This window comes from Pyrgilauda ruficollis, unplaced genomic scaffold, assembly GCF_017590135.1.
Source record: "Pyrgilauda ruficollis isolate IOZ18807 unplaced genomic scaffold, ASM1759013v1 scaffold136, whole genome shotgun sequence".
In the NCBI taxonomy this organism is placed as follows: domain Eukaryota; kingdom Metazoa; phylum Chordata; class Aves; order Passeriformes; family Passeridae; genus Pyrgilauda; species Pyrgilauda ruficollis.
The window spans coordinates 986,348-1,054,383 of record NW_024512099.1 but is presented as its reverse complement, the minus strand read 5'-3'; the positions used below and the strand labels follow the sequence as shown (position 1 = coordinate 1,054,383).

The 68,036-nt window shown below is 45.1% G+C and overlaps 7 protein-coding genes across 10 annotated transcripts in view; 2 read left to right on the top strand and 5 right to left on the bottom strand.

Annotated features, from left to right (window-relative positions):
• The window catches only part of GLP2R (glucagon like peptide 2 receptor), a 31,585-nt gene extending 19,911 nt beyond the window's left edge, over positions 1–11,674 (bottom strand). Inside the window, exons 1-6 of the mRNA XM_041459483.1 lie at positions 11,570–11,674; positions 5,787–5,880; positions 5,108–5,212; positions 3,015–3,136; positions 729–835; positions 58–214 (exon numbers count right to left, since the gene is read on the bottom strand). Coding sequence (XP_041315417.1) covers positions 58–214; positions 729–835; positions 3,015–3,136; positions 5,108–5,212; positions 5,787–5,880; positions 11,570–11,674 — 690 coding nt within the window. The remainder of the gene's footprint in view (positions 1–57; positions 215–728; positions 836–3,014; positions 3,137–5,107; positions 5,213–5,786; positions 5,881–11,569) is intronic.
• A 1,646-nt stretch (positions 11,675–13,320) lies between these two features.
• GSG1L2 (GSG1 like 2) lies at positions 13,321–20,434 on the top strand. The gene is made up of 5 exons (XM_041459480.1): positions 13,321–13,630; positions 15,199–15,246; positions 17,970–18,122; positions 18,342–18,453; positions 20,179–20,434. Exons 1-5 carry the CDS (start codon positions 13,321–13,323, stop codon positions 20,432–20,434), a joined length of 879 nt encoding a protein of 292 aa, XP_041315414.1.
• A 4,023-nt stretch (positions 20,435–24,457) lies between these two features.
• On the bottom strand, positions 24,458–33,716 carry DHRS7C (dehydrogenase/reductase 7C). The gene is made up of 7 exons (XM_041459457.1): positions 33,575–33,716; positions 32,838–32,993; positions 29,583–29,695; positions 27,610–27,820; positions 27,284–27,376; positions 25,205–25,360; positions 24,458–24,727 (listed from the first exon to the last, which is right to left on the bottom strand). Exons 2-7 carry the CDS (start codon positions 32,989–32,991, stop codon positions 24,519–24,521), a joined length of 936 nt encoding a protein of 311 aa, XP_041315391.1. The 5' UTR covers positions 32,992–32,993; positions 33,575–33,716; the 3' UTR covers positions 24,458–24,518.
• A 1,741-nt stretch (positions 33,717–35,457) lies between these two features.
• Positions 35,458–37,008, top strand: BLOC1S3 (biogenesis of lysosomal organelles complex 1 subunit 3). Its single transcript, XM_041459491.1, has 2 exons — positions 35,458–35,515; positions 36,080–37,008. The coding sequence occupies exon 2, from the start codon at positions 36,083–36,085 to the stop codon at positions 36,557–36,559; it is 477 nt and encodes a 158-aa protein (XP_041315425.1). The 5' UTR covers positions 35,458–35,515; positions 36,080–36,082; the 3' UTR covers positions 36,560–37,008.
• Positions 37,009–37,139: 131 nt separating this feature from the next.
• On the bottom strand, positions 37,140–40,143 carry CCDC61 (coiled-coil domain containing 61). 4 transcript variants are annotated; one of them, XM_041459489.1, is made up of 14 exons: positions 40,065–40,142; positions 39,510–39,670; positions 39,347–39,429; positions 39,093–39,250; positions 38,891–39,019; positions 38,720–38,795; positions 38,556–38,638; positions 38,355–38,467; positions 38,182–38,260; positions 38,007–38,071; positions 37,844–37,916; positions 37,711–37,774; positions 37,553–37,631; positions 37,140–37,465 (listed from the first exon to the last, which is right to left on the bottom strand). In XM_041459489.1, exons 1-14 carry the CDS (start codon positions 40,082–40,084, stop codon positions 37,368–37,370), a joined length of 1,281 nt encoding a protein of 426 aa, XP_041315423.1. In that variant the 5' UTR covers positions 40,085–40,142; the 3' UTR covers positions 37,140–37,367. The 4 variants fall into 4 exon arrangements, with proteins under 4 accessions (XP_041315423.1, XP_041315424.1, XP_041315421.1 ...); XM_041459490.1 differs by having other exon boundaries at positions 37,553–37,619; positions 40,065–40,141; XM_041459487.1 differs by having other exon boundaries at positions 37,844–38,071; positions 40,065–40,143.
• A 1,117-nt stretch (positions 40,144–41,260) lies between these two features.
• On the bottom strand, positions 41,261–44,872 carry LOC121349252 (protein ADP-ribosylarginine hydrolase-like). The gene is made up of 7 exons (XM_041459495.1): positions 44,845–44,872; positions 44,061–44,284; positions 43,296–43,394; positions 43,119–43,224; positions 42,539–42,618; positions 42,285–42,468; positions 41,261–41,816 (listed from the first exon to the last, which is right to left on the bottom strand). Exons 1-7 carry the CDS (start codon positions 44,853–44,855, stop codon positions 41,444–41,446), a joined length of 1,077 nt encoding a protein of 358 aa, XP_041315429.1. The 5' UTR covers positions 44,856–44,872; the 3' UTR covers positions 41,261–41,443.
• A 3,805-nt stretch (positions 44,873–48,677) lies between these two features.
• On the bottom strand, positions 48,678–52,220 carry LOC121349242 (ubiquitin carboxyl-terminal hydrolase 42-like). The gene is made up of 10 exons (XM_041459482.1): positions 52,079–52,220; positions 51,544–51,654; positions 51,366–51,462; positions 51,154–51,221; positions 50,927–50,997; positions 50,308–50,390; positions 49,963–50,074; positions 49,576–49,716; positions 48,906–49,006; positions 48,678–48,690 (listed from the first exon to the last, which is right to left on the bottom strand). Exons 1-10 carry the CDS (start codon positions 52,218–52,220, stop codon positions 48,678–48,680), a joined length of 939 nt encoding a protein of 312 aa, XP_041315416.1.
• Between the last annotated feature and the right edge of the window lie 15,816 nt (positions 52,221–68,036).

Genomic DNA, 68,036 nt, shown 5'->3' with positions numbered 1-68,036 from the left:
AACTGTTATGACCACTAGAAGCACACATTTATTATCAGCTATGAATTAACACATTACCTCTGGACTGAGGTACAATATCCATCCACTTTCATCATTTGGTCTTTTTGAGTAAATATTGTTGTACACAGAGTCTTTAATAAGAACTGCTGCAGCACGCAAGATAAAGGATGCAAATAAATTCATATGGATGTAGTTTCTTGTGCAGTGAAGTTTTCTGGGGGAGAAAAAATAATGTATGAATCCTCCAGAATATGTGTAATTTGCAGAAAGAAAATTTTTAAAAACCAACAAAAACCCAGCAAAACAACTGTTTTTTTCATATTGCTGCTCAATGGATTCTGCTTAGAAATTGCATTTGTATTGCCCCTTAGGAAAATACAAGTTATTTACATGGGACCAACAGAATGGTTTGTGTTAGAAAGGATCTTAAGCCCCATCTCATTTCATCCCCCTGCCATGGACAAGGACACCTTCTCCTAGATCAGGTTGCTCCAAGGCCTTAAAATCTGGATGAACTCAAAATAAAGAATTTCTACCTGACACCTAATTTCAATCTACCATCTTCAGCTTAAAGCCATTTTCCAAAGCTCATCCCCAGCTTTTTTTTTTTTTTTTTGTAGCCCCTTCAGGTACTGGAACACTGGAAACTAAATGATAACTTCAATTTCATAAGAAGAATGTAAATACAGGGCTCTGTACATTTAAAATGCATGTAAATTTTTACTAACCTGAGTAAAGAAAGTATAAGCAGAGCTAACACCAGTGAGATGAGAGAAAAGTAATATCCTATGGTGTATAAGAGCTGTAATGTGGTGAGCAGCTTATGTTCTTCTTCCTGGGAACAAAGAAGAAAAATGTGTTATGTAGGCAGGGGGACAGGGCAGAAGCAAAGCTCAGGAACTTTGGGGATCACGTTTTTGAGTTTCCAGGAGCCAGGGCAGGATTCTGATCCCTGCTCCCTGCACTGCCTTTTGAAATCAGTGTGTGACAATGCTTTGAAATCAGTGTGTGACAATGCTTGCACCCTGAGTTTCTTTTGAAATCCAAAGGCTCTCCCAGACTATTCCCAGATTTCTCCTGCCCAAACACCATTTGTAGCCCAAACCCCAGCTGCTCCTCGCCATGGATTCATGGATCCTGGTGGGTTAGCAGCTGCAGGGATAGCTGACTGAACCTGCACACAGTGTGTGTGTGTGGCCTGGACACAGCACTGACCAGCTGTGTCTGCACAGTTCTGGGAGTCAGCTCTGCCTACAGCTACTGCAACAGACTGAGTTCACAGGAAAAAATATGATTATTAAATTAGAGCTGTCTCAAATGTCTTTGAGTGACAAATAAGACCGCAGAGGAGGAAGGGAACTACTCACACTTTGATAGATTATCATCGAACATCCTGAGTTGAAAGGTGCCCACAAAGATTTGAGTGACAAATAAGACCGCAGAGGAGGAAGGGAACTACTCACACTTTGATGGATTATCATCGAACATCCTGAGTTGAAAGGTACCCACAAAGATTTCTGAAGCCCAGCTCCTGGCCCTGCACAAATTTCCTCTCAATTTGCCTAATTTAGCATTTATTCTTCCTATTTTTTGTTCTATTTTAGCTGCTTATGTCTGCCTCTCAACTCTTCAAACTTCTAGCACAAGAAAAGCATCTCTGAAGAGGCAATGAGATACAGGACGTGTGGCTTTCATAATCCACATTCGGCCTGCAGAGCTTTTCTTGGAACCTGTGTCTTTTCCTCACTGATTTTGCTGGTTTTCTTCTTCTACTCAGCACCAGGACTTTAGCACTGTCTTTGCCAGCAGTTTTCTCTCATAATTCCATGCCAGTGAGCCATGCCTCTCTGGAAGGGGTGGAGGAGCCCAGGGAAAGCAGAGTGGGTGCAGGAGATTCCCAGCTGTTGGTCACTCTGCTCCATGGAAACATTCCAGCAGGGAAAAACCTCACAAAAATCTCAAGTTATCATCTTGGCTATTTCGATTTTGCAACAGCAAAGCACGTGAAACCAAGCTGATTCCTCTGATGTGTGAAGATACTGGCTCTGGGTAATTTCCAATAGCTTGGGGGGTTTCAATTAAATAAAACAAACAAATTGCACGTATTATGCAATTAAATTAAAACAAAACAAATGGAATAATATTTATTCAATTAAATAAAACAAAACAAGCCCACATTTAGTGCTGGTAGGAAAGCTGGTTAAAGCTTTCAGAGATATTGTCTGCTGTCACACAAGATGAAATAATATCAAATATGCTGATCCAGAATGGTCAACAAACCTTGGAAAACACTCAGAACTTATGAATATATTTATTATATTTGCATAAATAAACTGAAAGTTTGGAAATTCATGTATTTACCATATAAAGAGCTTAGTAAAAACGTAGTAATACACAGAGCTACTAAACTAATAATGTTTCATAACCAATCAGTAAAGCATTGTTACTTGATAAAGTAAGAAACAGCACTCAGTCAGTATTAAAAAGTAAAAAATAGTGGTGATAGTGCTTACCTAAGAGACCTAATTCTGAACTCCATGGCAAAAGAAGTTTGGCTGATGAAGTCCAGCCTGATGCAATATGAGAAATACAGGAAGGAGGGCATTGGGTAAGGGTGGATCCTCCAGCCTCTGAGCAGCTAACTTTGAAATAACCAAATAACAGCTCAGGAAATGCTGAAGGCTCAGAAGGGAACCTGTCTGACTTTCACAGACCAGTGTGATTTGGGGAGTTACTTGCTTGACAAGTTGCAGTTTTTCTATTTTATTAGGAGAAAATCAGCAGATGTGAACTCTGGACTCTGAACAGAAAATAACTTGTGGCATCTAAAGCAGGAATCCCCTTCTTTAATATTTTCTTTTCTGCTTCTTATAAATAAAACAACAGCTTTCTATTTGGTAATTTAAATGAAATCTGAAGATGCTTTGCAGGTATTAAATGGAAATGTTTTGTCAGTTACTCAAGAAAGGATTAAGAAGATTAAAGTTTTCATCTGTAATATAAAACACACTTACATTTTTCTGGAAATGATTTTTCTCAGAACATTCTGAGCTATCCCGCCAAATGTCTGTGGAATTTTCCTTTGTTTGCCAAATCCCTTCATCCAAGCAGACTCTGTATACATGTCCTACACTTCCTGAAAGTAAACAGAGTTTTCGTTTGAAAGGTCAAAATAGAGATTTCATTTTTCATACATGTTTGAAAGAGTTCTACCTCCCCAATAGCCTCTACACCCACCACCCATACTCAAAAAAAAAAATAAAACCCACTTTTTTTTTGTCTTTGTCAATATATTTTTTATAGTTACATAGGACAAAATAGGAATGTAGTCCAGCAGAAATAAACTCCCAGAATGTGCCTGTTTTTTACAAAACCCACACAGAACATCCAAAAGAGAAGCCTTCATCTCCCTTTATTCATTTTTCCTCATTAAGCTCGTGAATGGGTAATTCATCAACCAGGCTGGGCAGTCAAAACTGCGCAGGGATTTGATCAGGGAATGATCTTTCTCTGTAACACTGATGTTGCAGGTTGATATTTCATTTCTGTGCCCCTTCAGCAGCTGGGGTGAACTTATGAAGTTTTTTTGGTTTTCACTGCACTGTCCCAATTACCCTAATTAGGAATTTGCCCACAGCATCAGAGGAACGGTGTGGGGACCCTGGTTGATGTTTGTTTGATGTTGTCCTTAACATCTGCCATCCATTTATTTCCAATCAGACCTGACCTTTTTCAATCATTTTTGAGTTGAAATTGTTCAAGGGTGGTAGCAACAAGCAGAATATCTTGTTTTGCTCAGCCCAGAACTCAGGGAATTGCTTTGGGAGCACAGTTTGTTGTGATGGAGCAGGAGCTCTAGACACTGGAAAAAACCTTAAACCATCCATGAAATGTGATCAGAGATCTTGCTTTTGTAGGAATTCAGACAGGAAAAAAATCTCCATTCCATGGAGGCAAGATGCTTTTGTTTATTATGAAGAGCTGGGTTTGTCCTAAATGGTTGGCAGAAGCAGTTTGGGAGATTAGATAGGAACTTGGTGTCTTAATGCTTATTAGCATAAAAAAGGAGATTATTATTTAGGGTAAATATATTATTATAGAAAGTATTTAATAGATATAACATATTAAATATGCATTAAATATTCTATATTATATATAATATAGAATATACAAGATATATTGTATATTATCTGTAATAATGCTAGTAAATATATAATAATTATATATAATATATTATATATTATATATTATATATTATATTTTATATATTATATATTATATATTATTAGTCAAACCATGTGTGCTTTGGGCTTGGGCTGTAGACAGCTGGGATAAGCTGAACCCTGAATCTGTAACTATGAATAAAGCCCTGGCAGTATGGTGTTGTGGTTTTAGGGTTTTTTTCTTTACATTATCATTTTAAAAAATTGTAAAAAAAAGAAAAGTATCCTAAAAATTTTATTCTTTTTACTGTCTCTTTTAGCTACTATTAATCAATTTTTCTCTATACCCTTTTAAAATTTTAAGCCTACTGTACCTTTCTCCTATTCCTATCTCACATCAAAAAATAGATAAGTATTACATTCTTGTAGAATGGAATTACTTATAAGTAATATGTATTAATGTAATAAGTATTACATTCTAGTCAGTGCACTAATAATTGACCAGCACTAATCCCACCCCACTAATTAGCACATTAACAAAAAAATCTCAAATTGACAACCCAAAACCACTACACATGGTTACATGACCTTGCAAATGTTGCTTTACAGCTGACAGTCCAGAGCTGTGGCAGGCACAGATGGAGAAAAAGAGGGAATAAAATCAAAAATGATTTTGTGCCTCAGTTCAGAAGTGGAAGAAAGAGGTGAGACTCCAGAGGACACTGGGGCAGGACAGACGAGCAGCACCTGTCCTTCAGCTGAATTCCTGGCACAGACTCCAAGAAAAGCCACCACTTTGCCATCACCACTTTGCCATCACCACTTTCACATCACCACTTTGACATCACCACTTTAAATCCTCACTTTGCCATCAGCACTTTGCCATCACCACTTTAAATCCTCACTTTGCCATCACCACTTTCACATCACCACTTTGCCATTACCATTTTCCAGCCATGGCAAATATGAAGGACAAGGAACAGAGACATTTCCAGGGGGTGAGTAAGGCCAGCAAACAAATTGATCAAATGTCCCATTGCAATGCACTCCTGGGGAGAGAAGCAAATAAAAGTTTTACAAAAAGTTGTGCAGACAAAGGGCAGTCATGGAAACCACTCTGTACTGTTCCAGGGAACCTGCAAGCCACTCCAGAATAATGAGATATTGCAGATAAATGTTGTGCATGAGAAAATTATTGCTTAAAATCACAAGGAAGCGAGGTCAGACCTCACCAGGGGCTGCAGATTCCTCCTGAGGGACAGCTCCAAACTCTGCTCTGTGACAGTGACAGAACCCAGGGAATGGCTGGATCTCAGGAAAGGTTTTCCCCAGAGGGTGCTGGCACTGCCCAGGCTGCCCAGGGATGCCCAGGGTGGGGTCGCTGGGGGGTCTGGGCAGGGCCAGGGGCTGCACTGGGCGATCCCTGTGGGTCCTTCCAGCTCAGGGGCTCTGTGATTCTGTGATTGTGTGACCACAGAGAAAGGAAAATAAACAAGGGGCTCCAGACTCATATTTGTGTCAGGTGAATTGTTCTACACTTAGAACTTAGGAGCAGACATACAGCAAGACAATATTTGCATATTTGTCAGCATTAATAAATGTCTTCATTGCTTAATTCCTTACCACTGTCTACAGACGATTCCTGCAGCATTTTCAAGCATTCCTGTTTGTATTTGTTCCATCCAGTAGTGGTTTTTTCCAGCAGAGAACCTTTGGCCTGGGAGTGAAAATACTCAAGAAAATATGCAAGAAAAATCAGTTAGAACCTTTTAGTCCTTAATGACAAGTTGCTTTCCATTACAAGAAATTCTGGTCTGAGCACAGAAATGAGGAGAATGGAGGAAAAAATGGTAGGTGAAAAAAGTCTAAAGGGCTTTTTGGTTTTAGAATATTTATAAAGGTAATCAAGCATATCTGGTTGAGTAGTACAGCAAAAAGAAAGCTGAATAAACCAGTAATAAATAAACAATGTTATTTAACTACTAACACCTTCCCTCTGGTGCATTCTGTCCTCTTGCCCAGCATTTCACACAGCACTTATTTTACCAGCAGCTGCAACTGTGCCATAGACATATTTCTATTCCTCTTTTTCCCTTTTTCTTTTTTTAAGCAACACTTCTGTGAATTTTAGTTTTACTTGCCCATTTACACCAGACTGCCCTTTTTGCCTCAACAGGGCACTGTTTTGCTCTCTTCTGGTGTCCGTAGGTGAGAAGAGTCACAATAAAATGACAGACATCCTTATCTGACTGCAGAGGTCTTTAAGAGAGCCATAGATGATAATTGCTGTTTAAGAAAGCATTGGCTAAAACCAGAAGAAATAAATTCAAAAAAGCTACGTGATTTGGGTGAAGAAATGCCTTATTGGGAGCAGAGCAGTTCAGGAAGGATAATGGGAGATGCTGCTCACAGCTCAGTGTTAGCATGGTGACTTGAGCATTATTTACCCATGGAAAAGAACACAATTTCACACCTCTGTGAAATTAACCCCTGCTCTCCTGACCAGGGCTTTCAGAGGCCAGAGCAGCCAAAGATTACAGCTACTACAAGTTACCAAAAATGAAAAATCCATTACTGCTTGAAAATGTTACCGATTCTAATGAGTAAATTTTGGAGAGCAAACAAAATATTTAAGTTTTCTAAACAGTTTTTTACTAAAAGACGCCTTTCAGTTCTCCAGGAAAAGTCAATTTCTTTTTGTCTGGACTACACCTTTTCTTTGAAGGTGTGTGTTTGTCCTGATGTTTCCTGACCATGGGCTGAGATATATAAACAACACAATATAAGGCTGTGAACTTCACCTTTTTCCTTTCAACCTATGATTTGCTTTTATTTTAACGAAGAAAATCATATTTATTTACTTTTAAAACAGGAACAGTGTTCTGGTGACTAGCTCTTAGGCAGGATCACTATTTCATGCATTTTTTTACCGTGTAAAATGTTGCCTGCTCAATACTCTGCTTTTTTCCAGACACCCACTTTAAGCTTGAGGGAGCAGAAAAACTATAATCATTCTTCCGTGGATGGGCTTGAAAGATAAGGAGAGAATATTTACAGCAGCCATGAGAAAGGAATGCATGTTTCCAAAATAAAAAAAAAAAAAAGTATCTTGACATTTCCCTCATGCAGGCCTCAAAATCCTGGGAGCCAGGGGAGCCTCCTCAGACACTGGTGGGTCAGTGAACCCCATGTGAAGAGGCAGAGCCTTGGAGATGACGCATTTGTGACAGAACTGCTTGGCTGGGGGAAGAACACTCCATCTCTGATAAACAAATGTGTTCAACAGCCCAGGGAATGCAAAGGAAACCTCGCCGGGGCTACCTGGCAGCTGGTTTGGTTCCAGTGCTGGAGAGGAGGAATGTTCCTGGAACTGGGGAACTCAGGGATGCACAGGCGTGGGGAAGTTCACCCAACAAGAGAGAGGAGCAGGATAGGTCAAAATGACAGCTCCACATCACTCCTGATGGAACTGTCCATCTCCTCAAATCTGCAGGCTCGGTCACAGCCAATACCTGGTCACTGTTGGTGTAAATATCTGTGAGATAAATTTGATTTGGTCACATAGCCAATACCTGGGTACCATTGATGTAAATATCTGTGAGATAAATTTGTTTTGGTGGTCACATAGCCAATACCTGGGTACCATTGATGTAAATATCTGTGAGATAAATTTGTTTTAGTGGTCATACATCCAGTACCTGGTCACTATTGATGTAAGTATTTGTAAGATAAATTTGTTTTGGTCACATAGCCAATACCTGGTCACTATTGATGTAAATATTTGTGAGATAAATTTGTTTTAGTGGTCACACATCCAGTACTTGATCACTATTGATGTAAATACTTGTGAAATAAATTTGTTTTGGTCATACAGCAAATGCCTGCTCACTATTAATATAAATACCTGTGAGATAAATTTGTTTTGGTCACATAGCCAATGCCTGGTCACTATTGGTGTAAAGATTGGTGAGATAAATTTGTTTTTGTCATGTAGCCAATGCCTGGTCACTATTGATGTAAATACTTGTGAGATAAATTTGTTTTCTACTTTCTGATGAAAAAAATCAAGTCGACACAGAATAACAGCTGCAGCTGACAAAAAAATGGTTAAGAGCTGTCAGCTGACCTGAAAAATTAATTTTAAATATCGTTAGAGGGACATATTTAATAAATTTAAATTACTAATCAGAATGAAACATTTCACAGAGTAGCTGTGGCTGCCCCAAGTTTCCTTAATGGTTGATCTAAAAGACTTAGCATTCCCCTTAGGTTTATGTTCTCAAAGAAATAATAAACAGATATTCAACAAGAAACATGACGACTTGAATGGCAGCAATTTGTGAATTGACCAGAATGAAACATTTCACAGAGTAGCTGTGGCTGCCCCAAGTTTCCTTAATGGTTGATCTAAAAGACTTAGCATTCCCCTTAGGTTTATGTTTTCAAAGAAATAATAAACAGGTATTCAACAAGAAACCACGATGACTTGAATGGCAGCAATTTGAGAATTGAAGTTAATTGATGTTCTGTGTGTGTTTAAGAGGAAAAGAGTGAACAAAAAGTCAGAGGCAGGTTTGTCTCTGTGTCCTGACATCTGTGTGTCCGTGGTTCTTCAGAGGGGCACAGGACAAGGGTGGTCTCCAGTCTGGCCCTTGTGGGGAGCACAGGAATCACTGCTGCAGCTGGGGAGGCTTCTTCTGCTTGTGTCACCTTGGCCAAGTCACAGCAAAACAGATTAGAGAAAGGGTTGGGTTGGAAGGGACCTCAGAGACAAGAAAGATCTTATTCCACCCCCTGCCACGGCAGGGACACCTTCCACTGTCCCAGGGAGCTCCAAGCCCTGTCCAGGCTGGCCTGGGACCCTGCCAGGGATGGGGTGGGAGCCTTTGGCTGCATTCTGACAGACCCAGCTATTGTTTGTGGGGTGCCCCATGGCAGGAGGAATGATGAATCTGACTCCATGTCCTCAGAAGGCTTATTCATTATTTTATGATACTGTATTATATTAAAAAATACTAAACTATACTAAAGAATACAGCAAGGATACTCACAGAAGGGTAAAAAGATAATAATGAAAACTCGTGACTCTCTCCAGAGTCTGACACAGCTTGGCCCTGATTGGCCAAAGAGTGAAAACAATTCACACCAGAATCCAATGAAACAATCACCTGTGGGTAAACAATCTCCAAACACATTGCAAAGCAGCAAAACAGAAGAGAAGCAAATGAGATAATTATTGTTTTCCTTTTTCTCTGAGGCTTCTCAGCTTCCCAAGGCAAAAATCCTGGGCAGAGGGATTTTTCCAGAGAGTGTGAATGGCACACCCAACAAATACCTCAAATACCACAACACAGGTTGCGATTACAAATCCCAGGAAAGTTCTGTGATGTCCAAGCTTTGGGTTGGGTACAGTGCAAGTTCCATGGCAGAAATACAAACTTCCAGGGCAATTTCCCGTGACCTCAACCAGGGGAAACACGCAGCCTTTGGTCTGTGGGGCATTTCAGTTGCCATTTGGCCACTGCTTTCAAACAGGATTTCTGGCTGGGGAAAGTGAAACTCCCATGTCTAAGGCAGAAGCTCAGAAAGTCCATGGTGCTTTGCCCTACACTGGACATCATTTCAGGTTGTCTGAAGATTTTTTGGTGAAGAAGGAACTGCCTCAGCCTGCCAGCCTGGCCTCTGCTTGCACTGAAGTTCACCCATGAGGAAATTTAATCAAAACTCCCTGGAAGTGTCTGGCTATTTATTGAGATTGCACCACGAAGACCCCGCTCTTTAGACATTTGTTGGATGAAAAAGAAAATGCTGCCTGAAACTTTCATTTAGGAAATGGATTCTGTCCGGTTGCAGACCAGTTTAAATTTAAGTTTTTCATAACTGACCACAGTCAGAATTTCACCCTTTTAATTTTTATACTAAGCTGACAGTAAAATAAAATGTTTCTGTTTATTCAGGCTATGCTCTTATGGACAGAAAAAAAGCCCCTTCAATTCAGGCATAAACTAAAAATAAAAGCTGAAAAATATTTATTCATTCTTTCAGCCCTGATCCAGGTTTAGTCTGATGGATATTTTTCCTGTCTATAGAGGTTTTTGCTAGAAAATACAGATATAGTGATTTATGGCTGTTATTCCTTTAAATGTTTCTTTCTTATGAAATAAAATATAATGAAATACAGCACATATTTCTTTAAACAAGTTGCAAGAGCCACTATGACAAATTAATTCACTGTGATTAGTCTAGCAAAGTTTTGATTTCACAGAAGTTTTTGGGAGTTTTTCCGTCAGCATTGATGGAATCAATGCTTTGGCTGAGGTGTCTCACAAATCTGAGTTGTTTCAGTTCTATAAACAGAGGCTCTATGCAGAGAAACTCTAGATTTTAATTATATAAAATATTCGGAATATTTTCTTTAATTTTTTTTCCTCCTGGTAATTTTTTCTTTATAAAAATGTTAGAAACACAAATATTGGCTCTACAACACAAACAGCTGCAAACCCACTTTCTTAGAAACCAAATAAAATTGAGATTAAGTGGACAGAAATACCTTTTTACTTTCAGTTTATTGTCCTGATGCCCATCCACATCAAAGAAATGTACCCCAAATATATCTGTGAATTTTATTCAGTTCAATTGATATTTACCAATTGTCAGTAATTGTTTAAAAAATTTATTCAAATCAAGATTGATATTAATAAATGAACAAGCATTACTAAAAACCTACGTGAAAATTTCCTTGAAGTGAAATACACTGAGACATTTTCTCATTAAATACCTAAACCCTTTCCAATTTATAAGGTAAGTAAGAAGTAAGCGTTTGGAATTCCGTAAAGATTTAGGGGAAAAAAGAAAATAAAAATAAAACAGTTTAGTGGATCTGTACAGGAAATAAAGGCAAAAATCTCCTACAGATTTATTTGCTTTCTGCATGAAGGTGAGGTGCAGAACAAAACCATCCAGATTTCACAATCTGGAGAATCAGAGCTCACAAGTCAGTGCCAGAAACAAATCAAAGCTGGGTTTAGAACAGAGGAAAAACAGCAGAAAATAAACGTGGTTCATAACAGCATTTTTATCTGGGAGGAAAACAGAAAACCAAACATAATTCAGTGCTGATCAATATGGTATGAAAAGTGATTGTGCAAATCAAAATAATTTATTCACTGCATGAATGAGGATTAATAGAATAAAACGGTAATGAATGAATTAGTCAGAGAGAGTTCTAATATAAAACTCTGCAGCTTTGCAGCCATTGTTTCTCATGGCTAATTAGCAATAAAAATTAATTGTTGTGTCGGAAGGATCTTTGGTACAAACACGTTTTTTTGTTTGTGACAGTTAAAATGCTACGTGCTAGGAACTCACTTTTACAGTGCCCATTATTAATTATGGAATTAGCTTACCTGTTTCACAAGAAACAATAGCAGGATAGAGCTGGCAGAGGTTGGAGCTATCCTGGACCAGAGTCCCATGCTGGAACACAGAGCAAAAAGTGTCACCATGCCCATTCCAACAGATCTGTCCCCAATATGCTATTTCACTCTAAAAATCAATGATATTAATTAAAAAAATAATAGAAATAAAAGTGTCTTCTTTTATGAATGTCACTGTTCCATGATCCTCTTTCCAAAGAAGTGAGGAAGTCTCCTGAAGTGTTTAGCTTTGCTAGGCTCCAACTATGTTTTGGTTTTTCTGATTAAAGGCAGAGAGAGCTCAGTCTAAACTTCACAGCAACTCTGCTTGCTGCAGCTGCTCCACGGGCCAATAGGGAGGCAGAAAAGTACTAAAACATGAAAGGGCTGATCCTGTCACTTGAAGCTCCCCAGGAATTTTGCCAGTGATTTTTTCCAGAATGCAATCCAGCTCCACAAAACACACATATATATTTATACATACATAAATACATACACACATATATATATTTAATATATATTTTATATTAAATATATATAAATATATATTATATATATATATTTATATATATTTATATTCATATTTATATCTATCTATATCTATATCATATATATCTATATCAATATTTCTATTTATAGTTGTATATGTATTTATACATATATATTTATACACATATATATTTATACATACAATGTATATTTTTTAAATATCTATTTATATTTATATAAATAAATAGAGTAGGTAGAGAGTTGTCTTGAAAATCCACATTATTTTCATAAGAAGTGCATATGTGACTTCAGTGTCTGCCCTGAGGAACCATTCATGTTTTGACTTCACAGTTGTAAAATGAAGCAGTGAATTACTCTAACACCCCATTTTCTTTTGGTTCTTTGCATATCTTACTTGCACCACCAAACAGGCAGAAAAAACCAATATCTATAACATGCCAAGGTGGGAAATGTTTCCTAGATGGAGGAAAAAGAAATGCTATTTCACAGAGTGAGAAGATGCACATATCAAATAAGGATAATTCAACATTTTCTCTAATGTTTCACCTCCTTTGGGCAGAACTTGTGTTGTGTGGTCATGGGGGCAGACTGGGCAGTGCCCAGGAAACCAGCAAGAGCAAAGTCAGGTAATTTCTGACTTTTATTTGTCACTGCTGGAGCTCTGAACATGGGCAGTCCCCTTTCTAGTGCTGCATGCTGTGAAATGCTGCAGCTGACCAACAAGTTTTAGCTCCTTGCAAGTTTTTTTTAATAGCAAGAGTCACAACTGTATTAAATTCACAGTGTTCAGTGTCACAGGAGCATTTGGAACTGTGAGATTTTGTTTATTCCTCAGCTAAGAAATAGAGACTCCATCAGTGTGCCTCCAATCAAGGCAAATAGGCTTGTTTTGTTTGTATAAATAAAACTTTAGTGATTGCACACCGGGGTACTTCCAATGCTTCTGTGTTCTGTGTATGATTCATGGGGCAAATGATCATTTATTGTTACACTTCCTCATATTCCTTCCACAACACATTGCTGCCAAGCAACACTGTCCTTTATTCTTAATCTCCCCTGCCACATGATTTCTGGTCATGCCCAGATCTCTGCTCTCTGTCTTAAACTCCTAAGCTAGCACAATTTTCTGGGAGGGATGAGGAATGGGATGGTGAAGGCAGGCAGGTGTTCCATCAGGCAGATGCAGAAATCTGCAGGAATTTCTGGAATAATCGCTGGCGCAGCTCTGGAAGATGCCATCCTCCACCCCCGACTCAGACAGGAGGCACAGAGCCTCAGCAGCATTTTCTCTGAGTTTCCTCTCTTTGATCTTCTCCATCACGGCTTTCAGCAGCAGTTACTGGTGTGAAGGGACCAGAAAAGTTGCCAAACCCTTCTGCAAAGGAGACGGCAAAGGGGATCTGTGCATCCGCTTCAACAGCGCCGACGGCAACAGCAGCCAGGCTGTGCAGTACATCTGGGAGACAGGCGATGACAAGTTCGTGGAGAAGAAGTTCCACGCTGGCATCTGGTATTCCTGTGAAGAAATGATAAATGAAGAAGGTGAGTAAACCCGTGGAAATTTATTTAATAAGGCGGTCATGGTTTTTTTCCTGCTCGTTCGGCGCGTTCTTCCCTTCTGCTTCGTTAGTGGTTTTGTGGTTTGTGCGTGTGGCCTGAATGAGTTGCTCTTCTTTGGGAAAGGGGATCTCAGAGGGTGGTGTCTAGTCAATCCTAAACAATTCCTAATAAATTCTGCAAAGAACATCAGGGTGACAGGTTGTGGTTTTGATTTAGCTGACAGGTTGTGGTGCAGATGAAATGATTTGGTTTTTATTTTACTCACCATGACAGCAAGTTAAATTACTTGAACAGGAAAGTGTTTCATTTTTCCAGTGGATTTTATTCCATTAGTCAAAAATTAACATGCTTTAAAAACTCCTTCTGATTCCCTATGGCAACGTAAAACATGCAAACTTTATTTTTATTGTTTAAATCATTTGCACTAATAAATCTGTGGGATCTAAATTAGTTCCTGGATTTCCTCTTGAACACAAGTATTTCTACTTTCTTGCCGTGATCTCACCTTGCATAATCAAAGCAGAAGAGGATTATTTTCATCCTGCTAAAACATGTCATGGAGGCTTACTGGCCATAAGTGGTGGCATTTAATTGGGGCTCACTCTGCATATGTAAATATTATTAGAATGAAATTAGCTTTCTAGTAAATTTTGTATTTTTGTATAAGGGAATATATTTCTGGTTCAAGAATTCAAGGATTTATTGTAAAAAACAGATCAACATTAAGTTTTTCCCTTTATTGCCCTGATCAGTTTAAAAGCAACAGCTAGAACAGAACTTCAGAAAAATCAAAGCAACTGTCACCTATGCCTTAAAATGCAAATATTTTCACAGCCACCTGTCCTGAAGGTCCAGCTCTACCAGAACTTCTTGTAAGTTATGCAGTTTTAAGAGAAAAATAAAATCAGAGCAAACTATGTGTCCAAAAAACACCATTTATCCACGCCATGGGTTCCAGGGTTGTGTAATTTGAGCATCTGCTATGGAAGCTCAAGTTTGGAAGCTGATGTTTTCTGGCTTGGGCCAGTTAGGAGCTGGGGAAAAAAAAAAAACAACAAACCACCCAGCATGTCCAGATCAGAGAATTAATTCCGAGAGCTTTGTTCACAGCATCTGTGTGGGGGGCAGGGGCTCGTGTGGGTTTGGGAATCAAAGCTTACAGGAAGAAATTGGAATGAAGCTTAGAGGGAATTTGTGTGAGCAGCAGCCCTGCTGCTGTGAGGAGAGCAGCTCTGCCCTACACGAGCATTGGGAATTTTCCTCTCCTGGCTTTCACAGCCACCACCCCATGGAAATCAATTCACAGCCTTTCTCTAGGTCTTCCAGGCTCTGGTTCTACCTTGAAATAATCTGTGAGGACTCTCTGGTTAAAGCCCAGGAGAAGGTTGATGTACCAGGGTCTGTGTACACTAAAATCAGCTTCTCCTGATCTCCTCACTTTCTGCTTCTATGATAGATTTTACATTTTCTTCTTTCTATTAATCTCTTTCTTTAGATCATTACAGAGTACAAAATAACCCTGAATTTGATTTTGTTTTTTGGCTTTTTAGGTGAGAAATGTAGAAGCTTCATCAGTCTGACTCCAGCTTCTGATCGAGGTAGATGTGCATATTTTTTTGTCTGTAGCCAAAACTTTCCTGATCACACTCACCAATACAAGTATTCTCTATTAAATTAAATTAATCCATTTCAAAAATGCTTGCTTTAATCACAAAGAGTATTTTTTGTCCTTTATTTAGTTTTCTAACTTCAAGATGAAGGTTACATGGCTTAGAATATCAATGTATGTCTTTCTGAAGACACACCACTTGAATATGAATGGCTTTTAAATTGGAGTATGGGTACTGGAAGTCAAACTTTGTGTGTTTTTGCCCTCTGTCTCCTCACAGAGGAGACTTCAAGATGAAGGTAATATGGCTTAGAATATCAATGTATGTCTTTCTGAAGACACACCACTTGAATATGAATGGCTTTTAAATTGGAGTATGGGTACTGGAAGTCAAAATTTGTGTGGTTTTGCCCTCTGTCTCCTCACACCTCCACCTTTGCAGCCAGGAATTCTGTGGCAGGTTTGTGTGCTGAGGGGATTGTGGGAGATGTGCTGTGCCCCCAGCCAGCCTTGGTGGAATCTGAATCCCCTCCCTGTGCCTTACTCAGAGCTGTGAGGGCACATTTCCATTCTCTTCTTTCAAAGAATAGTCAATAATTCTTAATAAAGAATAATTAATTCTTAATAAAGAATTATAATTCTTAGTATAGAATATTTCCAATATTCTTACAAAACATTCCTGCAGATGCTGCTTTGTGCCTCCCTCTTGCTCCCCAGTATGAAAACATCAGTCCATCACTGATCTGATTAGACCAATCACTTTACAAGTGGCTGATCCTGAAAAAAACCCCAGAACTTGTTCTCCCCAACATTCTGGGACTGGAATATTTGCCTGGATATGCAATTTCAGACCCCTGAGAAGGAGAAATACTCATTTTCTGAAGGCCAGTTTTCCTTCTACCTGCTGCAGCTCATCACAGTGCTTTAACAGAACAATAGAATTTTGTAGCATGAGAAATAAAAATATAAATGAGATGTGGGTGTAGTCACACAGAAGTGAGGGGTGTTTTTGAGAGTTCCTCACAAGCAAAACTGCTGGTGCACACAGAGCTGAAAGTGACTCTGAACAGCACCAGCAAATGTCACAGGCACTGGCAGGCCAGGTGAGACAGCCAAGAAGCATCTAGGCACCGAAAAACCAGAAATCTCCCCTGGGGAGGGAAATCCTGTGTGGAAATCCTGCCCAGAAGGGGTTTGTGCTCTGCACATGGCTGTGGGAGCTGTGTGATCCAAACTCAGGCTGCAGCAGGCTCAGCCTCCCCCAGTTCCTCAGCCCTGGTCCCACACTCAGGGCTGGTCACCGTTGTCCAGGGCATTTCTTACAGTGGCTCACTGCCCAAAAGTGTTAAGATGCAAACTCTCACAGCTGGAGCAGCCAGAACTGTTGGGCAATGCAACATCTGGAGCTGCTGATGAAAATCGCAATTTTTTACCGAGACAGATTTTCTGGAGAAACAAACCACGTCCAAGAACACCCACACATGGGCTGGCCCAAGAATTTAATGTCCATGAATCACAAAAGTCCCACAGACATTGTCCAAGCCAGCATTTGGAGTCACACACCACACAAACCTTGTCTCCTGCCCTAGGTGCTGTCTGGTAACCAAGGATGTGCCTCAGCAGCGTTTCAATTCTTAAATTACGATTGTTTGTTTACATCTTCACGTGAAATCACTGCTTGAATCTACAGCCAGGTGTCTCAGGGCACGTTTGGTTTTTAAAAGTTTGGGGAAGACCATTTTCCAGATCTTGCTACAGCAAATTTGGACACAAGGAGGCCTCCTGCTCCTGGCTGTGGGACGTTAGCATGCTAAAGGTCAGACAGCAGGCTGAGAGCCTTTCACGGGAGGATTAACTTCTTGCATAAGATGCAATTACCAGATCTCCAAAAAGAGAGGAATTAGCAGATAACTAGGGAATGAATCTCAGCGAAACCTGGAGGCTGTCTGGCCTCATGAAGGCTTCTCTGTCCAAAAAACTCCAGATCCTGTGGGGTTGAAAGTCAAGCCTGTGGGGAAGATTTTAGTGATTGACTGGAGCCACAGGCAGTGCAGGTGAGTGCCTGGCCCCAGGCTGTCAGCTGGGCCTGCTGCTCCTCTCTGCACTCAGAACCATGACACCAACAGTCCTTTTTAATCAACTTTGGTTCTTTTTATATTACCTTTGGTTCTTTTTATATTACCTTTGGTTCTTTTTATATTAACTTTGGTTCACGGTGATTTTAGGGTAGCTACCGAGTATAAAACCACACTTTCCCACCTTGCACTAAGTGTGTAGCAGGAACAGGCAGCTGCTTTTCCAATAATTATAATTTGAAATTTTAATCATTTCATTACTTAATGAAAATTAAGATTATTTTTAAAAATAATTAAAATTGTTTTCCAATAATTATAATCAATTTGTCATTGAAGTCCTCCATAGATGTTCTGATTATCAGAGCATCCTCACAGCCTTTGTGCTTCTGTTTAACTTTGTGTGAACACTACGAATGAAGAAGGAAATGGTGAAAATAAACATGCAACTGCTTTCCCAGTAATTGTAATTTGGGGTGTCCATTGACCCTGAAGTCCTCCAGAGATGTTCTCATTATCACAGCACCCTCACAACCCTCGTGCTTCTCTTTAACTTTGCGTGAACAATACGAATGAAGAAGGAAACTGTGAAAATGTGAAATATTGCTGATAATATCAGTGCTGTTGCTTTGGTTTGCAGGGGTTTTATGGCTGTCCATTGTAGCAGAGCTTCTCTACGTGGTTTTGCTCCTGACGGGGAACATTCTCATGTCAGTGGAAATATGCTACTACAGCTCTGTCATTGATGGGCTGAAGATCAACGCCTTCTCTGCAGTGGTCACCGTGCTAGCAGGTACAGTTAGGCATCTCCACTGCACAAAGTGAAGAAAAATGTTATGGGAAAATATTATTTTCAATTCATTATTTCTTAATGTGGTCTACTTCGAATTTTAGATTTGTGGATTTTGCTATCTTTAACTTAATTTTTTAAATTTTATTGGTTTTCATTTAGTTGTCAGGTTGGTTGCCAAGGACTAAATAACTAATGTTATCACAACATTGTATTTTTTAGGTCTTCTGGGCATGGTTGCTCACATGATGTACACCACTGTATTTCAAATGACTGTAAATCTTGGTCCTGAAGACTGGAGACCTCACACGTGGGATTATGGCTGGTCCTATGGGTACTAACTGCTTTATGTTGGGTTCTTCCATTACATTTTGGTCACTTCACCCCCTGTTCACGGAATTATACTTAATTTACAAGCAATGGCTTTACCTTATTTCACTTCTGAGGGCGCAGTTTAGTAACCAGGTGTCGTTCTTGTCAATCAGTTGTCTTCAATTATTGCCCAGAATGTGAAAGTTTGCAAGGTTTGTATTTGACATCACTCAGAGATTACAGAGAGGTCCAACTGCCCTGCATGAAGCAGGGGTTCTTCTCACACACACCAAACCCAGGTTTGATGAAGCAGAAGTTCTCCAGACACACCAAACCCAGGTTTGATGAAGCAGAAGTTCTCCAGACACACCAAACCCAGGTTTGATGAAGCACAGGTTCCTCTCCAGACACATCACACCCAGGTTTAGCATTCTCACCTCCCAGGACAATTGTCTTCCCTAAGTTGTTTAAAACTCTTCCAGCTTCAGTCATTTAGGTTGACATTTTCCTATCACACGGATGCTTCAGATTGTTGTATCTGGAACGTTTCACAGAATTAACCAGGTCGGAAAAGACTTTTGAGATCATCAAATCCCACCTGTGACCTAACATTACCTTATCACTGAGTGCCACATCCAGGATTTCCTTAAACACCTCCAGGGATGGTGACTTCACCTCCCTGGGCAGCCCATTCCAATGCCAAACCATTCTTTTTGTGAACAATTTTTTTTTTCCAATTTCTAGCCTAAACTTCTCCTGGTGCAGCTTGAGGCTGTGTCCTCCTGTCCTGCCTCTGTTCCCTGGGAGAAGAGCCTGACCCCACCTGGCTGCACCCTCCAATCCATGCTCATGTGGCCATATTCTTACATGCTACTTTTAAATTCACACATTTTTAACAAATTATATTTCAATATAATTTTTTTAGTTCTGTCTCCTTAGGGGTTTACTTTTAACATTTCAAAGTTGATGTCCTTTTCTCTCATTTACTCAGGCCATGCATTTTCTCAGGAATACATTTCAATGCTCTGAACCTGCTTTACCCAGATATTTCATAGATCTTTTTAACACTTTTGGGTAACTCACATTTTTCTCAGTGCACCCTGTGAGATTTATACCCTTAATAACAGCACCTTTTAACTTTTTATACACTCCTTTTTTTTTTTCTTTTTTTATAAAACCCTTTTTTGTTATTGAGCTCTAAGCTTAATATTACTTTTAACATTTCAAAGTTGATGTCGTTTTCTCTCATTTACTCAGGCCATGCATTTTCTCAGGAATACATTTCAATGCTCTGAACCTGCTTTACCCAGATATTTCATAGATCTTTTTAACACTTTTGGGTAACTCACATTTTTCTCAGTGCACCCTGTGAGATTTATACCCTTAATAACAGCACCTTTTAACTTTTTATACACTCCTTTTTTTTTTTTATTTTTTTATAAAACCCTTTTCTGTTATTAAGCTCTAAGCTTAATAGAGAAGAAAAGCTTAAATAGAGCTTAAATTGAGAAATTTGAGGTAGGGTTTCATGAAACAGGTATGTTAAATGTAGATATTGCAATAAATATGTAGAGGTCTGTAAATGGCCATTGACCAAGAGTATTTCTTCCTCACCAAGCCTGTTCATCCTTCCCTAATACACACCAACACAATCACACATAAGCAGCGGTTTCAGAAATAAAATTGAAGGGCTTGGATATGAAAATGCCCTGCTAATTTCTGATAATTTTTGCTTTTTTGTTCACAGCCTTGCATGGACCTCCTTCGCTTGCTGTATGGCTGCAGCTGTCACCACTATTAACAAATATACAAAAACTATCTTGGAATTCAAGCACAAGAGAAAAAAGCTGGAAAGGAGCTTTAGGATTCAGTACAAGTTTCCCGAGCACACAGCTCCAGAGAAGGTTTGCAATGTGTATGTGAACTCTTTCCAAAACACCACAGATGACCCCACACATGCATTAAGAAGTCTGCGTCACCTGGCCACCATTTCAGTCCTGTAGAGCTGAGCCAGATCTCAGAGCATTCTGTAAATTACAATCCTAGATCCAAACAAAACAGTGTTAATGAATAAAACGCATCAGTGTGTAGTATCATTTATTTTTCTTAATAAAGAAGTTATATTTCCGTGGATGTTTCAAGGAAGTCTTGGGATTGGAAAAGAAGATTCAGGTGGCTCAGTTCAGATAAAAACAGTGACACAGGTTCCCCCCAGGTCCAGTTTTTAAGCAGTTTCTAACAGTGAGTTTGTCAGAATTTTAGAGCATCACTCCGCCTGATTCTTTATTAAAAAGGCTGTAAAAAATCCCATCTTGAAACCAAAACCCATGAGAAGCAGGGCAGCAAATAAGGCATGTGGTGCAAGGCTTGGATAATTTTTGGTGGTGAAAGGTTCAATCTCTCCAAGAAAATCTGTGGACCTGAGCTTATGGTTCAAGAGCTTCACCATACACATGGTGGATTTGCTGTGAAAGGAAAGCTGGTAGAGGGAACAGGTTTCAGTGTAAACCCTTACATAAAATGAGAAGGCAAATAAAATTTGGAAGATTCATAAGGAGGCAAACTGAAATCTAAAAAATACCTGGTTGTGGACAGCACACAACTCACCTTTGGAATTCTCCAGGAATCATTCTGGCAACAGAGTCAGAAAGAAGCAAAATTTGACTTATACATTTCTACATAAAGAATCTATAATCACATTAGAGATGGGGAGGTGGAAATGATTGCAGTCATCACAGATCAGGAACATGGAGCTGTTCCACTCTGAGGATCATCACGGAGCTTCCTCATGGAACTGAGCCATGTGCCTGCCTGGCTGGACACCAGAATATTCCTGTTCTTGATCCCCTTGGGAAACACGTGTGAACCCTGGGTGGCAGATCCTGCACAGTCTACTGAGCAGCTCCTACATATCTACATAAAAATTCCTACATATCTTTACCCAGGCAATAAATACAGTTTGAGCTTGTTCAGCCAGCAGGACCTGGAACAGGTCAGGTTATGGCCAGTGATAAGGTGGAGCTGATAACAGAGAGGCATCATTAAATCAGAAGAAAAACATTAGTGGTAAGAGAGGAGAGATTTTGTCTATGTATGGAATATGCTTAAAAAAATGAGATTTCCTCATTGGCAACAGGTCCCAAAGCTTCACTGCTGCAATTGTAGAAATTCACTGCTGCAGTTGTTGAAATTCACTGATGCAATTGTAGAAATTCACTGATGCAATTGTAGAAATTCACTGCTGCAATAGTAGAAATTCACTGCTGCAATTGTAGAAAATCACTGCTGCAGTTGTAGAAATTCACTGCTGCAGTTGTAGAAATTCACTGCTGCAATAGTAGAAATTCACTGCTGCAATTGTAGAAGAACCATGCCCTGTATCAAATCAGCAGGTCATGTGTTCCAGTTTATGTCCATTACCTTTTTTATTTCTACTGTGCATATTTGAGAAGAATCTGCCTCCATATTCCCTACACCATCCTACTAGGGGGCTGCAACAGCAATAAGGTTTCCTCTTTAATCTTTAGAAAAGTCTGGTTTTATCCTTTACAGTGCTCTGAAAGTGCCACCTTCAGTCCAGCAGGGGAGGAAAGCAGGAGAGTTTGGTGCCCACTCTGTCAGAAGCAGTGTCAATCCCTTGACCAAAACACAAGATCTTCCTTCCTTCCTTCCCCTTGGTTCACCCATTTCTTTGTGATGGGTATGTTTCTAACACCTTCACCAACAGAGCAATTATTTCTGATTCCATCTGACTTTCTGCTTTTTGTCAACCCTAACTCTTTTTAAAATAGATTTTTACCCATCTCATGCTGTTCCTGGGTGTCATAGAAGAATTTCCAGCTCATCCAGGAACATACTTGGATAATGCCTACAAGTTCTTTGAAAAATCCAATTTATGCAAGTGCCTCATTTTATTTTTCTCAGCCTGCAGGTCACTAACAGCCTGACAGTCTCTGCCATTTCCTCAGGATTGTTTCTTACACTGGTTTGCAAGCATCTAAAGTGCTGTAGGTGGGCAAGGGCTATTTAAATAATTGTGCAGTAAGAATCCATCCAGATCCATTCTTAAATCTCAAGCTGTTTTTTCTCATGCTAACCATTCCAGAAGCTGTATGTCTTCTGCTGGATATCTGGCAAATAAATTCACCTGATGAAATGCAAGATTTCTTATCCCTATTTGTAAGCCACAGTTTCATATTCTGCCTCTTATTTTAACTTTTGACACCCAGTAAGTCCTGGCACCACATTATTTGAAAGCAGAGGAAAAGCACCAGCAGCATTTTTATTCTGATTCATTAAATCTAATCACTTTTGATGAATATGGCATCTCAGTAAATTTCAGACACAGATCTCCAGCAGTCCTCATTACCACTGGGAGCTAATGAGATAAATAGGCACCTCTGGGATGCAATTCCTGTTATCCTGAACTTGTCTTAACATTTCTTTTTCTTATCATAATATTTTTATGTGCAACATATATCCACAGGTGAGACAGCGAAACAGAGATCAACAAATGAAATAGAAAACTTCAGATTAAATAATAGATTTCCCCAGAGGGGGAAAAAAAAATATTGTGTCTGAAATACCAGTGGAGAAACCTCATCTTCAAGATGAGAAAAAGCCACTGAATTAGAGAAAAGTGTGACCCATTTAAAAGGTCATCTAATCCTTCTTTTCTTTTAGGCAGGATAAACTAAAGCTACATTGCTTTTTTACAGATGTTTCATTAATCTCTTCTTTAAAGCTTCTGAAGACAGGCATTTGAAAATTTCTGTGGCAATTTATCCTTTGTGCTTAACTATTCTTAGCAGAAAATGCTGTCCCTGTAAATCTCCTTGGCAGCAATTTTAGCACATTGTCCCACTCCAGCAGACATGGAGAACAGCTCAGTCCTGCCTTCCCTGCAGAACATTTCAGGAATTTGAAAATCATTCAGACTCAACTTTCTAGGTAAAAATACATCTGGTTTTTAAAACTTTCTTGGTGGGACACTGGTATTATTTTACCTCTTTCACTGCCTCCTGCTGTGGCTCCTTGAACTGCTTGAAGTTTGGAAGTGAAATTGTGTGAAGAATTTCTGCTGATCTCCAGAATGTGCAAAATGGAGCAGAAGGATTATTCAGCTTATTTTAACATGTAATCCACTTGTTTTTACAACAAAGAAGGACAATAATAGAGATCATAGAAATCACAGAATGGTTTGGGTTGGAAGGGACCTCCAAGAGCATCTGTCATGGCAGGGACAACTTCCACTACCCCAAGTTGCTCCAAGCCCCTCCAACCTGGCCTTGGACACTTCCAGGGATGGGGCAGCCACAAACAATGTTGGTTAGCTGGGATGTCCTGTGGTGCCTGATCCTTTTCTGATGAAATTACGCTTACTCTGCATCTTGCTCTTATGGAAATGTGGAGGACTTGGCTGCTGCTGAGGCACAGAAACAAACAGAACTGAGACCACAGCAAATGCCCACTGGTTTGAAGGAGCAGAGTTCTGCTGAGGACCAAGAAAATTGTGAACAAATGACTGTTTGACCTCCCAGTGAAGGCATAGCCACTCACAGTACAATAAAACCACAGTACAAAAAAACCCAATAAAACACCAGAAAATAGATGGAGCTCCAGCAGGTGCTGCAGGAATGAGCCCTCCATCCCAGAGGTGAAACCTCCCTGAGCCAGGTTTCTTGAAACCAGAGCAATTCAATCAGAGCAAAGGTTCATGTCCCTGCAAGATGACAGATATTCCTTTGCCCTCAGAACTCTGTCATGTTTGGTGATTGCATCATGAATGAGGTATGTAAGTAAGCTGGTGGAAATTATGTGAGCAGTGGGACTCATAACAGCAAGAGCAGTTTGGTTCCAATGGCACAGTGTCATAATCCCTAAAACCAATTTATAGATGATTTAAATTTAAATTTAGGAGCTAGTCCAGCTGACCCTTCAATGGCCTGAAGTTCCTAAATTTGTAGATAATTGTGTGTGTCAATGATAGTGGAATTATTCTACTCATAGCAAGCAACACAAGTCACTGACATTCAAAACAAAAACCTTTTTTTTTTTCAGGAAAAGCAAGGAAATAACTGAACAAAATCAATTTTCCTCTTCCGTCTTCAGCTTTTCCCTAATCCCTGAGGCAACAATGGCAAAGAACAGCTCAGGGAAGAATGTTCTGATGTAAACTGCTGCTCTGGGGATGGGGTTGGCCATAAGCACCTCCTGCTTCTTCCTGCTCACCGTGGCAAGGACCTCCTCTGCCACCTCCACGGGGTGCACACCATAGGACACCTTCCTGAAAAAGACTGTAAGTGAGACAGGAGTGAGAGCTACACACAGACAGATACCCTGAGGGAATGCTGTTGAAAGGCACACAGCTAGTGAATCAGTCAAATCAGTTTGATTTCTATGCACTTCCAACCCCTACTCCATTCTCCTCATCAGTGTGTGGCCAAGATCTTTCCATAACTGAGGTAAAGTCCTTACAGTCCCTAAGGGAAGGAGCAATCTGAGTGCAGTGGGATTGTCCCTCTGGACCTTTTGTGCTCTCCTCTCCCTCCATTCCTGATGCCCTGATATATTTATTTTCTCACATAACACTGTCTCATTCCACATTCCTTCTCTTTTCACCAGGCTAACATTCCCTCTCCAACATCTCTTTCCTTTTGCTCCTCATACCTGTTCATCCTTTCTGCCATTTCCATCATTTTTCCTTTTGTTTTTTACCCTGGAAAAGCCTCTCTCCTGCTTTATGTGCCTCATCTTCACCCACCCAAACTTACATTTCCAAATAGAGGCCTCCCAGTTGCCTGGTGCTGGCTGGCGATGGTAGGAACAGATGAAGGTTGGATTCACAGTGCTGACAGAAATATCAAATTCCTCCATTTCAGCTCTAAGGCAATCAAAAAAGCCTACAGCAGCATGCTTGGAAGCAGCATCTAAAAGTAAAAAGCACACATATGCATGTTTAGATCTATGATTGCATGGAAGCAGGTGTATAATAAAGCATCAATGTTTGGGAAAATGAGCAGGGAATGATTAACCAAAGTACAAAAGAATTGTTTCACCCAGTGAAATTATTGCATGACATATTTAAAACAAGCAACAAGAAATTATCTGTACAGGACAACAGTGCATGCAGTGTCTTGGAGGTGTCAAACAGCACATGTCTGCATTTCCCAGTCTGAAATACCTAAATTGTTATTTCTGGGTTAGGAAATAACAATTCTGTTATCCCTACAGCTCAGAAATGTCTTTGGTGGATGGAATTGTCCCTGAGATGAGTCCTCACACCTTCTGTTTCTGCAGTTTGTAACACATCCATGAAATGCAGTGACATCTTCCACTGCTGGAATGCAGTGCTCCTCATGCTTTTAATCTGATCAGGGCTTTGCCCTGCAGCAGCTTTTAATGCTAAAGTGAATTCTAAAGTAACTGAATGTCAAGACTTTTCCATCTGCTTTTAGAGCCTTTTTATTGAGAACAGGATGAACAAGATGATAGTGAGTGAAACTTGACCACCAAACAGAACTGTGTGCTCAGTGCAGAGCTGCAAGTGCTCAGTCACCTCAATCACCCTCAGTTTACAGGAAAATCAACCTGTGCATATCCAGGTGGGCTCTGGGAATAGAGAGATGCTTCTCCATGCATTCATTCTGACATCCCTTCTTCTGGCAGCTTCATTTCATGCTATTTCTATTTCATCTGTTTCTATTTCTATTATTTCTATTTCTTTATGCAAATAAATATTGGTAGGGGCTTTGTACAAACTCACTTTATTGGCTCTTCTGCTTCTTATGGTTTTACACATACACAAACTATCTTGACACAACTGTCTGTGTCCTAGATGGGGAGGATTCCAGATGTCACATCAATGTCTTGTTTCTTTTTAGAGCCTTTTTTTGTAGTTCTTACATTTCTTTTGAGATGGGAGACCAGAACAGCACACCATGCTCAAGATGTGGGCTCTTGCCACATCTTATTTTTAACTAAATTTATTTGCCACAATTTATTTGTACATAAATTTACAAAGACATAAAGATATGTTTTAATTTATTTTTTCTGCTGCTTTCCTTACAGATTATGTCACTGTGATTTGCTTTCATGGGACTATAAGTCACAATTCTGAGGTCTCACAGAATTTTTAATTCAGAGCCCATCGCTCACTCTGACTTTCTGTCCAGATAAAAATGTCTGTTTACATCTGTGCCAAGCTGAAAATGTCTCTTTACATCTCTCCTATATTTTCTGTCCACTAATTTTGTATTTTATTAATGCAAAGACTTTCCATCATAATTCAGAACAGCCTTGATTCCTCAGGAGTTTTCGATGAAAACTCAAAAATTTTCTGGAAAGCCAAGCAGAGAGCAATTCCTACATCTCCTTTTAAACTCCCACACCTAAATACATTATTGCTTCCCAAAGCAGTAGCTCTTATCTACTCATATTTTATATTTACACACTATTCTTCATGAAGGTTTCAGTAGCTCTTATCTACTCATATTTTATATTTACACACTATTCTTCATGAAGGTTTCAACAAAAAAGAACAAAATATTCATTTCAATATGCACAAGTATAGATCTGATATAGATTTAAACTATACAATATATAATTTTTTTTTAATATGCTGTCACATTTTTATCATCCTATTCTCAAGTCCCCTAGGCAGCAGTTACATTTCTAAGGTAGCATTTTAACTATTTCCAACTGAGCTCCAATTGGAAAAAAAAAATTCAGCCAAATACTGTAATAATGCAAAATTTGGATGCAAATTAGCACTTCTAATAACCTATGATGAGTGTCAGGGACTCCTCACAACTTATGCACTAGAATTTTATTTTTTGCAATGTATAACTTACAAGCTGCACGAAATGGAATTCCTATTTTCCCTTGGATGCTATTAATTAGAACAATTTGGCCCGTTCTTCTTGAGATCATGTTAGGAAGAATGGCTGCAAAAAGAGAAATGCAAGAAAGAGCCACGTAAGTAAAAGTGTATTTAGTGAAAATGAGCAACAGCTGAAGTGTAAATAGCACAAATTTAGTGAAGGTTGTCTCAATACTGCAAGAAAAAGTATCACAAAATCCAATTCTACATGCAGAGTTGGCTGCAGTATTAATTAACACATTTAATTGCCAATGTACTTTGGGTGGTAACAGCATAAAAAAAAAGGGAAAAAATTACCTTTGGTTAATGTTATAGGTCCAAAATAGTTGGCATCCATTATCTTTTTATCAAGTTCCAGTGAAATGCTCTGCACTGCTCCTTTCACCTTCATGCTTGCATTGTTGATCAGTACATCCACACAGCCATAGCAGTTCAGGATTTCCTTAGCTACATCTCTGATGCAGCTGATGTCTGTGATATCCAGAAGAATCAGCTTTGGTGCATATGTCTGGTGAGCAAAAGACCCATTTCAGTGGCACTTGTTATGTACAAACTCTATTTCTATTTCCATCTATCTATTTCTATTTCTATTTCTATTTCTATTTCTATTTCTATTTCCTTGTCTTGTTCATTAATTTACCTTGATACTCAAAGTGTTTTTGTCATTCTCACATAAATCTAAGATTTGAAAATTGCCTCACTCTAGAAAGAAGGTAGTTCAGCAATGAGAGCTGGGGTTGTTCAGCCTGGAGAAGGCTCTGGGGGGTTTTAATGTTCTTTCCAGTGCCTGAAAAGGCTCCAGGAAAGCTGGAGAGAGACTTGGGACAAAGGGATGGAGAGACAGGACACAGGGAATGGCTTCCCACTGAAGGGCAGGGCTACATGAGATATTGGGGGAAATTGTTCCCTGTAGGGTGCAAGGACCTGGCACAGGTGCCCAGAGCAGCTGTGGCTGCCCCTGGATCCCTGGCAGTGCCCAAGGACAGGGCTTGGAGAACTCAAGGACAGTGGAAGGTGTCCCTGCCATGGCAGGGGTGGCACTGGGGGGTGTTTAAGATCCCTTCCAATCCCACCCATCCTGTGATTCTGTGATAATGGGTGCTCACAGCACCGAATTTCGGATGAAGCAGATCACCACTGAAGGCTCAGCTGCACTAGCTCCTGCTGAGTTTTGTCTCTTGTTGTCAATGGAAACAGAAAATAGACACCAGGGTGACTCCCAGCAGTTCAAGATTCCTACAGTTCAAGGGTCTTTGTGGGAAGAACCCTTTGCTGACAAGAGATGGGGTTTAGTGCTCTGACAGATGAGCTACACACACACGGGGACAGATGGAAGGTAGGAAGGGTTTGTTTTGCTCTAGGTTACACAAATGGAGTTTACTTTTGTATGGTTTCTGCAAAATCAGATTTTATCAGCTGTGGGACAGAGGAATGAACTTGAAGCTTTTCCCCTTTACTGTATTAATTAGAGAATGTAATGCAGAACTTTTAGTCATACTTAATATTTTTCCCTAGTTGAATCTGTGCAGGCCAGCATGAACACACTATTTTTGTGGTTATTTATGCAGACAAATAAAGCCCACTGGGAAAAAAAAACCCCAAAAAAAACCAACCAAAAAAAAAAACCCAAAAAAAACCCCACAGATTTTTGTAGGTCTGATGAGCAACTGCTGCAAAATTTATGTGATGCCTTCAGGAACACCTGTGCCCTGGAACAGTCAGCTGAATGTTGGCCACAGAAGGGAAGCTTTGCCAGGAGCCTCAAGAAACACCTGCCCAAGAGCTGGAGTCTTGCATCTCCACTGGCAGTGGCCATGAGGAAAACAGAGTTTTCTTCTTTTACCCCAAATCCCTTCTGTCTGGGGGGGTTTGTTTCCCCCAAACAGTGGAGAAGCTCAAAATGAATTTGATCTTTAGCCCTATCTCCCACTCCTTGAGCACACGAATGAGATAACTGAAAAACTGACAGCGTTTCCTGCCATTAAATGAAGCATTTGGATCCCTTCCACCCAAATTATCAGGCAAATTGCTCTGCGGAGGATTTCTAGCTGGGTGGCTTGCTCAGAGCACAGGAGCACCCAGATGCTCCACAGAAATCCTCAGGAGAGCAGGATTTTGGCACCATGCCTCCCTGGACTGTGTTTGCTGTTATTACCTGGGTGACCAAAGCCATCATTGATAACAAATCACATTTCTTGTACATTTTTTTGCTGGATCTAAAATTGCATTCTGTCCCTGAGCAAGGTTTATCCCAGGCTATGAACACCTACCGTGCTGGGGTCTGTCACACTAATTAAGGCATCATACAAGGCTTCTAACTTTTCCCATGTCCTGCCACACAACACAAGCCTTGCTCCTCCTGCATGAAACACACGAGAGCATTCTAGGAGAGAAATACATTAAAAAAAATAATAATTACAATAGTGGCAAATTGATTTTGTTTATTTTGCTTGAAATGGGATGCTGGTTTTGCTAAGGGTGGTGAATCCATGCTTTAAAATTCATTAATTTTAAAATAATATGAGAAAAAAGAAAGCATTGATTTGTGATAGTACATAGGTGAGAAATAAATTAAATTTAATGTAATGGGATAATGCCTGTGTTGAATGGGCTACAGAACAACTCCAGTGCTTGCTGTCCTCCAGGAAACATTTCCTCCAGATTTCAATACCCACAGGAAATCCAGTTATGCTAATCTACCCATTTTAGATTTCTTAAATGATCATGTCAGACTCTTAATATTGTTATGGAAGTATTTATGGATCCACCCTTGTAGTTTTGCAAAGCTGTGCAGCTGGAAGCTTTTATTTAAGCAATCTTTTTCATTATTTACAACAGTAATTTTATGAACGCCTTCCATTTTCTTTTTTTTTTTTCTTTTTCTAGCATAGAAGGATTTTTAATTTAATGCCCAAAAGAGTATTTGCCAGAACAATTATAGCAGTACTTTTCCTAAACAGTTGAGGCAATCTTGTGGAAAAAAAAAATGAGAGACTTCTATGTGAACAGCAATAAAGATGAAAAGGGAAACCAATAATGTTCTCCTCTAGAACTTCCCTGAACTTTTCTGAGTTGCAGCACTCAGAAGAAACAGGAACTAGGTTTCAATAACAATCACAAACCATTGGAAACATCTTCAATCATCATAGATTTGTTTCTCCTTTCTTTAACTTTGATGAATGTCACCTTTAGTCCAGAAATTCTGGCACGTAGGGGAAGAACGTGGCTGTTTCCTTGGAGCCCACATCCACAGCTGGCCTGTCACACCAGGCCCTGCCCAAAATCCCTCTCTGTGGGATTCACATTCTCTGAACCTGGGAGAAGCAGTGAGAGAAGCAGAGAAAAGGATGGCCAAAGCAATTCTTGTCTCATTTGCTGCTCCTGTGTTGTGGCAAAGCAGAATGCAATGTGGAGATTCCGTACCCAGAGCGGGTTTGGTCTCCTTGGCCTGTCAGGGCCAAGGGTGTGCAGGCTGTCAGTCAGCAGGAGTCACCAGATTTTGTGCAGTTCCAGTTTAGATGGAGTGTAATATAGTATAATAAACTAATAAATTAATTAATTTCCTCCCAGACGTGGCGTCGCCTCGATATCCCATCCCTCTCCAGCTCTCCCGGAGCCCCTTCAGGCCCTGGAAGTGGCTCCAAGGTTTGCTGCCACCATGACATATTTTATGAAAATCCTTTCCATAGGATTTTCTCCTGAGAAGCCGAGGAGCCTCAGGAATTAAACATAAACATTAACTATCTGCTGTGGGATGCAACAGGTGCATCTTTGATTGGGGCATGTTGGTTGTTCCTAATTAATGGCCAATCACAGTCAGCTGGCTCGGACTCTCTGGGAATCATGAGCTTTTGTTGTCATTCCTTTCTATTCTTTTTCAGCTTTCTGATGCATCCTTTCTCCCTATTCTTTTTAGTATAGTTTTAGTATAGCAATATAATATAATAAATATAATATAATAAATATAATATAATAAATATAATATAATAAATATAATATAATAAATATAATATAATAAATATAATATAATAAATATAATATAATAAATATAATATAATAAATATAATATAATAAATATAATATAATAAATATAATATAATAAATATAATATAATAAATATAATATAATAAATATAATAAAATATAATTACTATAATATAATATAATTAATATAATATAATATGGATGAACACCCACTCTGCCAGCCTGGCTCCAGAGCAGAGCCCTCTGGGCATCTTTGTGACCTCCTCTGGAGCAGAGATGCAAAGTGGCTGGCCACCCAGATTAGCTGTTTAAATAAATTATTGCACATCCTTGATGCCTTCAGTTTTAGCCTTTGTATTTTGCAGATCCATTAGTGCAAAACTCTGAACTCCATGTAAATTGTCAGCTGCTGCCTTCACATTTTGGTTAGACAGAACAATTTCTCTAGGCCTGAGATCCAAGGATACCCTACAGCCTCAGGGCCCAAAAAGTCTAAACAAAATTAAAAAATTAAATTTTTAAAAGAAAAAAAAATAATTTTTAATTAAACAAAATTTAAAAATTTAATTTTTAAAAGAAAATTGCAGGGAGAAGCAAACTGGGGGAGTATTCCTTCATTACCTGAAGATGTAATTGGACAATTAACCCCTGATATGCAAATAGACCAAACCTATGTCTGTATAAAAAACTTGTGATCATTGTCCATCTTGGGTGTAGCCTCTGGGAGGTTCTTGCACTGCCCAAGGTGTATTTATTGAAGGCCTTTAATAAATACCCACTTTATTCTCTTAACCTTTTCCAATATATATAATATATATAATAATAAAATAGGTGGGAAATAGGAAGCCTTCTAATAAATCCCTGCTTTATTCTCTAACTCTGTCCAGCCTCTGTTCTAAGCAGCCTCTTCTTCTTTGTCCTCTGAAGCCACCCACACTGCACAGAGCCAGGCAGCCCAGCTGGGAGCACTGGAGGAGTAATTCAGGTGATATTTAAAATATATATAGAGGCTGAAGAGATAAAAATAGGGACAAAGGGGTGAGCATTGCTGTTCACAAGAAGCAGGAGCTGTTGAAGTGTCTAAGGGCTGAAAAGGAACATGTAAAAAGTAAGGTGACACCTGTTTATGCAGCCACCCTGCACTGACAGCCTGTGAAATGAGATCTTACAGTAGCAACAGCTAAAAATAGCACTCAGTGCTCTTCCAAAACCTCTCGTTCTATTGAATTAAATAAATGCAAAGCTCTGCAGCTCCTACTCGTTTATCAGTATAATAATTATATAATATAAATATATATACTAAAGATAATATATTTATATTATACATACAAATATAACAATACAGTTGTTATATATTATATAAAATATATTTATGATTACAAATATAAACATATTTATTTTTATTATTAACTTCTGCTTCATCCAGCCAGTTCTGAATACATCCAAGGCCATGTGTGCATGTTTATCACCCAGAGCGTGGCTCTCTGGCTGCTTCTGTTCTCTGCCACTGAGAAGAAACGAGACAACTCACTCACAACTCACCCTTGCCCAGCCCAGAGATGGCATCTGTGATCACCACCACCTTGTTCTGCACGGCTGACTTGGACAGCAGCCACCTGACTGACTGGTAAATGTAAATAATTCCACTGATCCCCAAGAGCAGCAATGGCAGAGCAAGTACAGAAAGGATACCCATGGCTGTGGGAAGCAAAAGACCACATGAGAGTGCAGTAATCACAATATTCAGTCATTGTTTTTCATTCACATTCATTATTTTTCAATTATCCCAGTGTTTTCTGAGATAGAAAATCTAGTGATCAGCATGCCAAAGCAGCAACTTGAAACAGTAGGAAGGTAATTTTCCAATCAATGGTGTAATATTGTTTTTTAATAAGCAGGGCAATGTTGTTTCTTTGTCTGTTTTCCTCATCTTTGTATGGTCTAGGCAAATCTGGGTTCCTTTTAGGGAAAATTTCTCTTTTTTAGCTTTGATGAATGTGGCCTTTAGTCCAGAAATTCTGGCATGTAGGAAAAGAATGTGGCTGTTTCCTTAGAGCCCACATCCACAGGATGTGGCAAGACCATAATAAAAAAATATATATGTACAAATGTATGGATATTCTATTATGCCTTGAGGCAAAACATGAAATAAACGCTGAACTTTTAATTACATTGCTATTATTAGAAAACAGAGAAAAAGCTTTTAATCCAAATTTCAGCTAAAACTCACAACAGAAATCATTTCTGTTCCAAAAGACAGAGAAAATGCAATCACTTACCACGGCTATGAAGACTCCAGACACAGACAGAGCATTCTATTTTTTGGAAACTTTTGCATTACAGATTTAATGAAGGTCCTTGAGGGTTTCTCAGAGCACTGATTTGTTGGGGCTGCTTGCCCTGAGAGAGAGTGGCTATGTATGGCTGCTGACAGAGGCACTGCAGAGTAAATATAGCCTGCCCAGAGTATCTGCATGCCTGACCTTCCCACCCCGAAAATCCCCTGGGACAGAATCAATTCACCTGTACAGATTGTGACAAACACCAGTCACTTGGTGTTAAAAGTTTAAAAGTTTAATAGTAATGAAATGGTTATAAAAATAGCAATATAATTAGAGTAATAAAAATCGGGACGATTAGGACAACACGAGACAATAAAAACAAAGAGTTAGGGACAATCTGGGTACCTTTTCTGGGCAAAATAAGCCTGAAAAAGGATCCACGTTAACAGAGGATTAACCCTTAAAAGCAATTTATTGCCCCATTATGAGAAGAAACGAACTTCTTCCCACCCCACTCAGCCCTGAAGAGCTGTCAGCATTCAGAGGAAGAAGTTTACAGTGACCAGACAGAATCCTGTGTTGGAATGGAATTTATGCATCATGTGTGAGGTGTATGGATGTGCAACAGGCTGTGGCTTTTAAGGGTTAATCCTCTGCTAATGTGGGTCCCTTTTTGGGCTTATTTTGCCCAGAAAAGGTACCCAGACCGTCCCTAACTCTTTGTTTTTATTGTCTCGTATTGCCCTAAATCCTAATTGTCCCAATTTTTATTACTCTAATTATATTGCTATTTTTATAACCATTTCATTGCTATTAAACATTTAAAATTTTAAAAACAAGTGATTGGCGTTTTTCACACAGCTAAAAAAGACACGAATGGCAGATAGAAATAAATACATTTTTCAATGCAAAATGGTCACAGTGTGCTGTAATTTACATCACTTTCTGCAAGCAAATGTAAAAACATTGAGTCATGCCAGGCCACCTGCAGCAACAGAGAGGAAATCCAATTTTTCATCATTCCTAAAGCCCCAGCTACCTTCTCTTACTTTTAAAGCATCAGCTTTTAATAAACAAAAAGCAGTTCCCTATCCGCAACGGAGCCAGTTTGTTCCTTTTATGGAAAATCATGTGTTATTTGTTTAATTCACTCAGGGCTCTGGAAACATTTTTCCTGGAAAGTTGAAACATTAAAAAAAAAATTAAAAAAAAAAAAAAGCACACACTAGAGATAGAGGACTTATATGAGTTCCAAGTGATTTGCTTCCAAATGAACTAGAATAAAGGTAGAAGAAAAGTAAAAAAGCAAACTAGGGAAAAGTCAATTGAAATAAGCAGATAGCCCACAGTGTGTAAGACTGTAAAGATAAAATGCTGTCTTGTCCATAATGAAAAATTGCAAAGGAAAAGTGCCAGTGTCATCTGGGAAAATGCAGATATGCAGCGACTGCATTAACCCAAGCACCCGCATGTTTGGAAGCACAGAAACCTGAGTCAGAAACACCCCAGAAATGTGTTGTGCGCTGCCACCTTCAGAGCGCTGCGGGGAGCACCACGGCAACAACGCCATTTAAAGTTCTTCTAGAGGGTGATGCCTTCAGAAGGCTGACCTGGAGCAGAGGCTGGGCAGAGTTAAAGAATAAAGCAGGGATTTAGTAAAAGGATCTCCTCAGTGGATCCACCTTGGGCAGCACAAGATGAACCAAAATGGTCACAAAATGCACGACCGGCCACGAGGTCTCTCACTTTTATAAGTTCTGCTCCATTAGTTTATTGGAGTTCATTGTGCAATTCCGGCTTTATGTTATTTAGTCCCACCCTTAGTGGTTTTCTCTCTTTATTTCAGATTTTTGTGCTCCTGGGCCTGCTGGAGCCGGCACTTCCGGGTGCGGTCACGTGGGCGGCGCGTCATGTGACCTGCGGCGCTGCGGGCCGGAGGTGGGAGCGGGCCGGGGGAGCTGCAGTGGGGCTGTGGGACCCTGGTGTGGGGATGTGGGGTCACTGGGGGGCTGTGGGACCCTGCTGTGGGGACGTGGGGTCACTGTGGGGGGATGTGGGACCCTGCTGTGGGGACGTGGGGTCACTGTGGGGGGATGTGGGACCCCGATGTGGGGATATGGGATCGAGGGGACCCCGCTGTGGGGTCACTGTGGGGATGTGGGACCCTGCTGTGGGGATGCGGGGTTACTGTGGGGCTGTGGGGTCGAGGGGACCCCGCTGTTGGGATGTGGGACCCTGCTGTGGGGGTGTAAGACCCTGTTGTGGGGGTGTGGGGTCACTGTGGGGGGATGTGGGACCGTGCTGTGGGGATGTGGGATCGAGGGGACCCCGCTGTGGGGACGTGGGGTCGCTCCCGGGGATGTGGGGTCACTGCCGGGGCCGCGGGAGCCCCCGGGATCGCTGGGTGGGGGCTAGAGGGGTCTGAGCCCAGGGGATCGGGAGGGGGTCCGCAGGGACAAGGCCGGGTGTCCCCCTCCCCTGACGCACCCGTGTCCCCTCCAGGCCATGGCCGCCCCCCGCCCTCCCCGGGTGGTGCCGGGCGAAGCCTCCGAGAGCGACTCGGAGCCAGAGCTGCTGGTGGAGACAGCCGGGGAGGCCCTCGGGGCCGGGCTGAAGGTGCCGGGCGAAGCCTCGGAGACGGACGAGGAGGAGGAGGAGGAGCAGCAGAGGCCGAAGACGCCGCCGGTGCTGGCGGAGGAGCCGGCGGCCGTGTGGGGGGGCGGCCCCTCGCTGCTGCAGCAGCGGCTGCGGGAGGGGACGGGGCGGCTGCGGGGGGCGGTGGGCAGCGCCCTGCGGCAGAGCTACGGCAGCGCCGCCCGGAGCCTGGGCGGGCTCGGGGGAGCCCTGGGCCGGGCGCAGGTCACCGCCGCCGCGGCAGCGCACTGCCTGCGCCTGGCCCGCCGCGATCTGCGCGCCGTGGCCGACACCATCGACATCGTCACTGCGTGTCACCTCCTGCCCGACATCCGCGGGCAGCTCTGACCGGCACAGCCGCTTCAGCATCCCCACTGCGGCTGGCACCAGCGGCGGCACCAACACGGGGAGGACATCTAGCAGCACTGCTTCCTTCCCTCGGCATCGACAGTACCGCATCTGCCACGGCGGGGTCAGCGCCGGCAGGATCAGCGCTGCTGAGGGTGGAGTTCCGACATGGAGTCATGTTTGCAGCACCCCTCACTGACCCTGAAGACCTCCTCAGCACGGTGGCATCATCACCAGTGTACCACAGTGACACCAAACAGTGGCTTTGGCACAGAGACTGCCAGCGTGGTGCCCCAGGACCTGCATGTGCTGGTGACATCTTCACTGCTGGGCCCCTGGCCAGCTGCCAGCATCCCTGAACTGCAGCTTGGTGCTGGCTCACCACCATTGTCCCCGAATGCCACTGTTTTATGTGACATGGAACTGAATAAAGGCATGGTGGTGTCAGAGCCATAGTGGGGAGCTCGGCCAGCACTGTGAGGACAGTAGTGCTACAGGAGCAGGGACAGAGTAGGGTGACATGGGTGCTGGTGTCACATTGCAGTGGCCTTTGAATTCACTGGTGGCCCAGGGGAAGAGGTTGGTGGCCTGGGCTGTATCCCACATGTCCCCAAGCAGCGGTACTGTCACATTTTGTGATGTCCTTAGTGCCCCCAGCCCTGTGTCCCTCCTGGGAGACACTGCCCTTGCCCCATCCCAAGGAGGACACACTCTGGGGCCAAACAAAGGTTTATTTGGGGGGACACTTGTACCACACCACCACTGTCACCCCCCTGTGGACAGGGAGAGGGGTGTGTCCCTGGAGGGGTCACATGTGGGTGTTCAGGCTGTCCATGTACTCCTGCAGAGCCTGCAGCCGGGCATCGATCTCGGCCAGTTCAGCTGAGGGCTCCTTGGAGCAGTTCTCTGGGCAGGCAGTGCAGGAAAAAAGGGTTAACAAAGGTCTGGGTTAGGGTATCCCTCAAATATCTAGGGGCTCAGATGGGGCCTCACCTTTACCAGGGCGCTTGCCAGCAGTCCTGCACACTGGCAGCTTGTGGCTGGCAGCTGGGCGAGGCACCTGGGGGGGAGGTTGGGGGTCACCAGTGACCTCCTGGTCACCCTGCTTTGGGATGGAGGGGTGGGGGAACCCCAAAGGGGCAGCCACTCACCACACAGGGGCCGTTGCAGAACGAGGTGCTCAGGGGTCTCCGTGTACGGGTCACTCTCCTGTCCCTGCCCAAGGAGGGGGGTTACAGGGTGCTGGAAGGGATGCCCACCCATTCTGCCCAGCCCCAGCATTACCTGCAGGGCTCAGGGCGCTCAGGGGCTTTGCTGCCAGGGCTCCCTCCCCGGCGCCAGCTCTGGGAGCTGTCAGCTGCAGGGAGAAACGGGGATGGAGAAGCTGAGGGAGGAGCCCCAGCACGCAGTGGGTGCACCCCCAGCCCTCTTCCCGTTCCCCACTCACCAGACGAGCTGCGCCTGTGGCTCCTCGCCGGGCTGCTGCTGCCAGAAGCCACTCCACGCCGCTGGCTGCACCCAAGGGAGATGGTGATAAGGGGGAATGTGGGGCTGAAGGGGGGAGGAGACCCCCCAGGTACCAGGGAGGGATGCTGATGGAGGGAGCTGTCAGCATCACTTACTTTCTGAGCTCAGCCTCCTTCTGCCGGCGCTGCCGGGCCCTGACAAAGGCAGTGGGGTCGAAGCATGGTGGGCGAGAGCCTGGCAGGGGGAGGCAGAGGAGGGGTCAGGGTGAGGAGGGGGTGAGCCATGTCCTGTCTCCACTCCTGGGTGTGTGTCCCCAAGTGTCCCACACCTGCAGGTGACAGGGACTTTGGCGAGGGGTGGCCCCGGCTGCTCCTGTGGCTCTCCAGGGATGCTGAGCGTCGCTCCTGAGTGCGTGGGGCCGGGCTGGCAGATTTCTGGCGGCTGCCAAGAGAACCAGCACCATCAGGGGTGGACAGGGGGACACCCCATGGTCATGAGGGCTCCTCTGCAGGGTTCACCCCAGCCTCACCCCCTCCTGCAGGAGGCCAGTTCAGCTGTCAGGTTCTTCACCCGCAGCTGCAGCTTCTGCTCTGACGCCTTTGCCTGGGCCAGCTTCGAGGGGGGAAGAAAGGCTCACTGTGCATCTGGCAGCCCGTGTCCCTCCCCAGAGCAGCTCCCACCCTCCCAGCCCACCTCTGCAGCCAGCTGCCGGTACTCGCGCTGGTGCCGGCCCTCTGCTGCCCGCTTCTCCTCCAGTGCCTGCCACAGCCTGGGGGGAATGGCAGGGGGTGCTCTGGGGGTTCCCTCCTCACCCTGAGAGACAGGAACCCCCAAACCCTTCCGGGTGTCAGCGGCCCCACTCACGCATCCCGCAAGCGCTGGGTCTCCTCCAGGCGCCGTGCCCGGAGCTGCCCCAGCTGCTCCTGCAGCTCCCGCACCAGCGCCACGAGGTCCGGCCGACCCGCGTAGGGCAGCGGCAGCGGGTAATGGATCCTGCAGGAGAGCACGTGGAGGAGGTCAGGCTGGAGTCACCCCCCCGTGAGCCCTGCCTGGTGTCCCCTGTCACCTATCGAACTCCACAGAGTAGACGAGAATGAGATAGCGCTTGTTGTTGAGGGGGGAAGAGGTGCAAGGGGGCGGCCGGGTGATTGCCCCCACTTTCCGGCTGTGCAGGGTCTCCAGGTCGGTGAAGGTGAGCAGCTCCAGGCTGACGGAGTCGCTGCTCTGCAGAAAGTTTGAAAAGCAAGGGGGCTCGGTGGGACACACACCCCACGCCAGCTACCCCCAAAACACCGTGTGGGGGGAGCAGCACGGCCACACCTGTGTCAGTGCCGACTCCAGCATGCTGCAGAAAATGCCAAACTGCTTGAAATTCCCCGTTTTGCGGGTCAGGTCTTCGATGACTGCGAGAAGAGGGTGGTATTTCGGTCAGCGGCAGCCGTGGGTGATCCCCTCAGCTCCCCAGCCTCCCTCCAGCACTCACAGGCGGCATCGAACTCTCCCCTCCACAGGTCGCCGGTGCCGTGAGCCTCCACCTCCACCCGCAGCGTGCTGCGGCTCAGGGTCACCCGCACCGTGTGTGCCCCGGGCCGGAAAGCGCACTCGGCCTGCAGGTACCGCGGCTCCCCCATGGCGCCGGGGGCTCTGCGGGCACAGCGCACCCTCGGCAGGCACGGGCACCCCAGCAGCACAGAGGGAACCCCGGGAGGGCTCGGCACAGCCGGGGTGGGGTGGGTTCAGGGCCGGAGAGTGCAGAGCGGGAGCACAATTGATGGGCACGCACGAACGGACGGGGTAAGAAGGGGAGCCCACAGCCCCACAAACGCGGAGAGGACCTCGGAGCTTTTGTTGACTCGGGCTCGGCTGGGGGCGGGCGCAGCTCCAAGGGGTGGAGAGAACAAAGAGGAACAAGGGGAGAGCCGTGGGCTTGGGCCTGCTGCCTGAGGGGATCCCAGGGCGTGGCGGGCCTGATCTGGGGGTACCGAGGGAAGGGAGCGGGGGTGGCCGGGGCCCGCGGGTACGCTCAGCCGACAGGTACCGGGAGCAGCCCTGCCGCATCCGGGACGCGATCCGCCCGCCGCGATCCTCCGCGCCTCGGCCGCGCCCCGCTCCGCCCCACCTCATTGGCTGGCCGCGATCCCACCCCCGCTGCCTCATTGGCTGGTGGCACCGCTCTCCGCCGCTCATTGGCTGCCGGCGCCGCCCGTCATAGCAATGCCGTTAGCCGCGCTGCGCTGCCCGCCAGCCTCCCGCTGCCATTAGTTGTCAGGCGAAGCCCGCCTCCTGTCTCTACCGCGCCATTGGCTAACGGAGCTGTCGCTCATTTTGGGGGCAGCGGTGGAGCCACGCCTCCCTGTGGCAGGCCCCGCCCCTTGTCGTGCTCCCTGAGGGGCGTGCCCGCCATTGACCATGGCTCAGTGTGGTGTGGGATACGGAGCGGGGCGGGTTAGCGGGGCTGGGGCAGGAGGTCAGGGCTGGGTATGGGGGCAGGACAGAACCCGAGGCAGTGCAGGAGGGCACCGACAAGTTGTGGAGCAACTAAACCTCGAACCTGATTTTATTAACCAGTGAAAGACTGGGGACAGTCTGGGGGATGCCCCTCGAGGCCGCAGGACTCCACTAGAGGGCCCCAATGTTTGGGAGGATCCCTCCAAATGACAAAGTTTCTCCTGAAATGTTTGGAATGGGCAGCCCCAATGCTCCAGATCCCCCCCAGAACGCTGCAGGAGGTTGGCCCCCATAAAATATTGGGAGGAGAGCAAATAGAGCGCTGCTCAGCACACCCCAAACTGGCCCTGGGACTTCAGCCGCCCTTCTGGGGCCGAGCTGTGCCCACGGGTCTGTCTGTGCACTGATGGCATTGTGAGCACCCCCGGTCAAACTTGGGACCTTCAAAATGACACCCTAAATGAGTTTAAAAACATAACCTGTAGAATGTATAAATGTGGTTTTGTAGCATGAAGATGTCAGTTTGGACCTTAAGTTGACTATTTGGTCTTCCATGTGTATAGGCTTTGGTGATTTAAAAGCGATGCTGTTTTCTCTGGTGTTGCATTTCAGTTATTTACCTAAAGCAATCCTCAAACGAACTGCACCAAAGTTTTCCTTACTATTGAGGATCCAGTATGCAAATAAAGGTTTGAAAAGCTTGGGGCAGAATCTGAAGAGGAACGCTTTGGACCTGAAGCACGGGCAGGACGAGAGGCGCAGGGCACAAATCCAGACCAGGGCGACTCGCGAGATGTTTTTTACTCTGGGGGCGACTGAGGCTCCTTGGGCAGGTTCTGGGCAGCACTAAAAGGCCATGTGGTGGCCACCCTGGGGCTTGCCTTGGACCCCAGCACACCTGAAGGTCCCTGCTGCACCCTGTTCACTGCCAAGCTCTCCGTGGAGAGGGACAGAGGGACAGAGGGACACTCACCGTGCCCCCCAGGCCAGCGTGTGCAGCCGCTGGGCAGCATGGCACAGCCGCCCGCGGTACTCGAGGCGGCCGTGCAGCCCCGGGGGGACGGAGGCCAGCCCCCCCAGCAGCCCCCAGCAGCCAGCAGCGATGGTCCCCGTGGAGTCGTTGTCCCCGCCGTGCAGCACTGCCCTGGCGCACAGCTCGTCCCAGCTCCCGCCGGCCGCCAGCAGCGCCTCCAGGGCCACCATGGGGGCGTCGTGGCCGCTGCGCCCTGCCCACCCGTCCAGTGCCCAGCCTAGGTACTCTGTGTCCCGCTCGGCTGGGGACGGGAGGGGTGGCACCCGCGGTGGGCCACCACCTTCCAGGAGCCCGCGGGAGTCCAGGTATCTGCAGAGACGTGGGGACATTGAGGTCACTGGGGACACTGGTGTCACTAGACAGTGGGGTAAGCAGTGACACTGGGGGTCACTGGGCTGTGGCTCTCCAGCAGCCCCTGTGATCCCAGATAGCTGTGGGGACACTGGGGACAATCAGGAAACCCAGGGATAGACATGGGCATCCAGTTACTGGATACCAGTACCACCAAGAAGACTCAATGTCCCAGGAATAGAGGTCACTGTCCCTGAGGATGGCACCTCTGGCAGTGACACAAAGGACACTGGCTGCAGCAGGGACAGACTGGGCATCAGGGTCAGCAGTGGCACCAGTGACACCTCTGCAATGCCCTGCCAGGACCGTCAGAGAACCTGGCTGGCACCAGTGGCACTAATGGACCCCTGAGCCCTTCTCAGTACCCTCCCCAGCCCCTCCTTGTGCTCCCAGTGTCCCCCCAGAACCCTCCCAGTGCCCTCTCACCGGCGCCACGCCTCCCCAAAGAATGGCCAGGCAGCAGCATTGTCCTCCACGGCCACCCCGGTGCTCTCCACGTAGTCCCATGCCAGGGGCAGGACCCGCAGCAGCTCAGCCCCCCAGCGCTCTGGGGGTTCACCCCGAGCCCCCAGTGCCCCAAAGAGGGCCACCGCCAGTGCTCCAAGGTACCCTGTGGGGACAGGGGCTTCAGGGGGGTTCTGCTGTCCCCTCCAGCCCTCCCCTGCCAGTCTGGCACTCACCAGTGGGGTGGTGGTGGGTCATGCGCCCGCTCTCGATGCTCACTCGGATCAGAGTCGGCAGCTCCGAGGCACGTGGGTACCTGCACTGGCATCAGACCAGTCCCCACGCTCCTGCTCCTGTATTCCCATACCACCACCCTTGTCCCTGCTGTCCGTGTCCCTGCTGTGCCCATTCTCTCAGCCCCATCACTGCCAAATCCCACTCTTAGCTGCTCTGTGACCTGTGTCCCTCTTCCCTATTGCTGTCCCCATGTTCTCTGTCCCCATTCTCCCAGCTCCAGCACCACATGTCCCCAAGTCCTGGACCTTGTCCTCTCCAGCTCCACCAACCCCATGTCCCCACTCCTCTCCCTCTGACACCCTCATGTCCCTCTTACCCTACTCCCATCCCTTCATGTCCCCTTCCCTCCAGCTCTGACACCCCCTTATCCCCATCCCGTGTCCCTCCCCGTGTGCCCATGTGGCATCCCTGTATACCCCCTTCCACCCCCACATCCCTGTCCCCACCCCCCAGCTCTGATACCCACATCCCTGTCCCCGAGTGTCCCCCGGTGTCCCCCGGTGTCCCCTGGTGTCCCACCTGAGGCCGATGGCCAGGCTGCGCATGGCAGCCCCGCAGCCGGTGCCGCGGGGGTTGAAGGGGATGCGATAGCCCTGGGGCTCCCCCGGCCGCAGCTGGGAGGTGCCTGGGGGGACACGGGGGTGTGAGGCTCCCCGAGCCCCCCTGCCTCTCCCCGGATCCCTGGGCTCTGCTCACCAAGGATGCTGCTGGGTCCGGGCTTGCGTCCCTCCATGTCCCCCATGGCGGCCACATAGCGGCGAGCCAGCTCCTGCAGGAGGGGTTCCCCCTCCAGGCCTGTGCAGGGTGGGTGTGAAAAACTCACCTAGGTTACCCAGGCTGGCAGGGACAGGCCCCATGAACCCCCCAGAAATGAAAGGGGAGAATAAGATCCCCATTGCACCACTCCCAGAAATGTGGGGAATGGAAACTGCCCCACAGAGCCCCCAGAACTGAAGGGGAAGCAGGATGAGTTTAGTGGAGAAATGGGGAATCCTCCTGAGCACTGCAAACTGAGAAAGGGGTACCCTGCCAGGTTCTCAAAGTGGGAGGGGGAAATGTCCCCATTTCCAGCACCCAGTACGGGAGGAAAGGGCACATAAATGAGGAAAACCACACTCACAATCCCCACACCATGCCCACCTAGAGGAAACAAGGATACACATCCCCCCAAGCCCCATGGAAACCCCTAAAAGGTGGGGGAAGTGGAATGAAGATGCCCCAAAGCCCCCTCCAGAGCTGGACAATCCCAGTTCAAGTCAGGGATGTCATGGTGACCTCCCTGACATATCCCAGGGCTGTAAGGGGACACCCAGCCACACCCCAAGGAACACAGCAGAGACCCCCCACCCCTCAGGGGACATACAAGGACACCCCCCTGCAGTGCCATCCTGGGGTACAATGGGATCCCCAACCTCAGGGACCCCTCCCTTCTGTCACTGGGGTGTCACGGAGTCCCCACACCTGTGGCCAGCCCCTCGGCGGTGGCGAGGTGCAGGACGGTGTCATCGCTGACGGGCCACTCGGGGGGCTCCAGGCTGATGGCTGCCAGCCCCCCCAGCTCGGCCAGCTCGCCGTGGATCTGGGGGCCCGAGGTGCAGTACTCCCAGCGGGCTCCCCGGTAGCCCAGCGCGTCCCCCACCCCGCTGAGCACCATGGCTGCCTCGTAGGCCTCCACCGAGGGCACCCTGGGGGAACAGGGGGTGCCAGGGGGTTCAGGGGATGCTGGGGTGGTCAGGGGGAACATTCTCTGAACAGAGGGTTCAGGGGGTGTTAGGGGATTCAGGGGGAACCCTCTCGGAGCAGAGGGTTCAGGGGGTGCCAGGGTGGTGAGGGGGAACCCTGGGGGAACAGAAGGGTCAGGGGGTGCCAGGGAGAACCCTGGGGGAACAGAGGGTTTGGGGGTGCTAGGGGGTTCAGGGGGAACCTGGGGGGAACAGAGGGTTCAGAGGGTGTCAGGGTGTGCAGGGGGAACCCTGGGGAAACAGAAGGTTTCAGGGGGTACCAGGGAGTTCAGGGGGTGCCAGGGGGTTCAGGGGGAACCCTCTCTCTGAACAGAGGGTTCAGGGGGTTCAGGGTGTTCAGGGAAACCCTCTCTCTGAACAGAGGTTTCAGGGGGTGCCAGGGAGTTCAGGGGGTACCAGGGTGTTCAGGGGGTGCCCAGGGGTTCAGGGGAACCCCCTCTCTGAACAGAGGGTTCAGGGGGTGCCAGCAGCAGGGGAAGCCCCAGGGATCCCGGTGCACTCACGTCTCCTCCATGCTGGAGCAGCTGGGAACGCCTGTCAGGCTCAGGGCACGGGGCCAGTGCTGGCCAGGGGCCCTTAAGGGGACCAGAACACCCCAGGGATGTGGGGTACAGGGATTGCCCCCACAGCGAGAGGAAGAAAGCAGGGAGGGACTCCAGGGGCATCCTGGGTGGGGGAGGCAGAGGGAAAGAGAGGCTCCAGGGGCCCTAAATCTCTTTTTAGGGGCAAAGCTTTAAACTGTGGCAACAAAGCATCCTTTGAGGGCACAAAACCTAACTTCAGGGTTCAAAGTGTTTTCAAAGCTGAGTTTTCAGGGTCCTAAGCCCTCTCTTTAAGACCCAAACCTTCTTTTGGAGGGTCCATAACCCTCTTTTGCCACTCAAGTTTCCACTGGACTGCCTGAAGCCCTCTAGTCAGCACCAAAGCTTCATTTCTTGGAGCCAGAGAGGTTCACCTCCATTGCAGGGTCCACAAGGTCATTTGTAGCATCTCACCTACTAATTTTTGTCATGCTTAAAGCCTGCCTTTTAGGGCCAAAATCTTAATTTTTGGGCTCCCAACCTCTCTTATATTAGTTGTTGCTTTTTTTTAGGGCACAGAGTTTCATCTTTTGGGTCTAAACCCTCATTAATTGGACAGAAATCCTGCCTAGGCTACAAATCCACATTGGGATGGTCCTAAACCCCATGTTTCCTTCTGAAGCTCTTAGTTCTGGCTTCCTAATCAGGCTCCTTTTAGGCTACAAAGTCTCATTTTTAGTGTCCAAAGAATTTTTCAGTTCACAACTTCTCTTTTAGTGAGTTCCAAGCAGGGTTTTTCCTCTCCAAAGCCTTCTTTTCAGGCAATTTGGCTCTTTTCCCAGTTAAAAAAAAAAACAAACAAAAAAACAAAAACAAAAAACAACCAACCAAACAAAAAAAACCCCACCAACAACCAAACCCCTGTTCTTTCTTGCTTGGTAACACTCTACAGAAATTAAAGTGCTCAGCCAGGGTTTGGTCCTGAAGGCAAGTTTACTGTTTGCATCGTAACCTCCAGGTTGATGATCATGAAATAACAGAATTCTCAGTAACTGGTGAAACCAGGAGAAGCACCAACACAACTTCCACACTGCCCTTCTGGAGGGCAGACTTTGACCTTTTGAAGAAGCTGATTTGGAAACTTCCTTGGGAAGCAGCCCTTTAAAACAAAGGGGTGCAGGAAGGATGGATGTTCTTCAGGAAAGTAATCTTGAGGGCACAGCAGCAGGCTGTCCCTGCAGGCTGGAAGATGGGGATGACAACAGGCCTGGATGAGCAGGGAGCTTCTCAAGAAGCTCCTGTTCTTCGTGTCCAAGCCTCATTGTGCACAAGTGAGCAGCTGGCAGAGCTGTGCAGGTGTCTGCAGTGTCTCTCTGAGTGATTCCCTACTAGGGGCAGCACTCAGAGCAGAGTCAGGGCAGTCTGCTGGTGCTCTTTGTGCAAGCTGCTCTCTGCTAGGGACACTTTTGGTATTTTCTGCACTCCTCTTCTTCCTCTCTGGCATTGCACAAGTCCTGTCATCTGCTCCTCCCTCCTCCAGGTTGACAATCTGCCCTTGTCACCGCTGTGGTGGCACGAGTCCCCTGACCCAAGCACCGCTCCTGGTGTCCTCTGGTGGCTTGCTGAGCGTCCTCTCTGCCCCAGCATCCAGTTAAGAAAGACCAGGACCAGCCCCTGACCCTTGGGAATGCTGTTCCTGGCTCCATAGTTGTGGTGGTGTCACTGAGCAGCACCCTCAGGGCCTGGCCCTCCAGCCCTTTCCAGCCACTACTGCCACATCCATGTCCCTTGCAGTGACTTAAACTCCATATTTAAAAGCAACAGATTGCTAAATGGGCACATGCAAGCACACAGCTCTCAAAGTCCCATCACACAAACATCACACTGGGGGTATTTCCGCCTCAAAACCTACAAAGAAGGAAACACCCTGTAAATTATTCATACAATGCCACAGCCCACCAGTCGGAGGCATGATGTTCACTGGAAATTGTCATCAGCTCAACAAAGACACTGGATGATGTGCCAGGGAGTTCGTTATGTTTTATTGTTGCCATAACTCTGGCAAGCAGCCAAATATTTAGGCCCAAAAGATGTTGGCTAAAAAACCCTTAAATTCTACATTAGGCTTCCATGAGTGGTAGCTGACAAGCCCTTAATTTCATACAGTACACTTCAATAATTTCTCAGCTCTCACCACAAGCTCCTCAAAAGTGCTGGCTAACAAGCCACAACACACTTCCACAAGCTCCCACAACAAACTTCAGTGTGGAGCATGGGGCAGAATCATTGCCATGCTTTGCCCAGACAAAGCAAGGGAGGAGATAATAAAGACAGAAAAGGGAGAGAGAGAACAAAGCTTATCACCAGTCCATAGATCCCATGTTGGTTCTAGTGTGAATGGTCTGGAGCAGGGATTGCAAGACAAAAAAAGCCAGAAAGAGGAAAAAGAGCCAGGGGGGCCAACTGGCTTCCTTTTATAGTTAACTTGGTGCCTACCTCTGACACAGACTAAATTTTTTGTGCTGTTTTCTTCATGCATGTACAGCCAGCTCTTTTGGCCCTCTTCTGGGAAGTGAGCGTGAGTGTCAAAGCAGAGCAGGAATTTGTCTCAGTCTTCTCCAATGACCTTTCCTATTGTAATAATCAGAGTGTTTAAGACAAAACATACTTAGATCTGGTCCCCCACAGGCCAACAAGGGGTTTTAATTCTGGCTTTGGCTTTTCTGCCTGTTGGTTCCAAACAGGTGGGATTTTGTTTTAATTTCAGATGCTGTGCTGCTGCATCATCCAGGCTGTGTTTGTCTGATATGCATCTCTGGGATGCTCACACCTCCACACTGACAGGTAAGAGTTTGTGATCTCCACAACCTGGCTCCAGAGACTGTAATCCTGCCATGAGGATCTGCCCAGCTCTGTCTCTACTGGCAAGGTTTGCACCCAAGCAAGGCTTGGTGCAGGTGCCTGCTGGCAGATCCTGTCAGAGAGCCCTGGAGCTGTGACATTCCTGGGAGCATGGTCAAGGCCTAAAGGACTGCTTCTCTTCCTCCTCCTTCCTGTCAAATTGCCACAGGTGGTGCTGTTCATGATGCAGCTGCAGAGATCATTGCCCCACTGTGGGGATCTGCTCCTGGCTCTCTCCCTGACATGGTTCCTGTGACTGTGCACCACCTTAATCCTGCCAGGCAGAGCCTGTGGTGCTGGAGAACCTCCCTGCTGGTGGCTGGTCCCTCCCTGACCGAGCATGGAATGGGCATTTGGTGGTGCTGGTGAGGAAGCTGTTGTTTCTCTCTTTTTCAAATCTGAGCACCTGGAGGAAAAAGAGTTATCTCTGCTTCAGGCATTCCTTGTAGGTTCCTCTGGGATTCAGTCATTTTTTGGAGCAACAGAGAGAAGATTTCACCAAGGTCACCAGTGGTAAGTTTAATTGAAGTCTTCCCACCATGTCTGCCACTGTCAGAGCAAGTCCTCATCTTTTTACCCCCTACGGCCTGCACTTCACAGAATCCTAGAATTTGGATGAAAGCAATCTCATTCCAACCCCCAGGCCATGGCAGGGACACCTTCCTCTACCCCAGGTTGCTCCAAGCCCTGTCCAACCTGGCCTTGGACACTTCCAGGGATCCAGGAGCAGCCACAGCTGCTCTGGACATGCTGTGCCAGGGCCTCACCAGCCTCACAGGGAAGAATTTCTGCCCAATATCTAAACTAAATCTTGCCTCTTTCACTTTAAAATCATTTCCCCTTGACCCTCACTACACTCCCTGCCAATGAGTCTCTCCCTGTCTTTCCTAGGGGCTCCCTTTAAGTCCTCTTCTCTACAGGAACCATCTTCAGAGAGCAGACAAGAGGCAGTTTGCACAGGACAGCACCCTAAATCCCAGCAGGGAAAGAGGAGGACTGGAGTGGGATAGTTCAGAAGTGATAGCATTGAAGGGTGCAGGAAGGAATTGTCTCCTGTGGCAGAGACACACAGGAGGATGAGAAGACAAACAGCAAATTCAGGATAAGGAAACGTTTTCTGACCACATGGTCCTGGTTCTTACCTGGCATAAAACAGCAAGTAGGCTTGCTGCCCTAGAACTGTGTGGATGTCACAATCATCCACAGACTCATCATCCATCTTGTACCACAGCCCATTGCTGGCCTGCAAACAAAGGCATCCAGTTCTGGAGAGATCTGCATGGTTTGTCCGTGTCACCGCTGAGTCAGAAATGACACGGATAAACAGATATACAGATAAAAGTGACATACTCCAAGTATTTTCAGGCTAGTAACAATTTTATTAGGAACCCATTCCTTTTTACACTCGAGTTAACTACAGGGGGACCCGATTGGTCCTTTAATGAAAACACTGTCACCACTGGCTAATTAAGAAACCATCCTTTGGTAAACAACCTTATGAGGAAAAGAGCTTATTACAAACAACACCTGTGGATTGTTTCCATTTGATTATCATTATTTCTCTCCAGCTCCCTAAAGCCTCCCAGCCCAACTCATGGGAAAGCTTTCTCTCTCTCTGACCCTGCTGTCACATCCACATCTCCACAACACCAAAGACAGAAAACTGCCAAACCAGGAGCACACAAAAACAAATCCAATCAAGCTCCAGATGAAACCTTCTCCCCCAAAACCTTGGTTCCCAGTAACTCTGCTGGGAAAGTTTGTCTTTCCCAACACACATTTGTCCCTGTCAGGAGGGAAGGTGCTCTTTACCTTTGCATAGCACAAAAAGTGTCCTTCAAGACAGGTGTCCCCACTGTGAACCACGATGGCATATAAGGAGCAGAGGAGGGGTTCTCCAGCTGTGTCTGACATGTATGGCCGAAGATCCAGGTACTCAGGATACTCCACAAACTACAGAGAGACCAAGAGGGCTCAGAAATTATCTTCAGCTACCACAGTAAATAGCCTTCAGCATTAGCTTAGGTGGCAGGAAACTGCTCTGACAGAGATGCTTTGGCTGAGAACAGAGTCCAGCCTCGTCTTTTCATGGTAATTCTCTCCCCAGAAGGGAACACAAAAATTCCAATGTGAGCATCTTGTGACAGAGCTTTGGGGAATCTTCTGCTTTGGAAAGTTGCCCTCCACCCGCATGCACACCTTGCTGATCTTTGTGCCAGTCCACTGGTCAGCCCTTTCCAGACACAGCGTGAGGACTCGGGGTGCACGATGGACTGTAACCTTCTTGGAGGCAGCAGCTTTCTTCTTACACCTTGAAACCAAGCACACAGCCAAGTGCTGAAATGCACCCCTTCTTCCCCCAAGGAGGCCAGGCAACCTTTCCCGTCTCACACATCCTTACGCTATTTTAAGGTTATTCAAAGGCATATTAAAAAAGTTGTGTCTTGTTATTGTGCATTAAATCTCCTTGAGAAGATGAGTTCAGTGCCATGCAGCCCCTCACGCAGGATCTGGTGTTTTTTGCGTCATGTGGAATCATCTTACTTGCTACATCTGAAGCACTCCTTCTGATCCAGCTGCTTGGGTGTCACACAGTCCTTCAGAACTGTGGTGAGGGATGAGGCTGCCTGGAGGAGGGAGAGAGGAGCTGCAGGAAATGCTCTCATCCAAACACTTCCCAGGACGAGAAGACCCAGGCAGCTGATGGTGAGGAGAGCCAGTGTTACCCCAGGAGGAGGTGAAGGAGAGTGTGATGCTGAACATTTCCCTCATGTCCCAGGGCTCCCAGAGTCATCAAGAGCTCCCTCTGTGTTGGCACCACTCAGTTCAGCTACCAATGGCACGCAGGGGCATCAGCAGTGAAAACTGATCCTACCTTTGAGCCTGGGAGCCAGGTGGGTACTGAGGGAGGGCAGAGGGAAGGAGCAGGAGAGTATGTCGAGGCTGCAGAGGGGTTAATGATTGCTAGTCCAGCCCAAAGCCAGCACCACGGGGGGAGCAGTGCCATGGCCTTTGCAGGACACTGAGGATTCTGTGCTTTCCCCTTCCCACTCACCACCAAGCTCCCTTGTGCTCGCAGTATAGGTTTTTAATACAAGTGCTTTGGTTCTGGAAAGCTACAGGGGCCTTGGAATGTCTTGGAGCTCAGTTGCAAACCTCTTACTCTGATATCCAAAGAGACATCCAGGAAGGCCTTGTAGGAATCGACAACTCCTTGGCAGCTCAAGCACGTGACTGGAAGGAAAATCAAAATGCTGAGTGAAATTAATTGACTGTGCTGGTTTATGCTCGTGGGTTCTCCTACACCAGCCTTCACAGCACCAGCTGCTTGTCAAAGGCAGACAGAAGGGCACAGACAAACCAAGTAAAGCAGCACTTATGGAAACATACCTCTAGATTTCATGAAGCCCCCAAATATTTGATAGACGATGGTAGTTTCTTCTGAAGAGACGTCCAAGCTGGAAATCAATGGCAAGGCAGAGAGTCACCTCCTCTGTGGGTTTAGCACTGAGAGGTCTGGACGTCAGTTTTCCTTGATGGGAGCACATCAAGGAGTCCAGTGGGCTTGGGGAAATTGAAACTTGCAGTTTGCTTGTTCTTACTCGCAGCTCAGACAAGCTCTGTGCATGGCATCGAGCGTGCAGCGCAAGAACTCGTAGGCGTTTTCCTGCCTGCCATACTCAAACTCCTCTCCTATGACTAAGAAAGAATTTAGTAGCTCTCTCCTAGAAGGAGGGAAGACAAAGAAGAAAACCTCTTGGAGTGCCTGAAACAACTTACATTTGAGGTCCCTGAGGACAGCTCCAGGGAGGATGGCGCTGGCTGAGGAGCACAGGACCTTCCTGACGTGTGCTTCCATGGTGCACATCATGCAGAAGCCTTGCTGCTGGCCTGAACAGGAGAGCAGGGAGGGAGCAAGGAAGGGAGGGACAGAAGCTTCCTAATGTAGATCTTGAAGTTCTAAGAACAGTCTCCACTTCTTTACTCCCAAACTGCTAGTGTCCCAACAAGCCCAGGATATTTGAGTGCACAGAAAACACACTTCAGAGGGAGGCTAAACTGGCAGAAGTGTTCTGTGCAGTAAAGCCAAGACAGTTCAACTTGCAGGGGTAGAAACTTGGGGCTAGAAAGAGGTGTTCTGCTGAAGGTGAGTGCACCTTGATAGGACAAACATCTTTTAGATGATGCTCAAAGTACATAAGCTCATGGGGCCAACAGAGAAAGGCTGCTGTTCTCCTAAACCTGATTCCAGGTTCTGGGAATCCTTGGGATGTGCCCAAGAGATTTACAAGGAGATGTTCCTAAAAGCACTCACACGACTGGCTGTGCTGGTAAGAGAGCAGGTAGTTGGCCAGAGGGGGTGTGTATGTCAGGCACTGCAGGATGACATTGATGTAGCAAGTATTGCCCAGGTTGAAGAGTCCTGCTCCAGGTCTCTGTCTTTGCTGCCAGTCCATGGAAATCTTCTCTGGGGGAAAAATCCTTTGTGGCAGAGCCATTCCCTTGGCAATGTCTGCAGGGAAATGGTGTTTGAAAAGAGGTGAGACAATGTTGTAGCTAAAAACCATATTCAAATGTTGAGTTGTCTACAGGAGCACCGAGGACAACAGCTCCAGTCACCAACTCAAACATCAGGGAAAGCCTAAGACGCTGCTGACATCTACTGGTAGGGAAGCAGTTTTGGAAAACTGATTATTCTCTGTGTACTCTGCCAAAAATCCAACAAACCCACTCTGATTTCTGGGCCTCAGGCCACCTTCCTTTCCCTTTGGAATCTTGTATTTCCAGGACTCACAGGAGCTGTTCCACCTTGCAGTCATCACTCCTCTCAGGAACAGAGGGGAAAACTTTGGATGACAAAGCTCCAGAAAGATCTCCAAAAAGATCAGCTCAGCACCAATCCCATCACTTGAAGGGAAAGGAAATAATTGTAGCTCAACAAACTTATTTAGAAACCCCAAACATGACCCACAAAACACCTTCAGCTATCAAAAAAATTTGGTGGTGCTTGTAGCTGTTGTCAAGGATGAAGATTGCTTGGAAAAAGGCAGGCCCACAGTGGAAGGAGCCTAGATATCCTGAAGGCCAGCTCAGCCCAGCAAGCTTTCAGCAGCTCTCTCCTCAGGATGCCAAACACTGGGCAGGTGAGATCACAATTGCTGGACCAGTGCCATATCTCTGCCTCTTTGTGACATGAGGCCACATGGGGCCATGTCCCTTTGAGGCCACAGAACCCCAGCCTGGGCACCTCTCATGGCTGAGAGTCACTGGACCATGAGGACAAAGGGCTGTTTGTCTGTCAGCAGAGCTCCTGCCTCTTCCAGGAGCTCCAGCAGCCACAGGACTCAAAGGCTGCTGAGGGCTGTCAGTGAGCCTGGTCACCGTTTAGTTTGGCACACTTGGAGTGCTGGGGGTTTCTGTTCCGCTCTTCCCAGCTTCTTCCAGGCTTTTAAGCCCCTAAAGATCCCTTTTTAGGAGGAAAAGCCTTTGGTTGTGGCAGTGAAGCATCCTTTGAGGGCACACAATTTCAAGGCCCTAATTTTCATTTCCAAAACTCATTTTTAATTCTTACAGACCCAGTTTGAAGACCCAAAGTCCCTTTGGGACGGTCCAAAGTCCTCTTTTACAGCTCAAAGCTTCCACTAGGATGCCCAAAGCCCTCTAGTCAGCATTGACATTGTTTCTTGAGTCCAGAGAGGAAACAGTAATATCACATCAAATTTGTAGACAGGCTCTGTGAGAGTGAAAAAATTTCTTAGCACAAATTAATTCCTGTTGCCCTTTGGATGTGGTGTAAATAAGAGTTTGTACTTAGAAGGGGAAGGTCAGTGAAAACTTTCAGTCCTAACACCGCTGATTTGAGAGCAGGAATGTTTGCAGCTTGGCTCTGCACTACCCCAAAAATGGGGTTATTTTGAGCTGGGCTCAGAGTGTTTCCTTAATTTTTAAGTTTGCCTGCTGGTTTTCTGGGCTTTCTGGGCTTTTGCCAGCCCCATTTTTGTGGGAGCAGTCCATGTGAGAGCTCCATTGTGGATCCTGGCTCTTGCAGACTGGAAGAACATGATCCTGCGTAGGGGAAGATGAATCATCTCCTTGTTGGTTCTGCAGTTACAGGCTCCAAAAGAAAAGTGAATTCCAGCACTGCCTCTTCCCTCTAGAACATTTCGTGTCGGACCAGCTGCTGAACGTTTTTCCTTTTGTAACGGGACTCCGTGAGACTGAAATTGCCTGAAGGTGCACGGAACTGTGTTGGGACAGATAAAAACCTTGGGTTTTTGCTGGGCACTGTCAGAGCTCATCACAGCAACCACACGATAGCGCTGCCGGCTCGCAAAAGAAGGAAAGGCACCGGGACCAGCTCGGAAAAACCCCGGGGGCAGAGCCAAGCTGGAAGTGTCCCTGCTCTCAAATAACCTCTGTCAGGACAGCAAGTCTTCACTGCCCTTCCCCTTCCAAGTACAGACTCTTATTTACAGCACACCCAAAGGGTGGGACACAGCATGAATTCCTTTGCTCTGAGAAGTCTTTTCACTCTCGCAGAGTCTGCCTACAAACTTGAAAGCATCCAGCGAAAACAGAGCTCACAAAAGTGCCGGCTGAGAAAGCTCTTGCTGCCTGCAGCTTCAAACCGCCCTGGTGTCTTCACTTTCCTTCTCAGCACCGTGTCCTGTCATAATCCTTCAGTCTCACAGAGTCAGGATGCAAACAGAACAGCACCAGGCGCTGCTCACACACTAAAGGTCCCAGGACTAAAAGCTCAACAGCCTGGAGTTTGCATTCCCACCATAACACTTCAACAGGTCTAGCCCACAGAGCTCCCTGCTAGGAATAGCAATTAAATTCACCAAGGACCACCCAATGTGTGGAGTGAAATCTCATTTCTTTGCTGAAGAGAGAACTATAAGAAGAAATGGGAATCCCTCCTCCAAAATAGAAAACATGCAGGGATTGATCCCATAGAAAGGTGGCAGAATGCTGTTAGTGAGCATAAAGGCAGGGACAGGGAGGGGGAGGCAAGGAAAGGTCAGGGCAGAAAGGGCCAGGCAAGGCAAGGCAGGGAATGGGCACACAAGGAATGGACAGGCAAGGCAAGGACACAGAGGGGTCAGAAAGGCAAGGCAAGGACACAGAGGGGTCAGAAAGGTAAGGCAAGGACACAGAGGGCTCAGAAAGGTAAGGCAAGGACACAGAGGGGTCAGAAAGGAAAGGCAAGGACACAGAGGGGTCAGAAAGGCAAGACAAGGACACAGAGGGGTCAGAAAGGTAAGGCAAGGACACAGAGGGGTCAGAAAGGCAAGGCAAGGACACAGAGGGGTCAGAAAGGCAAGGCAAGGCAAAGAAGAGGAAGGCAAGGCATTGCAAGGCGAGGGAAGAAAGGAGCAGGCACATGAAGGTTTGAAAGGCAGCAGAAAGGAATTGGTAGGCAGGGCAGGGAAGACATGGGGGCTTTACAAGGCAAGGCAGTGAGAGATGGGAAAGGAATGAGAGTCAGGAGGAGCAGGCAGGGCAAGGCAAGATGAGGGAGAAAAGAGCAGGCTGGCAAAGGTGAGGGATGGGTGAAAAAGGCATAAAAAGCCAGAAGTGTAGGCAAGACAAGACAAGGTAGGGGGTGGAAAGGAATGGCAAGGAAAAGTGAGGTTTGATAGGAATGGCAAGGAAAAGCAGTAGACTGACTGAAAGCCCAGAGGTTTTAGGAAAAGCAGGGCAGAGGAAGGCGTGCCCAGGGATGGGGAGGCAAGGCAAATCAATGGCAGGGTAGTAAAAGCAAGGCAAGGACAGGGAAGAAAAGAAAGAGGTAGGAAAGTCACGGTCTCTGAAAAATGAAAATGAGATTTCTTTTCCACAAGAAAGAAATCGTGTAACCTCAGTGTTGCAGGTGCAGATGGGAGCTGGCCCAGGGGAGGCCCAAACCAGCCAGGCCTGTCTCTGCTAGCTGCTTTTTTTGGGAGAAATCCTTGGATGTGCTGAGATTTGGAGGTGCAATGCAGATTTTGCCATGGGTTTCTGGATGAGAGGAGCAGCTCTTTCCACAGGAAGAAAAGCATGGAAGCCCCAGTGCTGAAGGTGTGGATGAGAGGAGGCCCACAAGAGGACGAGGCCAGCCAGACTCATCTGTCCTAGCACTCAGCAATCCTTGCATGTACTCAGTTTTGGAGGTGGAATTCCAATTTCAGCCAAGAGCTTCTGGGTGAGAGTGGCAGTTCTTTGCCACAGGAAGGAAATCTCATGGCCCTGGTGTTCCAGATGTAGATGAGAGACATCTCAGGGGAGGTCAAGGCCAGCTAAACCCATCTGTCATGGTTGTTTTTGTCTGGGAGCAATGCTTGGAGCCCAGAATTTTTAATTTTTGCATCTCAGAGCCCAGAATTTTCAATTTTTGAATTTTGGAGATGCAATAAAAATTTTGGCCATGGTCTTCTGGATGAGAATGAGAGTTCCTCTCCATGGGAAGGAAAGAACACAGGGTTCCATGTGCAGAGGAGAAGCAACCCATGGAAGGTTAGGGTTAGGGGGTTAGGGTTACATTTATGCAAGGATTAGGGTCATGGTTAGGGTTAAATGAGGGTTAGGATTAGCTTTATAGAAGGGTTAGGGTTTGGGATAGGGTTAAGGGTGGGTTTGGGTTTCAGATTGTTTATGTAGTGGTTTGGTTTAAGGTTGTTTAAGGATAATTTTTAGGGTTGTGTAAGGCTTGAGGTTATGGATAGTGTTGGGATTATTTTTTTTTTTTACATTCTGAGTTAGGGTTAGGGTTAATTTTAGGATTTGGGATTGGTTTAGGTCTGGGTTTAGTGTTAGGCTTTTGTAATGAATCAGGATAGGGTTAGTGTTGGTTCAGGGTGATTTTTGATGTAAATTATTAGATTTACATTTTTGCAAGGTTTAAGGTTTGGGTCTTTTTTTGTTTTGGGATATGTGTTATGGTTATGTTTTGGGTTATGGTTCATTTTGGGGTTATTGAAGGTTTTGGACTAGGATTATGTGAGGTTTATGGGTGTAATTAGCTTTAGGGTAAGTTTAGGCTGTGGCCTCAGGTTACCATGAGTGTTGTTGTTATGTTTAGAGTTAGATTAATATTTAGGGAAAAGTTTAGTTTCAGGTCTGGTGTTAGGCTTAGTTTTATTCTCTCAGTTCTGGAGAGTTGAGGTATTATGGCTGAAAAACAAAAAAATAAACTCAAAATTGTAAAAATCACCTTGGGTGGGAAGAATTGGAAGATCTGGGTAGGTGAGCCAGCTCATTAATTAAGTGGTTAATTAACTCATTAGCTTCAGGGGAGTCTGGGACTGCCATTTGCAACGTGTACACAGAAATAAAAGGGCACTTGGCACAAATGCCCGTGGCACAGGGGGTCTGGGGCTGGCAGTGTGCTGGTGGCACAGAGCAGCAGCTGCTGAGTGGGGTGTCAGCTGAAACCAGGGGTGACATCCCCCACAGGACCTCTCCGTGGCCTCTTCCACCCATTTGAGTCAGAGCTCCCAAATCTGGGTGAAAATATGGGGCACAGAAGCATCCTGTGCTTCCTTCCTCCTCACTGCAGGACTGATCCTCAACCAGCCTCTGCTGCTCCTTTGGCTTTTCTGCCATGGCTTAAAGCATTTCTGGATTTCTGGGCTGGGGCTGAGGGAGCTCAGCATCTCATCAGCAAGTGCTGAATGGCAGCAGAACATCCTGGGGCAGGGAGTGAGGAGGGCTCGGGCTGCAGCACGAAGAGCAGGAGCTGTGCAGCCCCTTGCCCTCCCCTCAGCAAATATTTATGCTTTAAGCTCTCTCGCTGAAAGGCCTAATTGGAGTCTAGGTGAGCTGGCACACTAGAGGAGAGCCTAATAGAGACATTGCAGTGCTATTAGCACAGATGGTTGTCATATGTATGCAAATGAGGAGCAAATTGAATTTGGTGTCCCCTCTCACCAGCTGTCCTATCAGCACTGGCTCCTGCAGCAGCACCAGGCACTGCCGCTGCTCTGCTAATCTGTCATCGCAGATTAATTACAACTAACACATTAATCTTCATTTGTTTGCCCATACAAAGGGAGTATCCTGTTCTTTCAAGTACACTCTGATGGGATGGGGTGCTCCAACCTGGGAAAAGAAGAAAGAAAGGGAAGGAGGGCCAGGCAGCTTCATTAGTGCCAGCCCCGGGGGCTGCTGCTGCTGGAGCCTTAGCGGGGCTTTCGTGCTCCTTCTGGCAAAGCAGAGCCCAGCGGGGGCACTGGGAGCCTCAGCCACCTGCCTGCAGCTCCCGGGACCTACACTCTGCTCCGTGAGCCTTCCTGGGGCACGCTGCTCTGCTTGGCTTTGTCCCCAAGGGACGGTGGCACTCCTCTCCCGAGCTGGCAGCTTCCAAGGGGTGCTTGGTGCTCGCACAGACGTTTGCTGCTTCCCAGTAAAGCGGCTGGAATGGGCGTGCTGGGCCCAGGAGGCTCTCCAGGATGCTGCAACCCTTCAGGCAGTGGCACTTTTACTGCTGCCTTGGGTGGGAAGAGAGTGACTTGCTTCAGTCTCACCACTAATTTTGACATTTTGATGAAAAGCAAAAGAATTCTTTCTGTTTCTTGTTTTTTTTTTTTTTTTTTTTTTTTTTTTTTTTTTTCCCCTCGAGTGAAAATATTGCAGCTGAGACATTTTACAGGCTTCTGGAGTTAGCACCCACTATGTTTTTGGGTAGAAGTCTAGTCTCTAACATATTTTTTTTTCACCCCAATTTTCTGTTATTTATTGGAGTAACCTGTAGTGCTCAGTTCTCCATTAGCTTAGTGTTTGGATTGCTGTCTGCTCCACGTGTGGTCTCTAATGCTGTGATCTGGAGCGTCCTGATGACAAATGTTAACCATGTCTGTTTAATCAGTCTGTAGAAGCTCAGATGCCATGTATCCCACGGGATGGAGAGATGCTAAAGGAGCCAAGGTGAACGACTTCCAGCCAGCTTGAGACAGCAGGAGCTCTCGTACAGGCAGCAGGACAGACAAACAAGCACTTTCAGCCATCCTGGTGGTGTTTCCACACATGCTTTTGATCCTAAAATCTATTCCCCTTGCTGGGCTGACCTACCTCACCACTGTCCAGGATCCACCATGCCCTTTGAGGCCCTGCAATCCATTTTGTGACCATTTTGGTTCAGCCCTGGCTGGGCTCTTGTGCTGGATCCATTGAGGCCTTTTATTAAATCCCTGTTTTATGCTTTAACTCTGTTCTAGGTCGGCCTTCTCAAGGCAAGCAGAAATCAAAGGGGCAGCAGAGATGCCCTTGAACAGCCAAAAAAAGGATGTTTCCAGCAAATTCCTTGCACACCAAGTTGCACTTGAGGCTGGTGTGCCTGCTGCAAGCAGTCACGTTTTCCTGCTCTGTGAGAAGTGATTTCTGTGACACACAGAGTGTTTCCTCTGGTTGTGCTGTGGAAACTCAGATATTCCTCCTGTCTAAGAGGGTTTGAGGCTGTCTGAAGTTGGGAGTGTTTCTTTTAACTGCAGTCTTCATCCCCAGCCCTTAATTCATGCTGGATGTGTGGGGGGGAGTGCCTGGCACAGGGGCAGCGTTTGGGGCGTCCCTGAAATTTGTGTGCTTTGGCTGAAGCTTGCTTGTGAGCAGAAAGGCTTTGGGGGCGTGAGGCTTAAAAGGGTCTTTGAGTAGTTGTGCTCAGTACTCTGTAAGGGTTGTGTTAAAGTGTCCCCTTTTTGGTCAAATATGTGTCTAGACAGCAAATTCGAAATGTTTCCCTCCTGGCCTCATAAAAACATACCATCACCTTGAAAACATCATGCTCCTGCAGAAAAATTTGCTGCTCTGGAGTTACAAGGAGCACTTGAGCATCCCTGCAAGTGGAAAAACAGAGGAAAAAAATAGTGTCTGGTTTTCCAGGGAGAGTTTGGACAGCACGTGGAGCATGGAAAGACCATGTGATATAAGAGGAGAATCCCATGAAGATACAAACATATTATTCTGTGCAATAATACAAAACAACTAAATAACTACTTAGTGCAATACAACAATCAGCCTTACCAGAGGCACACCCTGCTTGTTCTTTACAGTTGTTCTCATTTTATGTGAGTGCAGAAGCACGTACCCAAGTGCTGTCCACCAATCCAGAGCTCCAGAAAAACCAAATTTCCCCCTTTACCCTGCTCACCCTAGCAGGAAAAGCCGGTTCACCCTCCTCACCTCCTCCTCTGGTTTGCATAGGCAAAAAAATGCAAAACACATCCCAGGAAGGCGACGAGGAGCCGGTGCCACCCCTGGCACAGGTGACAAAGCTCCTGCAGCACGGGCAGCTCCCTGCCTTTGTCCCCGAGGATGGGCATCGCTCTGTTTGCATTCCGGGCCGATCTCCGGCCTCGGGATTTATTGGGATGCAAACACACAATGCAGGCTGCCATGACCGGTGCCCAGCCCTGCTGTCTGCATAAACAAAACTCTTATTTCGGCTCCAGCCCCACCTGTGCCCGCTGCGTGCCTTGTAAATGAATGGCGTGGCGAGGGGAGGCAGCTGGAAATTCAAGGCTTTTCAGTGACCCCCAGAAGTGTCTGGATGCTGCCCAAATCTCTGCTAATTGGCCCCGGGAGACCCCCATTTGCTGCACCCTCATCATTTTTTCTGAGCCTGAGGGGGGGAAAAAAAATCTCTGGATGGAGTGGTGGGGGTAGGATTTTGTATTCACATTCAAATATCACAGGTTTGGGTAGCAGCAAGCACCTCCTGAACTTCCATCATTTTTCTGAGCCTGAGGGGTGGGGGGAAAAAATCTCTGGATGGAGTGGTGGGGGTAGGATTTTGTATTCACATTCAAATATCACAGGTTTGGGTGGCAGCAAGCACCTCCTGAACCTCCAGAGCCCACCTGATGCTGCCACCTCCCAGACAAAAGGATGGGACTCGGTGCCCTGGTGCAAATGGGGAGCAGGTGGGAGGAATTGTAGCTGGCCCAGGGTGTTTTTTTGACAGTGAGTAATAAAGAATTGCAGTTTGAAAGAGTGAGATCTGGGGCTTCCGTGCTGTTGCATGACAATGAACTGCCAGCCCCGAGGTGGGAGAGGTGGCCTGGAAGTCTGGGCTTGCAGGAAGGGAAATCAATCACTCCTGGGCAGCCCAGCCCCATCCCGGGTTTGCCACAGGCTCAGCCTGCAGCTCTGGGGGAGATGGGTGATGCCATGGGTGGCTCCCACAATTAAAAGGCAAATATCATGGACATGAGGATGTTAGGATATATGTTATGTATATTAGGATGTTATGTTATGTCTCCTGTCTTGGGAGAAGTTTTATGGATTTGTAGTTGTTGTTTTATCACAATTAAAAGGCAAATATTATGTATATATGTTAGGAGAAGTTTTATAGATGTATAGTTATTGTTTTATAGATGTATAGTTACGTTTTATCAAAATTAAAAGGCAAATATATATATGTTAGGAGAAGTTTTATAGATGTATAGTTATGTTTTATCACAATTAAAAGGCAAATATTATGGATATATGTTAGGAGAAGTTTTATAGATGTATAGTAATGTTTTATCAAAATTAAAAGGCAAATATCATATATATATGTTAGGAGAAGTTTTATAGATGTATAGTTATTGTTTTATAGATGTATAGTTATGTTTTATCAAAATTAAAAGACAGATATCATGTATATATGTTAGGATAAGTTTTATAGATTTATAGCTATGTTATCATTTTTCTGAGCCTGAGGGGGGGGGGGAAAAAATCTCTGGATGGAGTGGGGGGGGTAGGATTTTGTATTCACATTCAAATATCACAGGTTTGGGTAGCAGCAAGCACCTCCTGAACTTCCATCATTTTTCTGAGCCTGAGGGGGGGGGGGAAAAAATCTCTGGATGGAGTGGGGGGGGTAGGATTTTGTATTCACATTCAAATATCACAGGTTTGGGTAGCAGCAAGCACCTCCTGAACTTCCATCATTTTTCTGAGCCTGAGGGGGGGGGGGAAAAAATCTCTGGATGGAGTGGGGGGGGTAGGATTTTGTATTCACATTCAAATATCACAGGTTTGGGTAGCAGCAAGCACCTCCTGAACTTCCATCATTTTTCTGAGCCTGAGGGGGGGGGGGAAAAAATCTCTGGATGGAGTGGGGGGGGTAGGATTTTGTATTCACATTCAAATATCACAGGTTTGGGTAGCAGCAAGCACCTCCTGAACTTCCATCATTTTTCTGAGCCTGAGGGGGGGGGGGAAAAAATCTCTGGATGGAGTGGGGGGGGTAGGATTTTGTATTCACATTCAAATATCACAGGTTTGGGTAGCAGCAAGCACCTCCTGAACTTCCATCATTTTTCTGAGCCTGAGGGGGGGGGGGAAAAAATCTCTGGATGGAGTGGGGGGGGTAGGATTTTGTATTCACATTCAAATATCACAGGTTTGGGTAGCAGCAAGCACCTCCTGAACTTCCATCATTTTTCTGAGCCTGAGGGGTGGGGGGAAAAAATCTCTGGATGGAGTGGTGGGGGTAGGATTTTGTATTCACATTCAAATATCACAGGTTTGGGTGGCAGCAAGCACCTCCTGAACCTCCAGAGCCCACCTGATGCTGCCACCTCCCAGACAAAAGGATGGGACTCGGTGCCCTGGTGCAAATGGGGAGCAGGTGGGAGGAATTGTAGCTGGCCCAGGGTGTTTTTTTGACAGTGAGTAATAAAGAATTGCAGTTTGAAAGAGTGAGATCTGGGGCTTCCGTGCTGTTGCATGACAATGAACTGCCAGCCCCGAGGTGGGAGAGGTGGCCTGGAAGTCTGGGCTTGCAGGAAGGGAAATCAATCACTCCTGGGCAGCCCAGCCCCATCCCGGGTTTGCCACAGGCTCAGCCTGCAGCTCTGGGGGAGATGGGTGATGCCATGGGTGGCTCCCACAATTAAAAGGCAAATATCATGGACATGAGGATGTTAGGATATATGTTATGTATATTAGGATGTTATGTTATGTCTCCTGTCTTGGGAGAAGTTTTATGGATTTGTAGTTGTTGTTTTATCACAATTAAAAGGCAAATATTATGTATATATGTTAGGAGAAGTTTTATAGATGTATAGTTATTGTTTTATAGATGTATAGTTACGTTTTATCAAAATTAAAAGGCAAATATATATATGTTAGGAGAAGTTTTATACATATATAGTTATGTTTTATCACAATTAAAAGGCAAATATTATGTATATATGTTAGGAGAAGTTTTATACATATATAGTTATGTTTTATCACAATTAAAAGGCAAATATTATGTATATATGTTAGGAGAAGTTTTATAGATATATAGTTATGTTTTATCACAATTAAAAGGCAAATATCATGTATATATGTTAGGATAAGTTTTATAGATTTATAGTTATGTTTTATCACAATTAAAAGGCAAATATTATGTATTTATGTTAGAAGAAGTTTTATAGATGTATAGTTATGTTTTATCAAAATTAAAAAGCAAATACCATATATATATATGTTAGGAGAAGTTTTATAGATGTACAGTTATTGTTTTATAGATGTATAGTTACATTTTATCACAATTAAAAGGCAAATATTATGTATATGTGCTAGGAGAAGTTTTATAGATGTATAGTTATTGTTTTATAGATGTATAGTTATGTTTTATCAAAATTAAAAGACAGATATCATGTATATATGTTAGGATAAGTTTTATAGATTTATAGCTATGTTTTATCACAATTAAAAGGCAAATATTATGTATTTATGTTAGAAGAAGTTTTATAGATGTATAGTTATTGTTTTATAGATGTATAGTTATGTTTTATCAAAATTAAAAGACAGATATCATGTATATATGTTAGGATAAGTTTTATAGATTTATAGCTATGTTTTATCACAATTAAAAGGCAAATATTATGTATTTATGTTAGAAGAAGTTTTATAGATGTATAGTTATGTTTTATCAAAATTAAAAAGCAAATACCATATATATATATGTTAGGAGAAGTTTTATAGATGTACAGTTATTGTTTTATAGATGTATAGTTACATTTTATCACAATTAAAAGGCAAATATTATGTATTTATGTTAGAAGAAGTTTTATAGATGTATAGTTATGTTTTATCAAAATTAAAAGGCAAGTACCATATATATATATGTTAGGAATTGTTTTATAGATGTATAGTTATTGTTTTATAGATGTGTAGTTATGTTATATCAAAATTAAAAGGCAAGTATCATATATATATTAGAAGAAGTTTTATAGATTTGTAGTTATTGTTTTATAGGTTTATAGTTATGCTTTATCACAATTAAAAGGCAAATATTATATATATATGTGTTAGGAGAAGTTTTATGGATTTATTGTTTTATAGATTTATGGTTATGTTTTACCCCCTTGTGTTGTTATCAGGGGGTGACCTGGGTTTGGGACATTTGGGAGGGTCAGCTTGTCACTGTGGCAACAGCTGGCCTCCAATCAGGATTTAAGGAAATTATCTCCACCACTGGACAGGGAAAAGGAGTTGATGGCAGAACTTTGGGAGGGGAAAAAGGGTTAACAGGCAGAACTGGTGGGAGAAATCCTCTGCTCCCAGCGCTGTAATATTTTCTCTGTTCAGTCTCCTGTTGTATTTCTGATAAGTTTTTAATAAACCTTTTACATTTTTCATATATACGTTAGAAGAAGTTTTATGGATTTGTAGTTATTGTTTTATAGGTTTATAGTTATGCTTTATCACAATTAAAAGGCAAATATTATATATATATGTGTTAGGAGAAGTTTTATGGATTTATTGTTTTATAGATTTATGGTTATGTTTTACCCCCTTGTGTTGTTATCAGGGGGTGACCTGGGTTTGGGACATTTGGGAGGGTCAGCTTGTCACTGTGGCAACAGCTGGCCTCCAATCAGGATTTAAGGAAATTATCTCCACCACTGGACAGGGAAAAGGAGTTGATGGCAGAACTTTGGGAGGGGAAAAAGGGTTAACAGGCAGAACTGGTGGGAGAAATCCTCTGCTCCCAGCGCTGTAATATTTTCTCTGTTCAGTCTCCTGTTGTATTTCTGATAAGTTTTTAATAAACCTTTTACATTTTTGGAAGTGAGTAGCATTTCTCACAGCAGGGAAGGGTTTTCCCTGGATTTAGCTCCCACTCCAGACTCTGGAGCCACCCTCAGCCAGAGCAGCAGATTTGAGCTGATGGGTGTTGAAGGTCTTCTCTTCCTCCTGTGAATGATTTGATTTGGGTCCCTGTGCCCTGACAACCTCTCCTTCCTCTCTCTGGTGCCTGATGAGTTCATGGTTGACTTCTCCTGTGGGGTTTGTGTCAGCAGGGTCCATCTCTGCCCTGGTTGTTTATTTTCTACCAATTTGTACCTTATCAAAACCTCACCAGCAAAAGCAACTCCACTTATAGCAAATATTGGAGACGGGGTCTGTGCAAGCTGCTGACTTTTTTATTTCATGGGATCACCCTTTTCCCAAGATAAGATTTATTCTGAGTTTATCTTAATTCATTTCCTGCAAGAAACATAAGTATATATTGTAAGGGTGGTTTTTTGTTGGTTTGGGGTTTTTTGTATGTTTGTTTTTTGTCAGGAAAACATTTTGTTTGTCTCAGCCTGCTGTATTTCATTCTGTTTCCTCTTTTTAATTATTAAACATGAGTATCTTTTGAAGCAGAGATTGGTTTCCAAATGAAATGTCAAAAAGTTCTCCTTGAAAATGCCAAGGAAAATATGTTTTGGTGTTTTCCGTTTTGGCATATTCCAGAGGAATATCCCAATATTTCCATTTAGTATGTCCCATGTTTCTTCCTGATTTTTTTGCCAAATAACCCAATTAATTTAATGTGAGCTTGCTATTAGTTTCACTCATTTGTAATTCAGTTTTTTTAAAAAAGAAATACTTTCCCCTGAAAACAGAGGAAGGGGGAGGAAATGATGCTTGTGGCAGGATTTTGAGCATTGCCTTCTGACAGCACAGAACAGTTTATGGAAGGTGGAAGCTGGAGTTGTAAATATCAAAAACACTTTTCATCTCTAACCAGGCAACAGTTTCTCTCAGGCAAATCACAGAGATCTTACCAAGACCCCAGGAAGTAGCTGGAAATGTTCCCACACCATAAATACACTTGACATCTGCCATTGAACAGTCTGTTGTGTGAAATGGAGCCAAATTCCAGGAATTGTGTATCCATTTTCTACTTTGCAATGCTCTGTGTTCACTTGCTGCATTCTTCCAGGTTTTTAAATACATTTTTTTTTGAATCTTTTCTCCAACTGGTGCTCCAGTGATGCTGTCTCCAAGGAAAGGCTGTGGTGGGGAGTTTTGGATGCTGCCAAACTTTGTGGTTTCTGCTGCCTCCCAGAATGACAAACAACTTCTCCAGAGCCTCGTGGCACCTCCTGGACCCTGGATGGGAAGCTGGGGATGGGAAGTTGGGATGTGGCTCCTTCCTTCTCCAGGCAGAGGTAAAAGGATGTCACAGAACCTCCTCTCACACTTCAAACTCGAGGTTTAATGGCCTTTCAAGTGTCTGCTGTTTTCTGATGTGTCCTCTTTGTGCTCAGCACCTGGCACGTAGAAAATGTGCTTGGAAGGACAAATAAATCATTCTGATCATCCAATAAATCACACAGGCCGTGGGAATTGCTCCCAGAGCCCCTGGGGAGTCAGGTTTTGGTCAGGCCAGACCCTCAGCTCGTGGCAGGTTTGGTGCTTTCCACCAGGAGCTGGTTCCTCCTGCGTGGGTCAGGGATGGAGGCAGGAGCTCAGCGTGGCCTCGGTGCCCCAGCAGGTGTGGTGTGGGTGGTGGGGACATGACATATGAAACCAGCCAGCTTGGGATTTTCTGCTTTCAATGAGAGCAGAAAGTGAATAAATGGACTAAAGAGAAGAGCAGAGTTGCCTGTCCAAGTGAACTGAGAACTGTGAACCAGAGGGGGAAAAAACTTTTTTAAAAAAAAATTAAAACTCATTACACTTTTGGGGAACTGATAAGACAAGATTTCCATTTGGCTCTTGTCTTTTGAGCCCGTTTTGCTTGGGGATTTTTTGTTCAACCTGACTAGAAACCTATTATTTTGTTTAAATGAAAGATGATCCTGATACCTGGCTGAGGAAGCCATTGCAAAACAAACTTGCCAGCTTGCAAAAGAGAATTGCAACACTGGCAAAGAGCAGCTGAAGTTTAAAAATCCTGCTCATCTGATAGCCCCAAGCTGTTATTAAGCACCCACAGATAAGAGGGAAAGCCCACAGCTCTCCTTTCTGAAATGACTCATGAGCAGGAATGCTTTTACCATGGAAAGTTTTCACTTCAGCAATTCCTTCTTTGTGCCCAGGAGCCTCATGAGTTCATGGTCAGCTGCCTGTCCTGTTGGACCTGTTTGCTGAGGGTCCCTGCCCTGCTGGGACAGCTTTGGGAAGCTCACAGCATCAAGGTGTTTGCTCTGGGCAAGGTTTGGTCTCATCAGGGTGGCAGAGGAGCAAGCAGGGTTAGTGGCCATGTGCAGGACCCCAAGACACCACATCACAAATGCAGCTTACAACAGCACAGAATTACATTGTCCCAGCCTAAAATTCATCCCCAACAAACCTCGAGATTAATTGTCATCAGTACTGATTTGGGTCTTTGAAAATCACATCTAGACAGTTAAGATTACCCAGACCTGGAAAGGAGCTTTTTTGCTTCCTCTTGGCCCGTTCTTCCTATATTGCAGAAATAATGGAGGAGATGGAGGTGGAAAAGCCTGGCACTCTGCAGGATCAATATTTTTGCTGTCCCAGACTCTCTGAGGATTGCAGTAGATCTTCAGGGTAGTACCAGACACTGCTTTTGCCTTTGTGTTTTTCATTAGCTGTCTGCTGGCCTTTCAAAGGGAAGAAACACTGAATATGGGCTGTACAAATACTCTTTTCCATCTGGAGAGAGCAAGTGATATTTTTTAATGCCTGTGATTAGTCTGCAGTAATTTGTTTGTTTGCCTGTTCGCTTGATTTTTCCCCTCCCCAAAATGAAAACCCAGAAAATTTTTGTTTTTGCTGCAGCCCAAAATGCAACCTTTTGTTTCCATTCCTTGGTAATTGAAGGTTTATGTTATTGCTGCTACAGCCTTTTTCCAGACATTAAATCAGTAATTAATGCTCTGTTGCTGGATGTTAGCAGGTTGGAGCTCTGCTCTGTGGGAGAGTTTCTCCAGCAACATATGAGGGAAACCTTTTAGTCCTTCCTCTGTGAAGTCTCTTGCATGGGCCATTTCAGAATCCACTCAGCTAGAAAGTGAGCATCAGGCAGATTCTCCAGCCTGGTGCTCAGGGTGTGCTTGGGGGAACCAGAATTG

What these genes read in the sequence shown, in the direction of transcription:
- GSG1L2 (XM_041459480.1), top strand. Translation starts at nt 13,321, where the DNA reads ATGCCATCCTCCACCCCCGACTCAGACAGGAGGCACAGAGCCTCAGCA. An exon ending in GACTCCAGCTTCTGATCGAG is followed by an intron (nt 15,247 to 17,969) that starts GTAGATGTGCAT and finishes TTTGGTTTGCAG; the next exon opens with GGGTTTTATGGCTGTCCATT. An exon ending in AGTGGTCACCGTGCTAGCAG is followed by an intron (nt 18,123 to 18,341) that starts GTACAGTTAGGC and finishes TGTATTTTTTAG; the next exon opens with GTCTTCTGGGCATGGTTGCT.
- DHRS7C (XM_041459457.1), bottom strand. Translation starts at nt 32,991, where the DNA reads ATGGGTATCCTTTCTGTACTTGCTCTGCCATTGCTGCTCTTGGGGATC. An exon ending in CATCTCTGGGCTGGGCAAGG is followed by an intron (nt 29,696 to 32,837) that starts GTGAGTTGTGAG and finishes TTTCTCTCCTAG; the next exon opens with AATGCTCTCGTGTGTTTCAT. An exon ending in ACCTATAACATTAACCAAAG is followed by an intron (nt 27,377 to 27,609) that starts GTAATTTTTTCC and finishes CTCTTTTTGCAG; the next exon opens with CCATTCTTCCTAACATGATC.
- BLOC1S3 (XM_041459491.1), top strand. Translation starts at nt 36,083, where the DNA reads ATGGCCGCCCCCCGCCCTCCCCGGGTGGTGCCGGGCGAAGCCTCCGAG.
- CCDC61 (XM_041459487.1), bottom strand. Translation starts at nt 40,084, where the DNA reads ATGCGGCAGGGCTGCTCCCG. An exon ending in AAGGAGGCTGAGCTCAGAAA is followed by an intron (nt 38,072 to 38,181) that starts GTAAGTGATGCT and finishes CCTTGGGTGCAG; the next exon opens with CCAGCGGCGTGGAGTGGCTT. An exon ending in TCTGCAACGGCCCCTGTGTG is followed by an intron (nt 37,632 to 37,710) that starts GTGAGTGGCTGC and finishes GGTGACCCCCAA; the next exon opens with CCTCCCCCCCAGGTGCCTCG.
- LOC121349252 (XM_041459495.1), bottom strand. An exon ending in CGGACCCAGCAGCATCCTTG is followed by an intron (nt 43,225 to 43,295) that starts GTGAGCAGAGCC and finishes GTGTCCCCCCAG; the next exon opens with GCACCTCCCAGCTGCGGCCG. An exon ending in GACCCACCACCACCCCACTG is followed by an intron (nt 42,469 to 42,538) that starts GTGAGTGCCAGA and finishes CTGTCCCCACAG; the next exon opens with GGTACCTTGGAGCACTGGCG.
- LOC121349242 (XM_041459482.1), bottom strand. Translation starts at nt 52,220, where the DNA reads ATGGACTGGCAGCAAAGACAGAGACCTGGAGCAGGACTCTTCAACCTG. An exon ending in AGAGCTTGTCTGAGCTGCGA is followed by an intron (nt 51,222 to 51,365) that starts GTAAGAACAAGC and finishes ATTGATTTCCAG; the next exon opens with CTTGGACGTCTCTTCAGAAG. An exon ending in ATGTCTCTTTGGATATCAGA is followed by an intron (nt 50,391 to 50,926) that starts GTAAGAGGTTTG and finishes TCCCTCCTCCAG; the next exon opens with GCAGCCTCATCCCTCACCAC.